We start from the raw sequence: 72,089 nt of genomic DNA on the forward strand, positions 1-72,089 counted from the left end.
TTCTTGTCGTTGGCCACCACTATAACGCCCCCTTTCTTGGGAACAACTTGTACCAGACTCACCTAAGGACTATCAGAGATTAGATAAATAATGTCGGCTTTCCATAACTTCATAACTTCCTTTTGAACCACCTCTTTTTTATAGGATTAAGCCTCCTCTGGGCTTGCACCACTGGTTTAGCATCCTCTTCAAGCAAAATTTTGCGCATAGACAATACAGGAGTTATCCCCTTAAGGTCACCAATAGTCCAACCAAGGGCTATCTTATGCTCGCTTAATACTTTCATTAATGCCTCTTCCTCACAAGTGTTCAAGGAGAAATTGATGATCACTGGATATGTATTCGCCTGATACATGCTCGAAAAGACAATTGGGTCATTCTAAGGAAAAAGGGCAGAATGAAAATTTCACACTTCCAGAGGGCCCCATCACTAGCGCACGTGCAAAGAAGCTCACGGAGAGCTTTGGAAAGTTGACAGTTTTTATGCATATGGAGTTACATCAAATTCTAACCAAGGAAGAATGGGCAAGGCCCATTGGGCTAAGTCAGGACAGCAAGAAGCCCAATAATACTTTTCGAATTCAGTAGGAGACTGGTGCACGAAGTTTGAGTCACACTTTTCACAACTCGTACCACTAACCAGCAAGTGCACTGGGTCGTCCAAGTAATACCTTACGTGAGTAAGGGTCGAATCCCACGGAGATTGTTGGTTTGAAGCAATCTATGGTTATCTTGCAATTCTTAGTCAGGAAGTCAATTGTATTTATCAGTTGAATTGCGAATAAACAAGAGAGCATGGGTTAAAGGTTACTTGTTATGCAATAATAGAGAATATGTTGGAGTTTTGGAGATGCTTTGTCTTCTGAATCTCTGCTTTCCTTTGTCCTCTGATTCACGCACGCACGTCCTTCTATGGCAAGCTATGTGTTGGGACATCACCGTTGTCAATGGTTACATCCCCTCCTCTTGTGAAAATGGTCCAAATGCTCTGTCACGGTACGGCTAATCATCTGAGGTTCCCGATCATGCTGGAATAGGATTCACCCTCCTTTTGCGTCTGTCACTACGCCCAGCACTCGCGAGTTTGAAGCTCGTCACAGTCATTCAATCCCTGAATCCTACTCGGAATACCACAGACAAGGTTTAGACTTTCCGGATTCTCATGAATGCCGCCATCAATCTAGCTTATACCACGGAGATTCTGATTAAGGAATCTAAGAGATATTCATTCAATCTGATGTGGAACGGAGGTGATTGTTAGACACACGTTCGTGGATTGAGAAAGGTGATGAGTGTCACTGATCATCACCTTCTCCATAGTTAGGCGCGAATGGATATCTTAGATAGGAACACGCATGTTTGAATGGAAAACAGAAATACTTGCATTAATTCATTGAGACACAGCAGAGCTCCTCACCCCCAACAATGGAGTTTAGAGACTCATGCCGTCAAAGAGTACAAAGTTCAGATCTGAAATGTCATGTGATACAAAATAAGTCTCTAAAAGTTGTTTAAATACTAAACTAGTAGCCTAGGTTTACAAAAAATGAGTAAACTATGATGGGTGGTGCAGAGATCCACTTCTGGGGCCCACTTGGTGTGTGCTGGGGTTGAGACTTGGATAATTCACGTGCATAAGGCTGTTTTGGGCGTTCAACGCCAGGTTTGGATCCATTTCTGGCGTTGAACTCCAACTTTTGATCCTTTTCTGGCGCTGGACGCCAGAATTGGGCAGAGAACTGGCGTTGAACGCCAGTTTACATCATCTATCCTTGAGCAAAGTATGGACTATTATATATTGCTGGAAAGCCCTGGATGTCTACTTTCCAACGCAATTGCAATGGCGCCATTTTGAGTTTTGTAACTCCAGAAAATTCACTTTGAGTGCAGGGAGGTCAGACTCCAACAGCATCAGAAGTCCTTTTTCAGCCTGAATCAGATTTTTGCTCAGCTCCCTCAATTTCAGCCAAAAAAATACCTGAAATTACAGAAAAACACACAACTCATAGTAAAGTCCAAAAATATGAATTTTTCCTAAAAACTAATGGAAATAAACTAAAAACTAACTAGAATATACTAAAAACTATATGAAATTAACCCCAAAAAGCGTATAAAATATCCGCTCATCAGAGACATAATTTATCATTAAATTTTGAAATTTTAGAATTTTGTCTTAGTTTGTTATGCGATTAAAGTTTGTTAGAAGATTTGTTTTAAATTTGATTTGTTTAGTAGTATATTTAGGAATTTTAAATTTAAAATCAAATCTGATCTAATCCATTAAGATCAAATCTGATTTAAATTTTAAAAATCTTATCTTATATTTTAGTTAGTTTGTTGGGGCCTATTTAAACACCTTTGGTGAGATCATTTGGAACAACTTTTGATGAATAAATTTCAGTTGCTTTTAAGCACGTTTTATTGTGTGAGAAGTGAGGTGAGTGATTCACTTCGCTTGTTGCATGGAAAAGATTGAGTGATTCAATTTTCGTCCCTCTGATCTAGGTTGTCAAGGACAGGTTCTTTGAAAGTCTAGTAGGAAAAATCCTTCCGGTGACCTAGGTTGCTAAGAACAGGTTTCTTAGAGGTCTAGTAGGAAAATCTTTATCTATCTTTATGTTTCCACTGTGTCATTTGGGGTGTGTTTCTCTATGCCAGTAAATTCCTTTTCTTGTTGCCATTCTTTTCTTGTCTCCCTTTATCTATCTTTTATGTCTCTGCTATGTCTTTGGGTATGCCCTTTACTGAATAATCCTTATCTATTGTGATAAAACTCTTAACTCTCAATTTTTTTATCATCTGGTATCAGTTACAGGTCGTAGGTAAATTCTTATTTATCTGCACGTTCCAGAATTTTTGTTTAGTCTCTTTATTTTTCTCTTCAATTTCTGCAAATTTACTTTAGAGTATAAAAAAAACCAAAATTTATCCCTTAAATTCTATTACTGTAATTTTTGTTTATTCAAGTTAACAAAAAAAATGTAAAAAAAACCTAAAAAAACGTAAAAAAATGAAAAAAAACTAAATTTAATTTTTCCCTTTGTTTTATCCTTTCAAATTTTCTTTGGGTTTCAATTAGGATTCAATTTTGCTAGTTTCTGTCATCTTAGTATCACTTCTTGTTTTTTTTCCTTTGTCATATACTTTAATTGTCTTCTTGTCAAGTTGAACGTCTCTATCATTCAGATTATCTTAGTTTGGTGTCTCAATTCCTCATCTTCCGAAGTGTAACTTGTTAAAGCAATCCGAGAGTGAAAAAAGACAAGAGTAGTGAGCACAACAGAGGGTAAAAGCCACGTATTGAGTGAAAACATGAGTGCCCTACTCCGAGTGATACACGTGAGAAGAGTATTGTGAGGTGTTTTCTTTCGCAGGTTAATTGATGGCTAACAATGAAGGAAACCCCGACCAGCAACTAACTTTTCGCATCGATGCACTTGCTAGCATCCTTACAAGGATTGAACAACGTCTTGATGACATGGATTCCCGAATCAATTCTTTTTCCCATGGTCGAAGAGCGCGGTCCTGAGAATCTGTTCATAATCATTCTATGGAGTCTGAGGAGGAGACTTCGCCCAGATCTCGACATCATGGACAAGGGAAAGATGTTGATAGTAACATCAATGCTATCAAAATGCACATCCCAGAAGTTAAAGGCAGAAGTGATTCTGAAGCTTACTTGGAATGGAAACGAAAGGTAGAGCTCCTATTTCAGTGTCACAACTACTCTGATGTGAAAAAGGTAAGACTAGCGGCTGTGGAATTCTCAGATTATGCCCTTGTCTAGTGAGCTGAGCTGGACAAAAAGACAAGACGGAATGGAAAACCACCAATTCAATCTTGGGAGAAGATGAAAAAGGTCATGCGACAATTGTTTGTCTTTTCTTACTACTACAGGGAGCTACATCAATGACTCCAACGGTTATACCAAGGTTCTAAATCCATGGATGAGTATCATAAGGAGATGGAGATGCTGCTAATCCAAGCAAACATTGAGGAGGATCTGAGGCTACTATGGCATATTTTTTGATTGAGCTGAATCGAGACATTGTAAATACTGTTGACCGTCACCCATTTGTGACTATGGAAGACTTGGTAAATCTAGCTATCAAGGTGGAAACACAGAAAAAGGTGAGAGGGTTTCGTACTTCTTCCAATCCTACTTCAAGGTGGGATTCTAGAGGTGCTAATTTCGGGGAGAAAACTGGATCTAAACCTACCGAATCGAAGGAGAAGCCTACAGAGCAGCACAGGAAGATGCACATGCCTAATTCCACTTCTAATCCTCCTGCACGGCATCATGATATTACCTGCTTTAAGTATTGCGGATTAGGACATTATGCTTCTGAGTGTCCAAATAAAAGGACCATGGTCATTAAAGCAAATGATATTTTCTTAGAATCTGATAACTCAGATGGGTATGAGGACATGCCACATGCGGATGATGCTACAAATAATGAAGATATAGTTGAGTATGCTGTTAGTGGCGAGGCCCTTGTTACTAGGCGGATCTTAAATGTACAAGCCAAGGACGATCGTCTAGAACAGCGAGAGAACATCTTTCATACAAAAGTTTTATTAGGAGGTAAGGTTGGACTCATGATCATTGATGCTGGAAGACATACAAACGTTTCTAGCTCTACTTTGATCACAAAATTGGGGTTGAAATGCACCAAACACCCTAACCCTTACAAACTGGAGTGGCTAAGTGATGTTGGTGAACTGAAGGTTATGAAGCAAGTCTGCAAATAGTTCTCTATTTGGAGATATAGTGATGAAGTACTTTGTGACGTGGTTCCCATGCAGGCTTGTCATCTACTCCTAGGCCGTCCATGGTAGTATGATCAGAGGGTGGTCCATGATGGTTTCACAAACTGATACTCCTTCACTTAAGATGGAAAGAAGATTACCCTTGCACCTTTGTCCCTTAAAGAAGTGTATCTGGAGCAATTGAGCAGGCGCAAATCCACTAAAGAGTCTTTAGGATGTGAGAAAATTGAAAAAATAAGAGGGTAACGAGAGGGCTCTAAGAGACAAAATGTGTGAGAAAAAGAGTCAGAGTCTGAGTAAAAAAGAGAGTTCTAAAAGAGAAAAAACCGTGGAGAGAGAGTGCTCACAAAATGTGTTTTTATGCAAAAGAGAGGGATCTGAAGCATGCTAGTTTAGGAAAAAAAGCATTGGTGTTAGTGCGATTTAGAGAGTCTTTACTTTCTACCATTGAAACTAACCATGAATTGCCTGGTGCTTTTATTTCACTCTTGCAGGAATTTGGAGATGACTTTTTGGATGAGATACCCCCAGGTTTACCTCTACTACAAGGCATTGAGCATCACATTGACTTTGTCCCCGGATTAAGCATTCCTAACCGGCCAACTTACCGGACTAATCCTGAGGAGACGAAGGAACTGCAACGGCAAGTCGAGGACCTTTTGGCTAAGGATTTTGTGAGAGAAAGCATGAGTCCTTGTGCTGTTCCGGTACTGTTGGTGCCTAAGAAGGATGGCTCATGGAGGATGTGTGTTGACTGCAGAGCTATAAATAAGATTACAGTAAAGTATCGCCATCCTATTTCTAGACTTGATGATATGCTTGATGAATTGCATAGTTATGTTATTTTTACTAAAATAGATTTAAGGAGTGGTTATCATCAAATACGAATGAAACTTGGTGATGAATGGAAAACAGCTTTCAAAATTAAATATGTTTTGTATGAGTGGTTAGTTATACCATTTGGTTTGACTAATGCATCTAGTACATTCATGAGATTAATGAATCATGTTTTGCAATAGTTTTTAGGTAAATTTGTGGTTGTTTATTTTGATGATATCCTTATCTACAGTAAATGTCTTGATGACCATATTTTGCATGTTCAATCTGTTTTAGAGGTACTTAGAAAGGAACAATTGTATGCTAATCTCCAAAAGTGCTCGTTCTGTCTGAGTAAAGTTGTATTCCTAGGTTTTGTGCTAAGTTCTACAGGGATTGAGGTAGATGATGAGAAAGTGAAGGCTATTAGAGAATGGTCCACACCTCAGAGTGTCTCTGATGTTAGAAGTTTTCATGGTCTTGTGGGTTTATATCAGAGCTTTGTTAAAGATTTTTCCACTATTGCTGCACCTTTAACTGAAATCATCAAGAAACATGTCAACCTTAAATAGGATCGAGAATAAGAACTTACCTTTAACACCTTGAAAGAATTATTGTGCTCTACTCCCATTCTTATTTTACCGGATTTTTCTAAAACTTTTGAAATAGAATGTGATGCTTTCGGAATTGGTATAGGTGCTGTTTTGATGCCAGAAAAGCGCGCAATCACCTATTTTAGTGAGAATTTGAATGGATCCCGTCTCAACTACTCAACTTATGATAAGGAGTTTTATGCCTTGGTGTGAGCTTTGGAAGTTTGGCAGCATTATTTGCTACCTAAGGAATTTATGGTGCATACTGACCATGAATCCCTCAAACACTTGAAGGGCCAAGGGAAGCTAAACAAGAGATATGAAAAATGAATAGAATTCCTTGAATTCTTTCCATACGTAGTTGCCTATAAGCAATGTAAAGAGAATGTAGTTGCTGATGCATTTTCTAGAAGGTATTCCTTAATCACAACACTTACTTCTAAGCTGTTAGGTTTTGAGTGTATGAAGTAATTGTATGTAACTGATTCTGCTTTTGCCTCTATCTATGCTGCATGTGAACATGGTGCACATAACAAATTCTATAAGCATGATGGTTTTCTTTTTCTGGGTAATAGGATTTGTGTACCTACTTGTTCTATTAGGGAGCTACTTGTTCTAGAATCACATAGTAGGGGTTTGATGGGTCATTTTGGTGTGCATAAGACTTTGGATGTTTTATCTTAGTATTTTTACTGGCCCCACATGCGTAAAGAGGTTAAAAATTTTTGTGCTAAATGCATTGCATGTAAACAAGCTAAATCCAAGTCATTACCACATAGTTTGTATACTCCTTTACCTGTTCCTGTGCATCCATGGGTTGATATTTCTATGGATTTTGTTCTTGGTTTGCCTAGAACTAGGAGAGGTCGAGATAGCATTTTTGTTGTGGTAAATAAATTTATTAAAATGGCTCATTTCATTACTTGCCATAAAACTGATGATGCCACAAATATTGCTGACCTATTCTTTAGAGAAGTTGTGCGCTTATATGGCGTTCCCCAAACTATTGTTTCTGATCGTGATGTCAAATTCTTAAGTCACTTTTGGAAAGTTTTGTGGAGTAAGTTGGGAATAAAATTGTTATACTCAACTACTTGTCACCTTCAAATTGATGGTCAAACTGAAGTGGTAAATAGGACATTGGGAACCTTGTTGTGTGCTGTTGTTGGTAAGAATTTGAAAACCTGGGAAGATTGTTTACCTTTTATTGAGTCTACTTATAACAGGACACTCCATTCTTCTACTAGTTTTTCACCCTTTGAACTTGTCTATGATTTTAATCCTGTAACTGTCTTGGATTTAATGCCTTTACCTTTGAGTGATCTTATTAGCTTAGATGGAGCAAGCAAGGCAGAGAAGGTTAAAGCAATACATGCAAAGGCTCGTGACCTAATTGAGAGAAAGAACAAATTCATAGATGAAAGGATTAACAAGAGCTGAAAGCATATAGTCTTCGAACCAGAAGATTAGGTTTCGGTACATTTGAGGAAGAAGAGATTTTCTACTCAGAGGAAGTCTAAACTTGATGCTAAAGGGGATGGCCCGTTCCAAGTTCTTGAGAAGATCAATGACAATGCTTACAAGATTGATCTACCAGGTGAGTATAATATCTCTACTACTTTCAATGTTTCTGATCTCTCTCCTTTTGATACGGACACTGATTCGAGGACAAATCTTTTTGAGGAAGGAGGGAATGATACATGCTCGGAAAGACAATTGGGGCATTCTAAGGCAAAAGGGCAGAATGGAAATTTCACACTTCCAAAGGGCCCCATCACTAGAGCATGTGGAAAGAAGCTCAAGGAGAGCTTTGGAAACTTAGCAGCGCTTATGCATATGGAGTTACATCAAATTCTAACCAAGGAAGAATGGGCAAGGCCCATTGGGCTAAGTCAGGACAGCAAGATGCCCAATAATGCTTTCCGAATTCAGTGGGAGACATAATTTATCATTAAATTTTGAAATTTTAGAATTTTGTCTTAGTTTGTTATGCGATTAAAGTTTGTTAGAAGATTTGTTTTAAATTTGATTTGTTTAGTAGTATTTTTAGGAATTTTAAATTTAAAATCAAATCTGATCTAATCCATTAAGATCAAATCTGATTTAAATTTTAAAAATCTTATCTTATATTTTAGTTAGTTTGTTGGGGGCCTATTTAAACACCTTTGGAGAGATCATTTGGAACAACTTTTGATGAATAAATTTCAGTTGCTTTTAAGCACGTTTTATTGTGTGAGAAGTGAGGTGAGTGATTCGCTTCGCTTGTTGCATGGAGAAGATTGAGTGATTCAATTTTCGTCCCTCTAATCTAGGTTGTCAAGGACAGGTTCTTTGAAGTTCTAGTAAGAAAAACCCTTCCAGTGACCTAGGTTGCTAAGAACAGGTTTCTTAGAGATCTAGTAGGAAAACCTTTATTTATCTTTATGTTTCCACTGTGTCTTTTGAGGTGTGTTTCTTTATGATAATAAATTCCTTTTCTTGTTGCCATTCTTTTCTTGTCCCCCTTTATCTATCTTTTATGTTTCCGCTGTGTCTTTGGGTATGTCCTTTACTGAATAATCCTTGTCTATTATGATAAAATCCCTAACTCCCAATTTTTTTCTTATCATCGCATCTCCAAGGAAAGCATATTTTAAAGAGAAGGGCGGGCTTTATTTCAAGCTTTGGTGGCCCCTATTTCTTTGAAGGAATGTATGATGCTTCCTTGGGTGGTGGGCACTCTTTAATCTCACCCACTTCAACTTTAACAGAGGACTCAAGTGACTCATTACGCTCTTCTTCTTCTAATGCCTCTTACACCAGAGGATCCATTATATCAAATTTCATGCAATCGTCATAATTATTAGGATGTTGCAGAGCTTTGAATATATTGAGCACAATTTGTTCATCATTTACCCTCAATGTTAATTCACCTTTTTGAACATCAATTGAGGCTCTTCCAGTTGTAAGGAAATGTCTCCCTAATATAATAGAGACTTTGGCATCTTCCTCCATATCTAATACAACAAAATCCACAGGAAAGATGAAAGTATACACCTTCATTAGTAAATTCTTCACAACACCTAATGGAAGTTTAAGAGAACGGTCTGCAAGTTGTAAAGAAATTCTGATGGATTTTACCTTTTTAATTTGTAGCTTGCGCATCAAGGATAATGGCATGAGATTGATGCTAGCTCCAAGGTCACACAAGGCTCTTTCAATAGTCACATCTCTAGTGGTACAAGGAATTACAAAGCTTCCAGGATCCTTTAATTTATCAGGGAGGTTCTTTTAAATTATGGCACTACACTCATTTGTAATCACCATGGTTTCATTCTCCCTCTAATTTCTCTTCTTGGAAATCAACTTCTTCATAAACTTTGCATACAAAGGCATTTGTTCAAGGACTTCAGCAAAAGGGATGTTTATTTGTAGCTTCTTGAAAACTTCCGGGAACATAGAAAATTAATGATCCTTTGCCTTTTTTTTGTAATTTTTGAGGGTATAAAATTCTTGGCTTGTATTCTGGCACTTGGATCTTTTCTTTTGGTACATCTTTAGATGCTTGAATTGGTTGCTGTTGAGTAGAAGGGGTCACGTGCTCCACTTGACTATTGGTGTCCCCTTGGGCTTCTTTCTCTTGCTTGGCAGTGTGAGCTTCTTCCTTGTCCTTTTTTCCCAACACCTTCTCACTTCTCAAACTAATGGCTTTTCACTCTTCCTTGGAATTTGGAATTGTGTCACTTGGGAATGTTTGAGTGGGTTTGGCTAATTGTTGAGCAATCTGACCCACTTGCACCTTTAAATTTCTAATTGAAGAACCTTGATTTTGGAAGTTGGCCCTTGTCTCCTCCATAAATGTGACTATGGCATTGGATAGTTTCTCTAAGGCAAGTTCAAACTTGGAAAGCTTTTGAAAGTCTTGAGATGATTGTGTGGAGGTAGTTGTTGATGGTGAGAATTGTTTTAAGAGTTGAGAGGGTGATTGTTGTATTGATGGGAGTTGAAGCTATTATGTTGAGGCTGGAAGTGATTTTGTTGATGGTTCTTGTTAAAATTATTGGGCCTTTGACTTGATTTTCCCACCCAAAATTTGGGTGATTTTTCTATCTAGGATTATAAGTCTTAGAGAAGGGATCATTTTGAGGTGGCCTTGAAGGATAATCCATATAATTCACTTGCTCCAAGAAAGATTGTTCATACTCTATGCCTTCACCTTGAGGTAGTCCAAAAGTCATACCATAGGAATTCTCTTGAGAACTCAATGCTAAAACTTGCATTCCTCCTAGGTGTTCAGTAATTGCATTGATTTGTTGGGACATGACTTTGTTCTGAGCCAAAATAGTATCCAAAGCATCTAATTCCATGACTCATTTCCTCATTGATCTTTCATTGGAATAAATGTATTGATTATTGGCTACCATTTCAATCAACTCCAGTGCTTCATCAGTGCTCTTCTTCATATGCAGAGATCCTCCAGTCAAATTATCTAATGAAACCTGTGACGCAGGGGTGATCCCATCATAGAATATCTAGAGTTGGACCTAGTCTGCAAACATGTCTGGAGGGCACTTCCTAAACATCTCTTTATTCCTCTCCCAAGCTTCATAGAGGAACTCTCCTTCGTGCTGTCTGAAGGTATAAATGTCTGTTCTGAGCTTAGTCAACCTCTGAGGCGGGAAGAACTTGTTTAAGAACTTAGTGACTAAGTCCTCCCACATGGCTATGCTTTCTTTGCACTGATTGTTTAGGCACTGCTTAGCCCGATCGCTCATAGCAAAAGGGAAAAGCAATAGTAGATAAACCTCAGGTGGGATGCCATTTGTCTTGACAGTGTCACATATTTGGAGAAAGTTAGAGATAAACAAATTAGGATCTTCCTACGGGGCTCTTGCTAAATTGACAATTTTATTGAACCAATGTGACAAGTTGAGGCTCTAGTTCAAAATTATTGGCATTGATAGTAGGTGTAACAATACTACTTCCACAATTCCCTGGATTGGGGGTAGTGAATGATCTAAGGGTCCTCCTAGGTGGAGGAGCATTAGCATTGTTGTTTGCATTCTCTACCATGTTTTGTTCATATTCTTCTTTAACTACTTCTTCAATCTCTTCTTCAACTCTTTAATCTCTAGCTTATTTTCTTTGTCACCAAAGAGTTCTTTCTATCTCAGGATCGTAGTGAAGATGCTCTTTATCTTTGTTGTTCTGCATAGACACAAAAACAACAAGAAAATCAAATTGGAACTCCCTTCACAATGATGAAGGAAATTCTTCGGGGAAAAAGTAAAACAAAAATATTAAATGAATAAAATCTAAAAAGGTCTAATCTAGGTAATCAATTGATTGGTAGTTTGTTAACCACAATTAATCTTCAGTAACAGTGTCAAAAACTTGATGCAGATTTTATAGCACAATACTACCGGCAAGTGCATCAGGTCATACCAAGTAATGAACACATGATGAGTGAGTATCGATCCCACGAGGATTAATGGTTTAAGCAAGCAATAGTTAACCGATTAATCTAGTCAGACAATCAAAATTAGGTTTTTTGAAAAGCTTGAACATAAACAGCAATGTAACAAAAGTAAACAATGAGTATTGAAAAGTAATATGATTAAAAGAGTTAAGGTTTTAGAGATGTTGAGACGTTCGAATCAATAATTTTCACTTTTCACCATGATTATGCAAAGATATTTCCATGGCAAATCATTAGTAATTAACTCCCAATCCCTTGGTAATTCAATTTCTCTTTAACCTAATTAATTGCTAATTCCTTAGTCAATTACTTAAAAAAAGAGTTAAGCACGTTCACTGATTCATAAGCCACATAATTCATAAGAATCTCCCTTGGTCGATTCAATGTCACTTATCAAGTCTAGTTTCAAAACTTAAGAGTTGTGAGAATTGGTTTTCAAGATCAATTCAATTAATCAACTTTTCTAATATGTTAAAAGAATTCAAGCTAGAGAAGAATTGTCTCCCAATATATTCAAATCCTTTAGGATAAAAAACGAAAACCATTTCTTAAAAAGATATCAATTCATTAATCAAAAGTGTAAAAAGCTAGAACACTAATCTATAGAATCAACAACGCTCCTAACCTTAACAAAGCAGAATTAGTTGCTCATGTTCTTTAGAGAAATTCTAAAATTATGAAAGGTAAAAAGTACCCAAGGAAAAGAAGCCGGCAGTGACTTCTCCCCTTATATATTAACCCTAAAAACAAGTTTCAAATTCAAACTTAAAACATAATCAAAACTAAAACACAATCAAATCTTCTTCATAAATGTTTTCTTCTCCGCAAAGATCTCCTCTCTTTCTGTTTGCCAATCCTTAATTAATGCTATCATTGGTGGGCCTTTGATTAATCACCCAAGTGCTAAAAAATTGGAGATAGAATGGCTATGTTTGAGGCCCTTGGAGAGTGTCCTCTGGTCTTACATTGCACGAAGACCATTCTTGATTCCAATTTCTCTCTGTCTCATCCATGTTGCACGTGAATAAACCCACGTTGTACATGGCCTTGAATGACTTCAATTGTAGCCTCTGTTTGGTCCACAACGTTCCACGTAGAAAATCCTACGTCCTACGTGAAAGTGCAATCATGCGTATGCATGCATCATGCATACGCATGACACCTCAAAACTCTTTTTGTCGTGCGTACGCATGGTGCATGCGTACGCATGATAGGCAATATATCTATATTTGTACGTATGCATGGATCTCTTTTATTCCTAACGTGGTACGCCTTGTTTTCCATGTTGCACGTCCATTGTCTTTTGTTTCTAGAGAGCTTTCTATTCAGTTTAGAGAGCATTCTGTTTGGTGATTTCTATCATCTTTCTTCTTTGTTTCTTGCTATTTTCCTTCCAAAGTTTCCTGTAATCAATGAATTCAACTAAATCATAGTAATGCTCATTTCAACCATGAAATCATTGCTTATTCAACAAGAATTCTTAGTAAATCAAATGAAATCATGAAGAAAAATTACTAAAGATGCGGATGTATCAATCTAATTTAGCAATTTAACCCAACGTATGATGTCAATCTCAATTAATCCCCAAAAACAGCGCTAAAAACTTGATGAGCGAAAACTAACGCTCACGGATACTGAAAAATGTACCGGATCATTCAAGTAATACCACTGTGAATGGATATCGTTCCCACGAGGATTAAAAGAGTGAGAACCAAATAATGAATTCAACTACTAATTAGATCAATAGAACTTGGAATTAATGAATGTTGGAACTTGTTGGAAACTTAAAGAGTGAATGCTTCAGATAGTGCTTGTTAAGTTTGAAGAAATTAATGATGATGGATGTCTAGGGTTTCAGAGATGTTCATGTTTTCGGGAGAATTAAACCTTGTTAACCTAATTCCAAAGCTTGCAAATCTCTTGTCACAACGAATCTAAAGTAATCGATTTTTGATGCCTCAGCTCCTCAGTTTTTCTTTAATGAACTAACTGCCAATGTCTTGATCAATCGATTAATCAAAGAGGTTAAGTTCAAAACTCCGATTCAATTTCTCAATGAGAGAACACAATTTTCGAGAATTATTCTAATCTGAATTATATGACACGTATTCAAAACTAGGGTAATAAAAAATCATGTATTGTGTCGCACACTTAGAAAATCACTACGTCTAGTTGAGTCAAAAAGTTATGTGAAAGTTTTCAAGCATGATTTGAAAATTAATTATGTCATATCAGTAAACAAATCCAAAATGGGATTAGCACACATATCGATGCTACAAATCGTTTAGTGATGAGGAACGAAATTCTCAATCATAAATAGATTAATGCTAAGCTTTAAAATGTAAGAAGACTTAGATTAATTAACCATTGAAACATGAGCAGAGCTCCTAACCCTTTGACAACTGTTTAATGATTCATGGAAAATTGAAAAACAAAACAAAAGAAAGGAAGAGGAAGACTGTAACGGCCTAGCCTCGAAGAAACGGCGCTTTTTCCGGATCAAACGGAATTTTTATGGAATTTTTAGGAATTTTAGTGCATATAAGCACCTCCACTGCACAGGTGCTGCGTCATCAAGCTGCTGAGTCAGCAGCTTAACTGCACCAGACACCTCTCCTAATCTATGCAGGCACGTCACAAAAAGTTACATTTTTGAGCCACCTCGAGCCAGAATTTCGAAATTCTGATTTCCGTGGTTAGTCTCATTGTGACGAGCCAGTCTCGAATTTTGAGATAAAAATTATATTAATATAATATTCATATATTATTATTTTATTCGAAATATTATATTATTATTTCTTCTACTATGGTTAATGTTGATCTATGTTTAGTAATATAATAACTGAGGTAGAAATTTACCGGTAATGGATAATACCAGCATTCTTAGATGAACTTAGCAATGCTAATGCTTCATCATATATCTCTTATTCTCATGATTATCATGTTACTAGTATCATTTATACTAGTAAAGCTCATGCTTATCCTTTAGTTGTGTAATCTGATGTATCTAGTTTTAGTAATTATCTCCAGAATAATATTTTATTATTAAACTCTGATGAGTCAGCACCCAGTGACACGTGACTCTCCCAGAGTTAGCTACCACATGTTTCCTTTCTTTCTCTCCAAGCCAAGCTTTCTTAAGGAAAAAGTAAGAAACACTTGTATTCTAATACATCTAGCTTTAGTAATTATCCTTTCTTGAGATATTTTTACACCAAACTTTAGGATAATGCTTATCCTAACCCACGGTATCCTAGGCATCATCATTACTATCATTTTTCTTCCTAAACAAGCTAGAATTCCATGAGAGAAAACCAAGAGAACTTCCATGAACACCTGAGCTTCAACCTCCGTTCTTTCTCAAACTAAAACCCCTATCAAAAATCTAATCCGACCAAAATGTTCATCTCTTCCTCCTCTTCATTTCTATGACAATTTTTAAGCAGTAAATCAAGGTATGATGGCTGCTCCTCCTCCTTGAAGTTTCAGCCATGGTGGAAACTCAAGCTAATGGTGTTTTCTTCATATTTTCTCTTTGGATCTCTTGTTCAACCACCATAGGCTCTAAGTAAATGTGATTTCTAGCTACTTTAAGGTGAGAATAACCTTCTTTTCATCATCATGAAGCTTCATCCTTCATGGTTCATATGGTTCTAAAGTTGTTTTTAATGTTAAAATAGGCGTAAAAGTGCTTTTGGAAGCTTGTTTTTGGCTCAACTTTTGGCAGCAGCAAAGGAGGTAAGGTTTGGTAAATTAATCAATGATTGGCTGTGTTCTTGAAGTGTTAAATCAGATCTTGTTGCTTGAGGCTTGATTTTGAGTGTTTGTGTGATGGTTTGATCATGAGATCTTATTGTTTAATACTTAAAAATCATATTTTTAATGGTTCTGAAGTTGTTGTTGTTGCTGCTGGAAAACGTGCCTTTCCAGCCATGAAATTCATCATATTCGATGTGTTTTTGATGTGTATTTGATGACTGAAACGTTGCTCTTTGGTTTGGTCAAAATCAGGTAAAAATCGGTTACTGAAAAGTTTGAAAAATTGGTTGAAAATCAAGCTGAAATTTTATGAACTTTTGAAAAAATGTTTTTGGTCTTTGAAGGACAAGAAAATGTTGGTTTTGATGATTTTGGGGTCAAATTATAATTATTAGAAAGTTTGGGGTTGAAAGTTAATTAATAGAAAGTTGAGGGACCAAAGTGCAAATATTAAAGTTAAGGGGTCAAAATGTAATTTCAAAAAGTTCAGGGGTCAAAATGCAATTTTTGAAAGTTGAATAAAATATTATTATTTTAATATTAAAATATTAAAAGTATTATTTTATTAATAATATTATTTTATTAATAATAATAAAATATTGACAAAAAGGCAGTTTTCTCTAAAAGCTTTAGGAAAGCAGTTTTGAGTCTAGAATTTTCTAATTCTCTTTATTAAATACCTAAGGAAAGATATAAGAAAGGGTATAGAAGTATGTAAAGTAATGAAACAAGATTTAGAAGCTTGTAATCATATTAGAAAGAGAGGGAGTTAAAAGCTAAATAGTAGTGTGCTGTTGTAATGTTGTGATGTATACAGAGAATTATGAAATGAGAACACTGAGATGTTGTGATGCTTGATTTATGATTGTGGAAAGATGATAAAGAAGACAACAAGTGCAGAATCAAAAGTCAAAGAGAAGAGAGGAAAAGAGGATAAAGATAAAGAGTTAAGTCTTATGGCATGATATTCTATTGTATGTTTATCTGCTGCTTTTCTGTTAGCCCTAGAGGTCCTGTAGGCCGAAGTTCACCTGCAGAGCATCGTTATTCCTGTAGGCCAAAGTTCACCTACAGTGAATATCAATTGTGTATCTCAGGGTGTTGCTCCTGTAGGCCGAAGTTCACCTACAGAGAGTTGTGATACCTGTAAGCCGATGTTCACTTACAGGGGCGCCATTTCTGCAAGCCAAAGTTCACTTACAGAGGTGCCATTTCTATAGGCCGAAGTTCACCTACAGAAAGTTGTTGTGTTGTGATTGAACTATTCCTGTAAGCCGAAGTTCACTTACAGGAGTGCTATTTCTGTAGGCCAAAGTTCACCTACAAAGATAAAACCATATCTAGGACTGGTTCCTAGGTAATGTCGGGCTGCAGGGTGTAAACCGACATGTGAGCTCATGGCGTGCATAGGACAGACATGCATCATACTTGGTTGTGCATTTTCTCTGTTATGATTGTTGTATGAATGTGTGATTTCTTTGTTTGTATTCTATTCTTTGTGTCTGTGTTTTATTTTCTTGTATTCTTTGTTGTGTTCTGCTTTCTGATTTCTTAATTTCTTTATTTATCTGTATCTCCTATTTACTGCTTCTCTGTATTCTACTATTTGTCTGCTAAGCAACATAGATTTAATGAACTTAACTAATAACCCCGGCCTTACTAAGAACTCCCAAGTTCTTACCCCTTCTCTCTCCCTTCTCCCTTCAGATGGAAGCTTGAGTACCCTTCCGTAGTTCGCTGATGACGTTCCACCTGACTTGAGTTTTGAAGACCTAGAATGTACTTTTCCTCACATTAGTAGTTTAGAGGGACTAGGTGAGTGAAGAATCTAGGCTTGCCTGGGCGCCAGCTTATGGACTCCTTGAACAGGTCAGGGCCTGGGATGTTGTATGTATATATATATGTATAAGGTTATTATCTAGCTATATCTAGGGGTGTTCTAACTAAAGATCTATGATCTAATAAAGGCTGGATGACTGAATGATATCAGTTGTTTGAGATGTATGAATTTATATAAATGTGTGTTTACTTTTGTCTGCTTATCTTGTTGTTACTTATGATATCATCTATGTATTTTCATGCCTGACAACTTAAATGGTTTGAAAAAAAAAAATTACCCGCAAAATAACAACACTTCAACAACGAATCAGGCTCATATGATAAATAATAGATAATAATTAGAAAGACAAATTAGTAGCACTCAGTTTCCGGTATGATCTAGACATACTGAAAATTGGGTCGTTACAAAGAGAGACATGTGAGGGATCCGAAGATCCTTCCCCCCCACTACTGTCCTTCTCTGTGAGCAATCTCACTTATTTAGTCATAGATTTTCTAATAATTCAAATTCGAAAACTAAATCTTTATCTTATCTTTTAGGAATATTAAGATAACTAATAACAGTAATTCAAATTCTAATCAAAACTAAATCAAATCCTATCTTATAGAATCTTTCATAATCTTAACCAAAATCAGAATGAGCTTCAATTGGTGTGTAAATGCATTGTGGGCATGTCAAATTGAAGTCTGGGCCTTGGAAAATCATCACTAGAGTGTAATTGGGCTTTTCTGGGCGTGGCACGTAGCTTCTGGGCATGGCATGTAGCATCTCCCGGCACTATTTTCTGCACTGGAAAGGTGAGGGTCGTTCGCAGCCCAAACTGAATGTCCACTATAGACATAGGCATATCATTTTGAAGCTCTGGATGTTAGCTTTCTAACACCATCAGAACCGCCTCATTTGGACCTCCCTATCTCTTGTTATGATCATTTGAGTATGAAGAGGTTAGGATTGACAACATTGAAAATTGGCTCCTTCGGGTTGATTTTCTTCCCAGGGATGGCACGCTTTCCTTCATGCATGGCACGCTCTGTTTGTCTTGGATAGGGCGGGGAACGCCCTTGCATTGCTTCCTAGGGCATGGCACGCCTGTGATTCATGGTTCAGGGCATGGCATGCCCCTGTTTGGCTCTTTAGGGTGTGTCATGTCTCATTCTCTCTTGCCTCTTGCATGGCTTGCATAGGTTGATCTTGGGTGCATGGCTCCTGATTCTTCATGTAATGTTTTGCCTCTTGATTAACCTTCATTTCTTACTTGATTTGCCTTCCTTTTAACTATATTTTCTTAAAAACACTTAGCAAACACTTTAGTAGCAAAAGTTTACTAAAAGTGGTGAAATCAGAAGCTGAAACTATAATTAAACCTAAGGAAACAAAAATCAAAAGCAAGAAAAATGACAAAAGATGAGAACACATCACAAAATCAAAGTGACCGAACCCATTTCTTTCTTCTCTCTTCTCTCTTCTCTAACCCACATGAAGAAGTCTCAAAAGAAAGCTTGGAAAAGAAAATCTGATTAAGGTTCAAATCAAGAAGAAAAAGTGGATTACCAAAATCAAGAAACAAAAGGAAAAGAAGAAGAAGACAGTCAAAGGCTAGGACTCAAATCATTTTTTATACTTCATTGTTGCTTGTTGAAGATGCTTTACTCCTTCATACACCGAATGGAAAACTTAAAAAAAAAATGGAGGTTATGAAACTCTACTACAAATCAAGAGCCAAGAACAAAACTTAAAGCCAAAGCATTGATGAATGGCTCAGATCCAAAATTAAAGAGTTGCTTTGTTCCTGATCACATTGTGAAGAGACAAAATAAAATTATCTCTTGAAATTTCATCTTGACACTAAATAGCAACTAAGTTCCTATTCGAGTCAAAAGCAATAGCAAAAAAATTTAAAAAGGAGATCATAGATATTAATAATTTTTAAATTGTTTTATTAGTGATTTTTAAATTGTTTTATTTATAAAAATTAAATAAAAAATATATTAATAATTAAAAAGTTAAATAAGTATATTCTAAAAGGAGATGGTTAATAAATGAGTTAACCAACTCACGAATTTTATTATCATAATTCATAAGTCTAAATGCATTTTTTTTTAGAACGTTGTAATCTTTCGGAAAACTATCACGAATCGAAACGGGTATTGTGAAAAAATTTGGTAAAACCGAAGGGTGCATAAAATTGTTTAGAGACCTGGTTGCTCATACAAACCTTTATGTAGAAAGTTTAATACCGAAGTCAAATACTTCCGATAAGTGAGCTGAATGACTTGAGAAGAACCTTAGACTAAACAGGCTCAGATTTCAAAAGTCAACGGGCAAACGCACAAGACTCGAAGACAAGGTTCCTATGGTTATGTTTCGTTGAGCTGCTCCCTCAGTTGAAGACTTGAAGTATCACTCTTCCTTAAGGTGTTCACATTATTCTTGTGTCCCACCACCCCTCTATAAAAGTATCTCTCTCTCTCTCTCTCTCTCTCTCACCCTCTGCCATTTTGTTCTTTTCCAATCTCCAACATCATTGTCCCAGCACACCAACTCCCCCACCGCGCTAACACGCGAACGTTCATCGGGGACGATGAAATTCTTGGGCACCTCATGGTCCATAGACGTCCTCAAAACCTCTTCATTTGTTAAAGTCACGGCCCTTACACTCTTCTCCCTCACCCTCCTCATCCTCTTCACCCGTTACTCCACCACCTACTTTTTCCTCCCCTTCTCCTCCGATGCCGCTGTCTCCGTCAATGCCTCCTCTTCTGCTGTCGTGGTTCCCTCTCCTTCTCCCCCACCACCACCGAACATCATCCTTACTCCTCCGTCGCCGTCCCCAGTTGTGGAGACGACGGGTCTGCTGGACGAAGACGGCATAATGACAGACAATTTCACCGTCGGCGACTCTTCGGATTTGCGCTTGCCAGAGGATTTTGGGAACTCCAGCTATTTGCGAGGGGCGAGCGAACGTGAGCGTGTTGGCGGCGGGGCCCGTGCAAGGTTGTCAGTGGAGAGCTACAAGGTGTGCGATCAGCGAATGGTGAATTATGTGCCGTGTTTGGACAGCACGAGTGCTATTGCGAAGATGAGTTCGAGCGAGAAAGGGGAGAAGTACGAGCGGCACTGCGCGGACGAAGGGAAGGGGTTGAATTGCTTGGTGCCTAGGCCAAAAGGGTACCGAAGGCCCATCCTTTGGCCCAGGAGTAGAGATGAGGTACTTTCCGGGTTCCGGACTATGTAAATTTTCATTCGTTACAATGGCGCTTTGTTGCTTCGCCTCTGCACTTGTTTGATATATGTTGTGAGTAAACAGATTTTTGTGATGTTATTTCTGTTTTTGGAGATGAAGGCGGTGTTATTGTTTTTGCGACAAACAATTTTTTGGTCATCTTCAATGAAAACAATCCAGGATTTTTTCTTTATCATTGCGATAAATCCGTTTAGCTTCACTCTTTAGTCTTCTCTCCAGTCTTCAGACTCCAGCTGCAGAATCTAAATTTGTAGTCATCTATAGCTGAGTTGTAACTTTAACTTGCTTGTGAAATGACACTTTTTAATTAGTGTGTATTTTGACTTGTGAGAAAGATTTGTTAACTTGTATTCAGTGACAGGTTTGGTTTGATAATATACCCCATATGCGTCTTGTTGAATATAAAGGTGGCCAGAATTTGATATCAGTAAAGAAGGATAAATTTGTGTTTCCTAGCGATGGACTACAATTTATACATGGTGCTGACAAATATCTGGATCAAATTTCAGCGGTTAGTTTGTTAATTCAAGTTTAGCTAGTCTAGTAAATTTATGTCTAAGACATTAAGACACTTCTGAAATTGAATGTACAGATGGTTCCTGATATTGCATTTGGTTACAACACTAGAGTTGCTTTAGACATTGGCTGTGGGGTGGCAAGTTTTGGTGCATTTTTGATGCAACGTAATGTGACCACTCTTTCAATAGCACCTAAAGATATTCATGAGAATCAGATTCAGTTCGCCCTAGAGCGTGGTGTGCCTGCCATGGTAGCAGTTTTTGCTACTCACCGCATGTTGTTCCCTAGCCAGGCTTTTGACCTGATCCATTGTTCAAGATGTAAAGTTAACTTTACTTGTGATGGTACTCTATTGTTCTCTTTGTTTTAAACCATTTTACACCCTATATTAAGCATCTAACAGTGAATTGTAGTTGAATGTCTAACATGACTAGGTGTTGACTTGTGCTTAAGGATGACAACATTCCTTATTTTCAAACTTGCACTATATTTTTACATAATTTTCACACCAAATAAATTGAAAGAAAAAATTAAGTAACAATTATGCTTTAATGGCTATACATATTTGCACTAATTTCATAATTTCTGTTGCTATAATGGAGATGGAATTTTGCTTCTTGAGGTCGATAGGCTTCTAAGGGCAGGTGGCTATTTCGTCTGGGCAGCACAACCTGTTTTCAAACATGAAGAGATCCTTCAAGAACAATGGAAAGGTAACTCAATTGTCTGTGATTTTTGCCAAAATAGTTAAAAATATAATTAGTCAAATATCTACTTTTTCAGTTTTTCTACCTTTGTTTAGTTAACATCACTTGTAACAACCCAAATCTGAGTAGAAAATTGTTCTAGTTGAGTTGAGTAAAAGTCCAGAAACGTGTAAAACTGAGATCATTCTAATGAGTCAAAATTGTATAAAAATAATATTAGAATTTAAATCCGGAAAGGAAAAGCATAACATTGTTTGTTAACTACTAACCAGTACCCTTGGAGTGAGTCGGTAATGAGTTATTCACTCACATTAATTACCTTAAGTTATAAGGATAAATATTTTGACCTAACTCTTACATTTCATCTGTGTAAGATTGAACAATTAATGTGAAAAGTTAATCAACCAAACTAAAGAAGTTGTGCTACGTTCTTCCGAGCAAGGGAAGGAACTGCGTGTTTTCTCCTCCATGTTCATCACATGCACATATACCCACATTTCCTTCAAACTTCTCCATCCTTCAATCTTCCCAATAAAAGTTCAGATGCTCCTCACTTGATGTTGACCATGATTGAATTGGTGTTCACACTAGTTGATTGTGAGTTGGTAGGCGTAGGAGAAACTTGGCCTCCACTTTGTGTTGTAGACAACGATGCCTGTCCAACAACTCAACGCTTAATGAGTACCTAATCTAAATTTGAAGACCTCGTGAGCTAAGCTTCCATCAGATGTTCGGTTTCAAAACAAGAAAACATTATTGTTATCCTAGCTGGTCTTGGAAGTGAGTATGATGCATTTGTTACCTCCATAAACATGAGATCTGAACCTTTCTTGGTGCCTCAGACAGAGGCACACCTCATGATGGCCAATTCTCAAGCTGAACTCAATCCGAGGCACTTCTCTGCTCCATCCCTTTTGGCGTACATTACGTCTCAATCCTTTACCAACTTCAGAGGTGGATGCGGAGACTGCCGTTGGGCAGTTTGTTGGACGTGGTGGCTAGGAATGTAGCGGCCGCTCCAATAGAAACTCAACTACTTGTCGGCTTTGCAAGAAGTTGGGTCATTCCAGCTTTAACTACTGGCATAGGATAGATTGGGATTTCCAACCCTTTCTTCCTCCAACTCCACCATATGCTAGTTAAATATTAAATATGCTTCATAATGCTAATTACAATTTTAATCTTCCCACACATTGAAACACTACATTACATCTCAATCATGCATGTGCATCATCCACATTCTTCAAAATCACTCTCCATCCCACACTAGACATGCTCCTTCTGGGTTCCTATACCTTCAAATATTGGTCAACACTATTTGGTCATTGTAGCTTCACCTGAATCAGTTGTCAATTTGGCTTGGTTCCCAGATTCTGGAGCCACGACTCACATCACCTCCAGAATAACTCAAATCTAATGGAAGCCTCACCATATCGTGGAAATGACCTCCATGTTGGCAATGGACAAGGTCTGTGTATCTCTCACATTGTCAATTCCAATGTTCACACACCTAAATGTCTACTGAAAATAAATAATCTACTTCATGTTCCACAAATCACTAAAAGTCTCTTATGTGTTAGCAAATTTGCTTTGTGCAATCATTGCTATTCTGAATTTTGGCCTTATGACTGCTGGGTGAAATTTCATGCGCTAAACGACAAAGTTGGAAGGGATGGTTGTATAGGTTCTCGAATTTCAGATACAACACCAGCAATTTTCTCAATCTCACTGATAGGAACTGAGATCTAGCAGAATTAGGAATTTTATTGATGAACTAGGGATTGTGAATCACAATCCCCTTATTGAAGTATGCTGTTGGAACTAACCAACTCTGGAGAGGATTTCCCTCTCCTGAACTAACAAACTGAACAGATTTTTTTCTAACTGACTAAAAACTAAGTAATCCCTAGTATTTTAGGCAGCAGTTAGGCCTAGCCCTACTGCTCCTAAACCTGCTAAACTAGCTTAAAAGGAACAAACAACTTGTTTCTATCATTCACTTTTCTAGGTTTTCAAAAGCAGAGAATCCTCATGTGTTTCACTCTACTGTACAATCAAATAATTTTAGTCTTTGGCACCATAGGCTGATGCATGCTTCTCAAAATGTAGTTTGCGATGTATTAAAAACATGTAAGGTTCCATTCATAAATAAAAATGTCTGATACTTGTTCTGCATGTTGTCTTGACAATAATCCCTGATAATTGATTTGATCTTTTGGGTCCATCCCCATGGTCTCTACTAACGGAATAAATATTCTATAGCATTTATAGATGCACACACCATTTCTTTTTTTTTTTGAAAACCAAATCTGATGCCTTCCTTGCTTTATTGCAAGTTAAGGCTGCGGCTGTACTTTAGCTTGCGGCAAGGTTAAAGCTGTACAATCAGATTGGGGTGGGGAATTTAGAGTCGGAATTTCAGCAGGAAGGCGTCAATCACAGACTGATCAAAATGGTGTAGTGGAAAGATAGTGCATGCATCTCATTGAGACTGCCTGTACACTAGTAGCACATGCCTCAGTGCCTCTATCTTTTGGGATGAGGCAGTAACAAACTGCGACTCACGCAATCAATAGACTGCCTCCCTCTCCTTTTGAATGCTTGTTTCACAAGAAACTAGACTATTCCAAATTCAAGGTCATTGGGTGTGCTTCCCCTTCTTAAGACCATGTGATAAAAACAAATTTGCATTTCATTATGCATAATACACTTTTCTAGGATGAAGTCAATCACTCAGTATATAAGCTGAGTCACTAACCGAAAATGGCACTACTAGTCCCTACTAGATCCACATTGGATCTTATGCTTCAAAAACCTGATAAAAGACCAAAACACCCTCTTCCAGAAATAAAATTTACAACTAGAATTTACTCTACTTAAGGAACATCGCCACCAAAATTTAGGCCCAATTCACTTCTATATGAAGTTTAGTGAATTTGTGTAGTTACTGGACAAGGTGTTGTTATCTAAGCTTGCTGTTCTTGCTGTCTTGTGGCTAGTATATTCAAGTTTGGAAAGCGTGAGAAAGATTACTTTGAGAAATATGGTGATGTTTTGCTACTGTGCTTGCACATGTTCCTCCACTAGGAATGGAACTCTTGTGATTTAGTTGTTTTGTGTTGAATTGTGTTGCATAGAGATTTGAGATATATTGCTTCAAACAAAGCTTAATCTTATTAGAAAGCAAAAAATAGTGAAACCAATAAAAGCACTAGCTCATCAACACCCTAGCACTTTGCTTAGTTGGAAATTAAAGATTGTTTGCATGATGATGATTAAACTGTGATATGAGCTCTCTTATGAATGATGATATGAATGGTTGATGAATAAAATAATGCTTTTGTTTAAAGTTAGGCATGCTTGAAACCAGTAAAGTGAAGAACTTACATGATACATTTTATTTTTATTTATGAATGATAATGTTATGATTAATCCTTTTATTGTAAATTCTTTTGGTTGTTGAATTCTTGCCTGATTTAACTGATTGTTATTGATTGGATCCATGCTTGCAGATGAATAGATTAGAGTGTTTTCATGGCAAAGAAAATGTGGTGTTATGTGTAAAACATTAAGTATGAAGTGTTCAACGTAAGGAAAGAAATATAAAACGAAAACAGCGAATTTATACCCATCTTAGCAAGCCCTAGGATCCCAAACACAGAAAGGCATTTTTCTAAATGTTGGTTGACATCTTTTGGTAGATTGAATGAATTGTTATGGTCTACCTTTTTTCTACCTCCTTTCTTCTACCATGACCTTTTTATTATGGCTCAACAGAAATTGATGACCTGGCAAGTTCCATATGTTGGAAACTTGTAAAGAAGGAGGGATACATTGCTATATGGCAGAAACCTATGAACAATAGCTGCTACCATAGCCGTGACAATGCTGTTCATCCTCCTTTATGTGAATCCAATGATGATCCAGATGATGTTTGGTAATTGCCAGATGTTTAAATTAACTTTACTTGAGTTATCCTTCGAATGTAATCTTCATGATTCATAAATTTGCCTAATAAGAATCACACCTGTTAAGCACTGATTACCATTTCAAAACAGAGAAGAAAAAAGAGAGAGAAGTTGCAGATAATTCTAAGATAGAAATTGTTTCTATCTTGGCTCTACACGTTAAAAATGCATATATAATAGCTTTTCTTATCAATTAGTATTTTATGTAATTCCTGCATATCACCTATGCATGTAAAATGAAACTGCCTTGAAGGAATCTATGTATAAAGGGCTAGAACCTCCTTGAAGAATCAACAACCACCTTTTAAATGTGGCACAAAATTACATAAAAATGAAAGTTATTTAGTAATCAACTTGACAAACTTTTCATGATCAGAATTATATTGAGTAAGCAAATGTTATACCTTGAAGCATTTTGCAGGTATGTTGGTCTGAAGGCATGCATCACTCAGTTACCTAGTAATGGATACCGAGCAAATGTTTCTAAGTGGCCTGCAAGACTTCATCAACCACCAGACAGACTTCAAAGCATCAAACACGATGCATCTTTATCCAGAAAAGAACTTTTTCACGCCGAATCAAAGTATTGGAATGAAATAATTGATAGTTATGTCCGTGCTTTTCTATGGAAGGAGTACAATCTAAGAAATGTAATGGATATGAGAGCAGGATTTGGAGGGTGTGAAAGCATATTATATCTTACTGTCGTTTTATTTATCTATGTTTTTTCCATCTTTTGTTTTTATGTATTGGATTTTAGGTTTTGTATGAATAATTTTCTAACTTTTATTTTGATATATTTGCAGGTTTGCTGCAGCATTGCATGATCTCCAGATTGACTGTTGGGTTATCAATGTTGTTCCTGTGAACGGATTCAATACTTTGCCTATTTTATATGACCGTGGACTAATTGGAGTTATGCATGATTGGTATGAGAATTTTCTTACTTCTTTTGAAACCTTTTCTTTTTCTTTATATTTTATATAAAATATTATGTTGTGTTAGAACTTAGAAATAAAGAAGATATCAAATAAATATCTGAGAATATCGAAGAATATCATATATGATCCCTTAGATTAGTTTTGATATTTCCTACCATTTCATATTTATTTCCTTCCTTGATTATGCTTAGGATTTAAACATCATTATAAATACAGATGGTTATTTCTTTAACAATACATTCAGTCAGAATAATATATCTCCTTTCATATACACTTAATGACGTAGTCATTCTCACAAAGTATATAAACTTTCTTTTGAAAGAATGTGAGTCTAGTTTTAATATCTACTTTTCAAGTTCTAATATGAACATGAACAAGCTCTCGGATAGACATCTAAAATTTCAATATTGTTATTGTCTGGCTAAGATAAACTGCCCAGCGGGCTAAAAGCGTACAGAAGAAAGAAATTCAGGGGCAGTTTGAGTATTGTTAGAAATCAGAATGTTGGAGCAAACACAGCTGGACCATCTAGGCCTAGTGAGGGAATTTGGGATGCATTCTGGCAGCAGAGGACGTATGCACAACATTTGCATTCAATTACAAGGAAGAGTCTGAGCACTTGAGCTCCTACAGTTCTCAGGAGCTCTTCTGTTGCTAATTCCTTCATTATTGTTTTCTTTCCCGCATTGAAGAGATCCCTTTGATTCAGTGGTGATAAATATACGAAAATGTTATATGTACTAACTCCCTAAAAATAGAAGAATGTTGAATTACAAATAGGGGAGTATAAGTGTGATAGTTCCGAAATCAACCAAGAATTGCATTATGTAAGTTTGTATGAGCGTATAAGAAATAACATAAATGATATTTAGCATTCGAGAGGCCAATTCTCTCCCTTAATTATGACTCTACTCTTTTCCTGACCTCCCAATTGCTCCTCCCTTCTCTATTTATATCCTCCTGTCATGTCTAACAAACTCCCTAAAACTCGGTTCCCCCTACCCCCTAGACCTCATTCCATTATTTTTTTCTTGCCTCTCCTCATATATGTAAATTGGAAACGAGTAATTTTCCCATTTTGCCCATGATCTTCCTTGCTGCTGATGTGTGTAACAATACCCCACTACCTCTTGAAGGTTTACCTTGAACTCAAGGTGAAAAAGGGAAAATACAGTCAGAATATTGTCAACCAATTTCCAAGTGCTCTCAAAATCAGGGAGATCTTTCCATGAAGGATAGGGGTTGGCCTTCCCTCACAAAGTACCCCCAAGGAGCTGAATACTCAACATCCTTTTCCTCTTGTGCTATCCCATTAGGGAAGAAGATAACTACTGCAATTGTCTACTATCATTCTAGCATGTGCACCTTGGTAGAAATCAAAGTTCCTTGGATGGCGACCATCATTATCAATGACTTTCTCCATTAGTAAATTGCTAGTGCAGTCTGACTGGAAGAGTCTGGTGTGATGTTTCACCATAGTAACAAATACAATAGTTTTGGAGTTACAGTTTTCATCAAGGAATTCACATGCATCACACATTTGTTGCAGTTCCTTGTCTGAAATTCAAGTCAATAACTGACAGAGTGGCGCCAAGTAACAGGTTTGGGCTATTTTACAAGAGAAGAAGTAGTCTATCCTATTAGTTGATGGTTAGCAATTTTAGCTGGGTTTAGCTGGCTGTTAGTTGGTTAGCTCTACTTCTAACTACCTATAAATAGTGTATTGTAATTAGTTGGGTTTTATGCTTTCTGTTTTTGTCAATTGTTAGAATTGGAGAGAAACTCTCTGAGTTGGTAGTTCCATCTGTGTAGGAACCTTCCAGGGAGTGCAATTTGCAATCCCTGTGCATCAATAAAGTCCTAAAGTTCTGCTAGCTTCTGGTTCTATCAATAACGCCGTGTCTTGTGTACCCAGGGAATGTGGACCCTATATTCATTTGATGGTGAAAGTATTATCTGATGAGCATTTTGGGGTTTTAATTCTATTTGTTGTCTCCCTCTCTCCCCCCAAAAAAGAAACCAAAATAAATAAATAAATCATGAATGCTAATGGTCTGTCCAAATGGTTGAAAGATTTTTCCCTGATGGCAGGTGTGAGCCGTTTGATACATACCCACGAACATATGATTTGCTGCATGCATCTGGTCTCTTCTCTATTGAAAAAAACAGGTAGGTGCAATTCTTTCCTTATTTATGTTGCTTAAAAGGTCCAGAGTCATCTACCATACAGCTGTTGGGTAAATGATTTATTTGTCTCAGGAAAAAGTGTAATATGTCAACCATCATGCTAGAGATGGATCGGATGCTAAGACCAGGTGGGCATGTATATATACGTGACACAGTACATGTTATTAATGAACTTGATGAAATTGCAACTGCCATGGGATGGATGAATGTGCAGAATGACATAGGCGAGGGTCCTAATACAAGTTGGAGGATATTAAGGTCTGAGAAGCACTTTTGACTAATCAATTGGCTTCTGCAGTTGCAACGAGAAATATCGCTGCAACTAACCCATTTATTCTTCCTCAAAAGCAGGTAAATCTTTAGAAATCATAAATCTTTACTAGCCGCTATTCTTGTAAATATGTACTTTAAATGTTCGTTGTCCCGTGGTCAGTCTCTATACCAGCAGAGATGTTCTGTTAATTTAATTCTGTCTATTTGATAGTCATGTGATGTATCCTATAGCTGTTGTAAATGAAAATAGCAAATCCGTCAATATCTCAAGTGTTAACAGATATGTTAAAATGATGATGATGATGTCTAATATCTCTTGGATGTTAAGTTTACCAGTTGTAAAGCCACATCTCTTGTCGCGAGATTAATTTTGACAGATATTCACTTTTAAAATAGGACATTTTAATCTTCTAGATTTTAAAATACACAATAATTTCTAACATTTATCTCGAGTGGACAATGTAGTCTACTTCCAATTTGATCCTAAGAGTGAAGTAGCAGTCCCTGAAGAGTTTAAAAACTCTCAAAACCACCCCTGAAAAATTTTAAAAATTCCAAATAGTTATTTCAATTAAACGGATAAAATTAGAGAGGGACTATATTGTATAATGGAGGTAAATTTTAAGGACTATTTTGTGTATTTTGAAACCTAAGGGACTAAAGTGGTTGTTGGTAATCAACAACCCACCTTTTAAATTTTAAGGACTATTTTGTGTATTTTGATTTAGTTGATATAGAGTTGCATAAAATCGATCCGCTGCTTCCTTGAGATGATCCCTTGATTCTTGTTCCGCTTGGATTGCATGATCAGGATCATATGACTCTTGGATAGATGGATACGGACATGGTGTATATGGAGGTGGTGGTTCTTGAGAGTAATTGGGTTGGAATTAGGGTGGTTCTATATATGGTTCATATGGCTCATAAGGTGGTTGGTATGGTGGTTGAGGGTTAGGGTCATATGGAGGTGAATGGCGGAAAGGGGCTCGTGAGTATGGTGGTCCAAAGTCATGTTGAGGAAGGGGTTCATAGGCATATGGTGGTGGTTGTTGGTAATCAAAAGGTTGCTCACCATAGCCATTGCCTTGATATGCATCACAGAATGGTTGTTGATAGTCCATTGGAGGTGGTTGTTGCCATGAGGGTTGATCAAATCCTTGTGGCTCCTCTCATCTTTGATTGTTCCAACCTTGATGCCTGTTCCTGTTATAATTTCCATTCCTTGCAACAATATTGGAACCAAACTCAAAGCGACGGGGGTGAGAACTCATAGTAACTAATAAAAATTAAAAATAAAAATAAATAAACACGCAAAGGAAAATAAAATAAAATAAAATAAATAAGAGAAAAGATTTGAAATTTGAAAATTGAATTTGAAATAAGATAAGATAAGATTTTTGAAAAAGATTTTATTTTTGAAAAAGATTTGAATTTTGGAAAATAAGATAAGATAAGATAAGATAAATTTTAAAATAAAAATCTAAAATTTTTTCTTTTTTTTTTTGAAAAATATTTACAATAACCAATAATAAGGCACACGTTTGCAATTCCTCGACAACGGCGCCATTTTGAAGAGAGAACTTTTGCGTGGTCTAGAATTCAGAATAAATTCCCGTTGCAAGTATAGCTTCGAAACCAACAAAAGTCCTTTCTTACAAATATTTTGGTTGTCACAAGTAACAAATCCTTTTTAAAATTGATAACCGAAGTATTTAAACCTCGGGTCGTCTTCTCAAGGAATTGTAGGGAGATGTGTTATTATTGGTTATGGGTTTTCTGGGGAATTTGGAGTTTGGGAAATCGGCACGGATATAATTATAAATTAAAGCAATAAAAATAAATAAGAAACTTTATGTAATTAAATTAAAAGCCTTGACCCGGAGAAGATAAATTGGAAGTTCTATCCTTGTTGGATTTTTCTCAAGATCAATTGATAATTGAAGGTTACTTCTACTTAGTTATCCTTTACCAAGTAAAGTAAAAGAAATTCAAGTAAGTTGGAAGTCTACTTCTATTCACAAGTTCTAATCCTCTCCCTTGGGAAGGATTAGCGTTAGTGACTAGAGAGCCAGCCAACAATAAACCCAATTACAATTTAACTCTTGAGTAATTCAACTCAAGGGTCTCCAAATATTAATCAACTCCAAAATAAAGTTGGGAACCTACTCCATTGACATGGATGCCAATTTCAGATAATAAATGACTAAATAAATACTTGAGGATAATCAAACAAATAATGGGGTAAATAGAAAAATACTCTTTGCATTAATAATGTCATAAAAGCTTTCAATTGTAACTCTGAATAAGGATTAAAGATATAAAAGAGTAAGGAAATAGAAAATAAACTAGAATAATAAAGTCCTCAATGGAGGTAGTAATATCCAACTCAACAGCATAAAAGTAGAAATCTTAATCCTAAGAGAGAAGAGAGAGCCTCTCTCTAAAAGCTACATCTAAAACTAAAAATTATGAATTATGAGCTGATGATAAGTTGTATGATGAATGGATGCATTTTCCCACTTTATAGCCTCTAATATGTGTTTTTCGGGCCAAAAACTAGGTCAAAAACAGCCCAGAAATTGCCGCCAGCATATTCTGGTATGTACAGGTCGCCGGAAAGTGACGCGGAAGCGTCGTCCACGCGTTTGCATGGATTGTGTTTCTGCCAGGTCACGCGTCCGTGTAATCCACGCGTTTGCATTGTCTGACTTCGAGGCAGCTATGGAAAATTATATATTGTTGCGAAGCCCCGTACGTTAGCTTTCCAACTCAATTGGAACCATCTCATTTGGACCTCTATAGCTAAAGTTATAGCCGTTTGAGTGCGAAGAGGTCAGGCTGGACAGCTTAGCAATTTCTCCAACTTCTTGTATTCCCTCCACTTTTGCATGCTTCCTTTCCATCCTCTGAGCCATTTCTGCCCTGTAATCTCAGAAATCACTTAACACACATATCAAGGCATCTAATGGTAATAAGAGAGGATTAATATTAGCAATTTAAAGGACCAGGAAACATGTTTTCAATCATAGCACAAAATTAGGAAAGAAAATGTAAAACCATGCAAATAGTATGAATAAGTGGGTAAGGACTTGATAAAAACCACTCAAATGAGCAAAAGATAAACCATAAAATAGTGGTTTATCAAAGCTCAATTCTCACTTGGTATTTGTTCAAGCTCTTTTCTATGTTCCTTAAAAATACTTCAAGCAAGTTCAAAAATAAGTTTTCAAATCTAATCAATGGAATGCCCTAAAAGGTATTTCTTGAAAATTCTTTGTTGTTTTACCAAACTTATTCAATATAACATGCAATATGCAAGTATGTACTACCATATAACTATAAACATTAAAGAGATATATACAAACAAACGAAACAAAATGCAAACAAGAACGAAATTGCAAAAGTTGAAGAAAAAGGACAAAAAGAGTATTGCAAAGTGTCTAAGAAAAGAATTTTACCCCCCTTGAAGTTAGCAATCCTCCTCCACACTTAAATGATGCGCGGTCTTCCGTGCATGCACATAATTCGAGGGATGAAGGTCTTTGAGGCTCCACCTTCAGCTAGTGGGCTCCGGGGGCTCCGGTTGCTCTATAAATAAATAAACAACAATTGAGGAAAAGTATGTTGTGTGGTATGAGAAAGGGCAATATGCGTATTCTAAATGTGCACAGTTTAGAACACAACACATTGGTCAATTAAAAACAGAACCCACACAATCAAAATAAATAGCATGTTCCTCCATCAAGTAGTCCTAGGTTGCAAGTAATAAATACGCAAAACTTAAGGCACAAACAACCTAGGTAACCACAAAAGTGAATTGAGTGTATAAGACATTGGTTATTGAAATCGTGTAAGTGAGAGCGCATGGTGAATAGAAAATGGCACAATTGCCAACAACCAATTCAATGATGAAAGAGACTACTTATTCGCCCTTAGGAATAAGAAAATAATCACATGTATAAGGTGCTTGTTACAAAAAGTGACAAGTCTTGATAAGAATCAAGTCAAGTCAACTAAAAAAAAATGCAAAGCATTAACAAGGAACAAATACCTTGTTATGCGATTATATCCACTTAAGAACCATGATGACGAAGTAGTTCATCTCAATTCACTAAAGTAAAAGTGCACAATTCATAATGCCAAACAAGGATAAAGTCTAACACATATGGTCGCGACAACATATGAATCAAACTCACAATTCAATTAGGCAATCAAACAAAGACTTTATGCTCAATGCACATATTTATCAAAATTAAACCAAAACTTAAGCAAGAACCAACCCAATCAACATCAAGCAACACTTGCAATTTATTTAATCAAGAACAATTGAACTAAAACTAATATAATTACTAAAATAGAAGCAAAATGCAAACAAAGCAAAGTAGAGCAAGTAGAGAAGAGGGCAAAAGCAAGAGAATAGGGGGATGGAAGGGAAAAGAAGAGGAGGAGTAGAGAGAAGAGAAGAGGAGAAGTAATGTGGGAGAAACATAAGTGTGCGTGCGCACAGGTACGTGTGCGTACACACACAAGGTGGAAAAGGGGCTTATGCGCACGCACAACAAGGTGCGGGCGCGGCAGACAGAATGAACATAAGGGCTTGTGCGTGCGCACAAAGGCTTGTGCAGGAGCACAGAAGGGGAAAAGGGGTGTGTTCCCACGCAAAAAGGGTGCGTGTGCTGCGAGCAGAGGAGTTGCTGAGGGTTGTGCATGCGCACGCTGATGTGCGCACGCACCGGTAAGTTTTTTTTTTTGGAAAGAATCACGTGTGCGCTGATGCGTGAGCATCTTGTCTATCTTTTCCTAGTGAATTTGCATTTAAATTGTTGAATTTAATTAAGAATTAATTATATTTTAGCCACTATGGATGCTATTTTGAGTTTTGTACAATACTGTTTATTTTAGGTAGCATTTGGCAGAATTTGATGGAGTTTCTGCAGAGAAAGAGAAGAAGCCAAGGAGATGACCAGCGAATACTGACGCGGACGCATGGCTGACGCGACCGCGCGGAATGGAGGAAATTGCAATGACGCGATCGCGTGCCTGACGCGAACGCGTGGACTGGAATCTGCACAAATGACGCGAACGCGTGGATGACGCGGACGCGTCACATGCGCCACGTGCAGAAAAAGTAGAAAAACGCTGGGGGCGATGTCTGGGCTGTTTTGATCCAGTTCTTAGCCCAGAAATCACAGATTAAAAGCTGCAGAATGGACAAATCAAGTGGTCCCACCCATCATCTGAAGACTTGTTAATTAATTCGAATTTTAAATTCAAATCTTATTTTAGGAAAAGATATTATTTTAATTTTAATTTGAGATATTTGATTTTTTAATTATTAGGATTAGATATAAAAGGGATCCCAATAGGGTGGTTCCAGGAGAACATTCCACAACATTATTCCATACAAATTTATATTCCGTATTCCATGAGCAACTAATCCTCCATTGTTAAAGTTAGAAGCTCTGTCTATTATATGGATTGATGTTATTATTTTTCTATTTTAATTAATGTTTTGATTTATATTTCAATAATTGTTTTCGTTCTTTATTTTATGAATTTGGGTGGAACGGAAGTATGACCCATTTTCTATTTGAGTTCTTGTAAAACTTGGAAAAGCTCTTTACTTGAACAATAGCTTGAAAACATATTATCCTGAATTTCTAATTATTTGTATTTAACGGGATACGTGACATATAATCCCTCTATTTTTAGATAATTAGGATTCTTGTGGCATATAAACTGGAATTTGATCATCACCCTCTAATTGGAATCAATTGACCAAGGAATTGGCAGTTGATGAATTTTAGAGGAGACTAGGAAGGTCTAAGGAATTAGGGTCTAGTCACAAATAGTTTGCCATGAATTAAATCTTGCATAATTAAAATAGTTAATAAGAAAAGCCAATCCAGAAAATAGATAACTCTGAAACCTTAACTATCTTCTCCATATTTTTTCCAAAGTATTTACTTGCCTTTCTTCAATATTTTTGATATTGTTTAATGTTTTTTATATTGCATCTCAACACCAATTTTTGTTTGTCTAACTAAGCCTATCAAACACTATTGTTGTTTAGTCTATCAATCCTCGTGGGATCGACCCTTACTCACGTAAGGTGTTACTTGGTACGACCCGGTGCACTTGCCGGTAACTTAGTGGGTTATAAATACCGCACCAAGATTTTGGTGCCGTTGCCGGGGATTGACTGTGATTAACAACTATTCATTGTTTGATTGCTTAGATTAGATAATTTTTCTTTATTATTATATTTTTTTATTATTAATTTTTATTTTGCATTTTTTACGTAAATATTTTCTTTTCTTTTACGTTAATTTTTTTCCCCTTTACGTTATTAACTTTCTTTTCCTTTTTGTTTATATCCCCCCTCCCCTGTTTCGTTTTTTCGTTCTTTCTTTTTATTATATATAAAAAAAATTTAATAAATAATACTAATAATTTTTCTTAATTTCTGAAATTAAGTTTGGTGTTACTCAGTTGATTCTATTTTAATTTTTCTGTTTAATTTTTCTTTTGAATTTTCAAAATTTTTATTTATTTTCAATTATTATTTTCAAAATTTTATTTATTTATTTAGTTAGTATTTTTATTTTATTATTTTACACAGGTTACCTCACAGGGACTTCTCTGCACTCTGACGTAGAGAGTTCCATTTTCTCTTGTTTTCTGCTTGTGTATGCACAGAAATAGAGACAAAGAACATCTCTTAGACTTTGATCCCGAACCTGAAAGAACTTTCAGGCGACGTTTACAACAAGCAAGACTTTGCAAGGCTGCAGAATCCACTATGGCAACTAATAATGCTAATGCCAATGTGGTAAATCCGAATGGGGATGATCAGCAGAGAAGAGTGCTTGGCTCTTATTTTGCCCCTACTGCGGATCTCTATGGAAAAAGCATTATGGTGCCTCCTATAACTGCAAACAACTTTGAGTTGAAGCCACAATTGGTCACCCTGGTGGAACAAAACTGCCAGTATCATGGACTTCCTCATGAAGATCCAAATCAATTTATTTCTGATTTTCTGCAGATATGTGATACTGTGAAGACAAATGGAGTAAATCCAGAGGTGTACAAACTCATGCTTTTCCCATTTGCTCTGAGGGATAAAGCAAAGCTATGGTTAGATTCCCAACCAAAAGAGAGTTTGAATACTTGGGAAAAGGTTGTTACAGACCTTCAAGCAGACTAAGCTTAGGTTGGAGGTTCAGACCTTCAAGCAGAAAGACGGTGAAACTCTTTATGAAGCTTGGGAGAGATACAAGCAACTGACTGGGAAATGCCCTCCTGCCATGTTCTCCAAGTGGACCTGATGAGCGGATAATTTATACGATTTTTGACATTGTTTTTAGTATGTTTTTAGTACATTTTAATTAGTTTTTATTATATTTTTATTAGTTTTTATTATATTTTTATTAGTTTTTAAATAAAAATCACTCTTCTGGACTTTACTATGAGTTTGTGTATTTTTCTGTGATTTCAGGTATTTTCTGGCTGAAATTGAGGGACCTGAGCAAAAATCTGATTCAGAGGCTGAAAAAGGATTGCAGATGCTGTTGGATTCTAACCTCCCTGCACTCAAAGTAGATTTTTTGGAGCTACAGAAGTCCATTTGGTGCACTCTCAATTGCGTTGGAAAGTAGACATCCTGGGCTTTCCAGCAATATATAATAGTCTATACTTTATCCAAGATTTGATAGCCCAAACAGGCGTTCCTAGTCAGCTCAAGAATTCTGGCGTTTAACTCCAAAACTGGCACAAAAGCTGGAGTTAAACGCCCAAGCTCGCACAAAAGCTGGCGTTTAACTCCAAGAAAAGTCTCTACACATGGAAGCTTCAATGCTCGGCCCAAGCACACACCAAGTGGGCCCGGAAGAAGATTTCTGCATTAATTATTGATTTATGTAAACCCTAGGCTACTAGTTCTCTATAAATAGGACCTTTTGCTATTGTATTTTGATCGATCTTTTACTCAGACTTTGATAGACCTTTTCACGTTTGGGAGATTGGCCTCACGGCCATGCCTAGACCTTGTTCTTATGTATTCTCAATGGTGGATTTTCTACACACCATAGATTAAGGTGTGGAGCTCTGCTGTTCTTCATGAATTAATACAAAGTACTATTGTTTTTCTATTCAACTCAAGTTTATTTCTTCTCCAAGATATTCATTCGTTCTTCAACTTGATGAATGTGATGATCCGTGACACTCATCATCATTCTCACCTATGAACATGTGCTTGACAACCACCTCTGTTCTACTAGCAATGGCTTGAATGCGTATCTCTTGGGTTTCTAATCTAAGTTTGGAACCTTCGTGGTATAGGCTAGAATTAATGGCAGCCATTCCTGAGATCCGAAAAGTCTAAACCTTGTCTGTGGTATTCCGAGTAGGATCTGGGAAGGGATGACTGTGACGAGCTTCAAACTCGCGATTGTGGGGCGTGTGACAGACGCAAAAGGATCAATGGATCCTATTCCGACATGATCGAGAACTGACAGCTGATTAGCCGATGTTGTGACAGAGCATCAGGACCATTTTCACAGAGAGGATGGGATGTATCCATTGACAACGGTGATGCCCAACATAAAGCTTGCCATGGAAAGGAGTATGAATGATTGGAAGAAGGCAATAGGAAAGGAGAGGTTCAAGGGGAACAAAGCATCTTCATACGCTTATCTGAAATCCACCAATGAATTACATAAGTATCTCTATCTTTATTTTATGTTTATTTTCATCACCTTAAACTCCATAACCATTTGAATCCGCCTGACTGAGATTTACAAGATGACCATAGCTTGCTTCAAGCACCAATGAATTACATAAGTATCTCTATCTTTATTTTATGTTTATTTTCATCACCTTAAACTCCATAACCATTTGAATCCACCTGACTGAGATTTACAAGATGACCATAGCTTGCTTCAAGCCGACAATCTCCGTGGGATCGACCCTTACTCACGTAAGGTTTATTACTTGGACGACGCAGTGCACTTGCTGGTTAGTTGTGCGGAATTGTGACAAAGTGTGATTCACGTTTGAGAGCTCCAAGCCTTTGGCACCATTGTTGATGATCACAATTTCGTGCACCAAGTTTTTGGCGCCGTTGCCGGGGATTGTTCGAGTTTGGACAACTGACGGTTCATCTTGTTGCTTAGATTAGGTACTTTTCAGAATTTTTAAGAATGAATTCTAGAGTTTCAAGGTGATTTCCCACCATCACAAAAGCTGATTGATTCTCATCAACTTAGCTATTGAATGTAATGTCCTGCTGAAGCTTGGCCAAACATGTCTAATCTTTTTAGACTGAAGCTTTAGACTAACATTGCATGATTCCTGGAATTCTTATTAAAAGTTTTGAATCCCTTTATTTTCTTTTCCATATAAGTTTCGAAAATCACAAAAAAAAAAAAATTATAAAATCATAAAAATAAAAAATATTTTATGTTTCTTGTATGAGTCTATTGTCTAATTTTAAGTTTGGTGTCAATTGCATGTCTTTATCCTTCTAATTTTCGAAAATTTATACATATTGTTCTTCATTGATCTTCAAGTTGTTCTTGATGATTTCATTGCTTTGATCTTCAAATTCTCTTGTTTTGTATGTTTTGTTGTTTCTTACATGCATTTTTACATTGTTATAGTCCTTAGTATACAAACTTTTAAGTTTGGTGTCTTGCATGCATTGTTTATTTGATCTTAGTTGCATTTTTTATTGATTCCCATCATCAAAAATTCAAAAATATTTTTTAAAACTATGTCTTTTCAAGTCAATAATACAGAGAATTGAAGATTCAGAATATTCAGCAGAGGAATCAAACAGAAAAAGCTGGGCGTTCAAAACGTCCAGTGAAGAAGGAAAACCGGCGTTTAAACGCCAGCCAGGGTACCTGGCTGGGCGTTTAACACCCAAAAAGGTAGAGTTTTGGGCGTTAAACGCCAGAATGGATGCCATTCTGGGTGTTTAATGCCAGGATGACACTAGAGGGAAGATTTTGTTTTTAATTCACATTTTTTTCAAGTTTTCATAATTTTTCAAAATCAAATCTTTTTCAAATCATATCTTTTCAATCATATGTCTTTCAAAATCAATTTCTTTCCATTTTATATTTATTTTTGCTATTTTCAAAAATGCTTGCTTCAATTCAAGATTTACTTCAAAAATTTTCAAGTTGTTACTTGCCTATTAAGAAAGGATCAAATTTTAGATTTTAGAATCATATCTTCTAATTTCTTGTTAGTCAAGTAATCAACTTTAGTTTTAAAACTTTCTCTTTTTAATTTGATTTTTAATCATATCTTCTCAATCATATATTTTCAATCACACCCTTTTTCAAAATTAATTTTCAATCATATCTTTTTAATTTCTGATTTCAAAATCTTTTTCAAAAAATTACTTGATTTCTTTCCCAATCTTAGTTTTCGAAAATCTCAATCAAATTTTCAAATTTCTTTTTAATTATTTCAAAATATTTTTAATTTATTTTTGAAAATTCTTCCCCTCTTTTCACATCCTTCTATTTAAGGGACTAACACTCATCATCAAGGTGCAATTCGAACTCTGTCACTCTTGATAAGTTCGAATTCCCTCTTCTTCACCTCCTCTTTCTATTCTTCTTTTCCTCTGACACCTCAAGGAATCTCTATACTGTGACATAGAGGATTCCCTACTTTCTTGTTCTCTTCTCTTTCGTATAAGCAGGAACAAAGATAAAGGCATACTTGTTCAAGCTGATCCTGAACCTGAATGGACCTTGAAGAGAAAGCTAAGAGAAGCTAAAGAACAATTCTCTTTAGAGAGCCTAACAGAGCTCTTCAAAGAAGAGGAAACCATGGCAGCCGAAAACAACAACAATGCCAACAATGCAAGGAAGGTGCTTGGTGACTTTACTGCACCTACTCCTGATTTCTATGGGAGAAGCATCTCTATCCCTGCCATTGGAGCAAACAACTTTGAGCTTAAGTCTCAATTAGTTTTTCTAATGCAACAGAATTGCAAGTTTCATGGACTTCCATTGGAAGATCCTCATCAGTTCTTAGCTGAGTTCTTGAAAATCTGTGACACTGTCAAGACCAATGGGGTTGACCCTGAAGTCTAAAAACTTATGCTCTTTCTTTTTGCTGTAAGAGACAGAGCTAGAACATGGTTGGATTCACAACCTAAGGAAAGCCTGAACTCTTTGGAAAAGCTAGTCAATGCCTTCTTGGCAAAGTTCTTTCCACCTCAAAAATTGAGTAAGCTTAGCGTGGAAGTCCAAACCTTTAGACAGAAGGATGGTGAGTCCCTCTATGAAGCTTGGGAGAGATACAAGCAATTGATCAGAAGGTGCCCTTTTGACATGCTTTCAGAATGGAGCATCATAGGAATCTTCTATGATGGTCTGTCTGAACTATCCAAGATGTCATTGGATAGCTCTGCTGGAGGATCTCTTCATCTGAAGAAGACGCCTGCAGAAGCTTAAGAAATCATTGAAATGGTTACAAATAACCAATTCATGTACACCTCTGAAAGGAATCCTGTGAATAATGGGTCAACTCAGAAGAAAGGAGTTCTTGAGATTGATACTCTGAATGCCATATTGGCTCAAAATAAAATATTGACCCAACAAGTCAATATGATTTCTCAGAGTCTGTCTGAAATGCAAGCAGCAACAGGCAGTACTAAGGAAGCTTCCTCTGAAGAAGAAGCTTATGATCCTGAGAACCCAGCAATGGAAGAGGTGAATTACATGGGAGAATCCTATGGAAACACCTATAATCCTTCATGGAGAAATCACCCAAATCTCTCATGGAAGGATCAACAGAGACCTCAACAAGGTTTCAACAACAACAATGATGGAAGAAATAGGTTTAGCAATGGCAAGCCTTTTCCATCATCTTCTCAGCAACAGACAGAGAATTCTAAGCAAAATCCCTCTGACTTAACAACCATTATTTCTGATCTAATCAAAACCACACAAAGTTTAATGACTGAAACAAGGTCCTCCATTAGAAATTTGGAGGCACAATTGGGTCAGCTGAGTAAGAAAATTACTGAACTCTCTCCTAGCACTCTCCCAAGCAATACAGAAGAGAATCCAAAAAGAGAGTGCAAGGCCATAACCACATCTCACATGGCCAAACATGGAGAGGAGGAAGAGGCAGTGATTCCCACTGAGGAAGACCTCAATGGACGCCCACTGACCTCCATGGAGTTCCCTAATGAGGAACCATGGGAATCTAAGGCTCATTCTGAGACCATAGAGATTCCATTGAATTTATTTCTGCCTTTCATAAGCTCTAATGAGTATTCTTCCTCTGAAGAGGATAAAGATGTCACTGAAGAGCAAGTTGCTAAGTACCTTGGAGCAATCATGAAGCAAAATGCCAAGTTATTTGGTAATGAGACTTGGGAGAATGAACCTCCATTGCTCATCAAAGAACTGGATGACTTGACTAGGCAGAGATTACCTCAAAAGAGATAGGATCCTGAAAAGTTCTCAATACCTTGTACCATAGGCACCATGACCTTTGAGAAGGGTCTGTGTGACCTAGGGTCAAGCATAAACCTCATGCCTCTCTCTGTAATGGAGAAGCTAGAGATCATTGAGGTACAAGCTGCAAGAATCTCACTGGAGATGGCAGATAATTCAAAGAAACAGGCTTATGGACTTGTAGAGGATGTCTTGGTAAAGGTTGAAAACCATTACATCCCTGCTGATTTCATAGTCCTAGAGACTGGGAAGTGTATGGATGAATCCATCATCCTTGGCAGACCCTTTCTAGCCACAGCAAAAGCTGTGATTGATGTTGACAGAGGAGAATTGATCATTGAAGTGAATGGAGACTCCCTTGTGTTTAAAGCTCAAGGATATCACTCTGTCACCATGGAGAGGAAGCATGAAGAGCTTCTCTCAATACAGAGTCAAACAGAGCCCCCACAGTCAAACTCTAAGTTTGGTGTTGGGAGGCCATAACCAAACTTTAAGTTTGGTATTGAACCTCCACATTCAAACTCTAAGTTTGGTGTTGGGAGGTTCCAACATTGCTCTGAACATCCATGAGGCTCCATGAGAGCCTACTGTGAAGCTATTGACATTAAAGAAGCGCTTGTTGGGAGGCAACCTAATTTTTTTTACTTATCTATGTTAAATTTCTATTTTCTTTTGTTATTTTATGTTTTATGTAGGTTGATGATCATGTGAAGTCACAAAAATAATTAAAAAAGCAAAAACAAAGTGAAAAATAGAATGAAAAATAGAACGCCCTGGAGGAGATAGTTACTGGCGTTTAAACGCCAGTAAAGGTAACAGAATGGGCGTTAAACACCCAGTCTGGCACCATTCTGGGCGTTTAACGCCAGAAAAGGTCACCAGACTGGCGTTTAATGCCAGGAATGGGCAAGAAGCTGGTGTTAAACGCCAGAAATGGGTAGCAGTCTGGCGTTTAACGCCAGAATTGGCAGAAAGGGGCATTTTGCACGCCACTTGGTGCAGGGATGAGATATCCTTGACACCTCAGGATCTGTGGACCCTACAGGATCCCCACCTACCCCACCACTCTCTCTCTTCTTCACCCATTCACCAATCACCTCAATACCTCTTCCCCAAAAACTCCTCACCTATCAAATCCCACCATTCTCTTCACCACTCACATCCATCCTTCATAAAACCCCACCTACCTCACCATTCAAATTCAAACCACTTTCCCTCCCAAACCCACCCTCTATGGCCGAACCATACACACCCTTCTCACTCTTATATAAACCCATCTTCACTCCTTCATTTTCACACAACCTAAACACCACTTCTCCCCCTTGGCCGAAACACAAAGCCCACTCCATCTCCTCTATTTCTTCTTCTTCTACTCTCTTCTTTCTTCTTTTGCTCGAGGACGAGAAACCTTCTAATTTTGGTGTGGTAAAAGCTAAAGCTTTTTGTTTTTCCATAACCATTTATGGCACCAAAGGCTGGAGAAACCTTTAGAAAGAGGAAAGGGAAGGCAAAAGCTTCCACCTTCGAGTCATGGGAGATGGAGGGATTCCTCTCAAGGGTGCATCAAGACCACTTCTATGAAGTTGTGGCCAAGAAGAAGGTGATCCCCGAGGTCCCTTTTAAGCTCAAAAAAGGCAAATATCCGGAGATCCTACATGAGATTCGAAGAAGAGGTTGGGAAGTTCTCACCAACCCCATTCAACAAGTCGGAATCTTAATGGATCACTAAGAACCATGATCAAAGTGTGAACCCGGACCCTAAGAATTGGCTTACAATGGTCCGAGGGAAATACTTAGATTTTAGTCCGAAAAATGTAAGGTTGGCATTCAACTTGCCCATGATGCAAGGAGATGCACACCCATACATTAGAAGGGTCAACTTTGATCATAGGTTGGACCAAGTCCTCATGGACATATGTGAAGAGGGCGCTCAATGGAAGAGAGATTCAAGAAGGAAGCCGATTCATCCAACGCTCAATCATTCCCATTAGCAACCGGTCCGAAGCTACTATAGACCGGGCTATCATGATACATAGCATCATGATTGGAGAGGAAGTGGAAGTTCATGAGGTTATATCCTAAGAACTCTACAAGGTGGCGGACAAGTCCTCTCCTTTGGCAAGGTTAGCCTTCCCTCATCTCATTTGTCACCTTTACAATTCGGTTGGAATTGACATAGAGGGAGACATTCTCATTGATGAGGACAAACCCATCACTAAGAAAAGGATGGAGAAAACAAGAGAACCTCATCAAGAGCATGAGGAAACTCCTCATCATGAAATCCTTGAGATGCCTCAAGGGATGCATCTTCCTCCACAAAACTATTGGGAGCAAATCAACACCTCCCTAGGAGAATTAAGTTCCAACATGGGACAACTAAGGGTGGAGTACCAAGAGCATTCCATCCTCCTCCATAAAATTGGAGAAGATCAAAGAACCATGAGAGAGGAGCAACAAAGGCAAGGAGGAGACATTGAGGAGCTCAAGCACTCCATAAGATCTTCAAAAGGAAGAACAAGCCGCCATCACTAAGGTGGACCCGTTCTTTAACTTTCTTGTTCTTTATTTTCCTGTTTTTCGAAAAATTATGCTTTATGTTTATCTATGTTTGTGTCTTTATTACATGATCATTAGTGTCTATGCCTTAAAGCTATGAAAATGAATCCATCACCTTTCTTAAATGAAAAATGTTTTCAATTGAAAAAGAAAAAGAAGTGCATGAATTTCAAATTTTAAAATAGTTTAATTATTTTGATGTGGCGGCAATACTATTGTCTTTCTGAATGAATGCTTGAACAGTGCATATTTTTGAATTTGATTATTTATGAATGTTAAAATTGTTGGCTCTTGAATGAATGAAAGGAAAAAGAGAAATGTTATCTGATGATCTGAAAAATCATAAAATTGATTCTTGAAGCAAGAAAAAGTAGTGAAAAGCTTGCAGAAAAAAAGAAGAAGAGAGAAAAGATAAAAAGAAAAGCAAGCAAAAAAAGCCAATACTCCTTTAAACCAAAAGGCAAGGGTGATAAGAAGGATCCAAGGCTTTGAGCATCAGTGGATAGGAGGGCCCACAGGAATAAAATCCTGGCCTAAGCGGCTAAACCAAGCTGTCCCTAACCATGTGCTTGTGGCGTGAAGGTGTCAAGTGAAAACTTGAGACTGAGCAGTTAAAGTCGAGGTCCAAAGCAAAAAGAAGAGTGTGCTTAAAAACCCTGGACACCTCTAATTGGGTACTCTAGCAAAGCTGAGTCACAATCTGAAAAGGTTTACCCAGTTATGTGTCTGTGGCATTTATGTATCCGGTGGTAATACTGGAAAACAAAGTGGTTAGGGCCACAGCCAAGACTCATAAAGTAGCTGTGTTCAAGAATCAACATACTTAACTAGGAGAATAAATAACACTATCTGGATTCTGAGTTCCTATAGATGCCAATCATTCTGAACTTCAAGGAATAAAGTGAGATGCCAAAAGTGTTCAGAAGCAAAAAGCTAAAAGCCCCGCTCATCTAATTAATACTGATCTTCAAAGATGTTTTTGGAATTCATTGTATATTCTCTTCTTTTTATCCTATTTGATTTTCAGTTGCTTGGGGACAAGCAACAATTTAAGTTTGGTGTTGTGATGAGCGGATAATTTATACGCTTTTTGGCATTGTTTTTAGTATATTTTTAGTACATTTTAATTAGTTTTTATTATATTTTTATTAGTTTTTAAATAAAAATCACTCTTCTGGACTTTACTATGAGTTTGTGTGTTTTTCTGTGATTTCAGGTATTTTCTGGCTGAAATTGAGGGACCTGAGCAAAAATCTGATTCAGAGGCTGAAAAAGGACTGCAGATGCTGTTGGATTCTGACCTCCCTGCCCTCAAAGTGGATTTTCTGGAGCTACAGAAGCCCATTTGGTGCGCTCTTAATTGCGTTGGAAAGTAGACATCCTGGGCTTTCCAGCAATATATAATAGTCCAAACCTTTTCCAAGATTTGATGGCCCAAACAGGCGTTCGAAGTCAGCTCAAGAATTTTGGCGTTTAACTCCAAAACTGGCACAAAAGCTAGAGTTAAACGCCCAAACTGGCACAAAAGCTGGCGTTTAACTCCAAGAAAAGTCTCTACACATGGAAGCTTCAATGCTTAGCCCAAGCACACACCAAGTGGGCCCGGAAGAAGATTTCTGCATTAATTATTGATTTCTGTAAACCCTAGGCTACTAGTTCTCTATAAATAGGACCTTTTGCTATTGTATTTTGATCGATCTTTTACTCAGACTTTGATAGACCTTTTCACGTTTGGGAGGCTGGCCTCACGGCCATACCTAGACCTTGTTCTTATGTATTCTCAACGGTGGAGTTTCTACACACCATTGATTAAGGTGTGGAGCTCTGCTGTTCTTCATGAATTAATATAAAGTACTATTGTTTTTCTATTCAACTCAAGTCTATTTCTTCTCCAAGATATTCATTCGTTCTTCAACTTGATGAATGTGATGATCCGTGACACTCATCATCATACTCACCTATGAACATGTGCTTGACAACCACCTCTGTTCTACTAGCAATGGCTTGAATGCGTATCTCTTGGGTTTCTAATCTAAGATTGGAACCTTCGTGGTATAGGCTAGAATTAATGGAAGCCATTCATGAGATCCAGAAAGTCTAAACCTTATCTGTGGTATTCCGAGTAGGATCTAAGAAGGGATGACTGTGACGAGCTTCAAACTCGCGATTGTGGGGCGTCTGACAGACGCAAAAGGATCAATGGATCCTATTCCGACATGATCGAGAACCGATAGCTGATTAGCCGATGTTGTGACAGAGCATCTGGACCATTTTCACTGAGAAGACGGGATGTAGCCATTGACAACGGTGATGCCCAACATAAAGCTTGCCATGGAAAGGAGTATGAATGATTGGAAGAAGGCAATAGGAAATGAGAGGTTCAAGGGGAACAAAGCATCTTCATACGCTTATCTGAAATCCACCAATGAATTACATAAGTATCTCTATCTTTATTTTATGTTTATTTTCATCACCTTAAACTCCATAACCATTTGAATCCGCCTAATTGAGATTTACAAGATGACCATAGCTTGCTTCAAGCCGACAATCTCCGTGGGATCGACCCTTACTCACGTAAGGTTTATTACTTGGACGACCCAGTGCACTTGCTGGTTAGTTGTACGGAATTGTGACAAAGTGTGATTCACGTTTGAGAGCTCCAAGCCTTTGGCGCCATTGTTGATAATCACAATTTCGTGCACCAGGACCCAACTGGATATTTTTTATGAAGGCTTAGGAGAGATGTCAAAGATGAGCCTATACACTTCTGCAGGCGGTTCATTGCACAAGAAGAAGACACCAGAGGAGACTATTGAGTTGATTGAATTGGTTGCAAGCAACCAATATTTATACACATCTAACAGGAATCATGTGAACTCTGAGGCTGCTCGGAAGAGAGGCGTGTTGGAAGGAGAAGCTGTTAATGCTCTTCTTGCTCAGAACAAGCTTATGTCTCAGCAGATAAATCTACTTACTCAACAGATAGGTGGCATGCAAGTCTCAGCTATTAACACTCAAAATCCACCCCAAGATACCTCCTATGACATGACAGGTAACTTTACGCAAAATGATAATTATGATTATGCTCAACCCTCTTCTGAACGGGTGAATTACATGGGGAGTGGTCCTAGAAATCCCAACAATGTATTCTAAGACATACAATCAGGGATGGAGGAATCACCCAAATTTTGGGTGGAGAGATCAACCTCAGAGACCTCAGAACTTCAACAATAGTTCTCAGGGTGGTTTTCAACAGAACAACCATAATAACTGCCAATTTCAGTCTCAGCAACAACAACCACCTCAGCAGGCAAATTCTAAATCCCAAGAAGATTCTAAATGGGAGATGATGATGAGTTTCATACAAGAAACCAGATCCTCCATTAGAAACTTTGAGGTGTAAATGGGTCAAATGAGCAAGCAATTACCTGAAAGGTCTTCAAATACATTCCCTGGTGATACAGTAGTGAACCCAAGAGAAGATTGCAAGGCCATTCAATTGATAAGTGGTAAGGTAGCTAGTTCTGAGACTAAGGTCAATAAAGATCTAGTTGAAAAGAAAGCTCTAGAGGAGAAGAAAGAAGAAGTAGAGCACGCCCCTCCTAAACGTGCAGACAACCCATTTCTTGACTCTCTTGACACTTATCCCACCTTGCCAAAGGCCCCTGAATTCAAGCCAAAAATGCCATATCCTCAGAGGCTTCAGAAGGCGTCCAAAGAAAAGCAATTCTCTAAATTTTTAGATGTCTTCAAGAAGCTGTAGATCAACATTCCTTTTGTAGAGGCCCTGGAGCAAATGCCTCTCTATGCTAAATTTATGAAAGAGTTGTCGACCCACAAGAGGAATTGGAAGGAACAAGAGATAGTGGTGTTAACCAAGGAATGCAGTGCTATTATTCGACACACCCTTCTTGAGAAAATGCCAGACCCAGGAAGCTTTGTCATTCCTTGCATCATTGGAGAAGTCGGCATTCAGAGAGCTTTATGTGATCTTGGAGCTAGCATCAACCTCATGCCACTTTCAGTGATGAAAAAGCTTCAAATTGAGGAGGTAAAACCCACTCGTATTTCTCTTCAACTTGCTGATCTTTCTATTAAATTACCTGTGGGTGTGGTTGAAGATTTAATTGTTAAAGTAGGACCATTTATTTTCCATGTTGATTTTGTTATATTAGACATGGAAGAGGAGGTAAAACCCTCTATTATACTTGGTAGACCCTTTTTAGCTACAGGTAGAGCTTTGATTGATGTGCAAAAAGGTGAATTAACCTCTGAGGGTCAATGAAGAACAGGTGGTCCTAAATGTTTTTGAAGCCCTCAAGCACCCCAATGATTCTGAGGGGTGTATGAAAATAGATGTTATAGAACCACTTGTTCAAGAAGTACTGGAAACTGAGGTACTTGATGATGTTCTGGATCCTATTTCTGAGTGTGAATTAGTTGAAGTTGATGATTCACCACCCTAAAAGGAGCTGATGAACACGCCTATAAAGGAGAAGGAAGCCCCCAAGCTTGAGCTCAAACCTTTACCTCCCTCTCTGAAATATGTGTTCTTGGGTGGAAATGATTCATACCCAGTGATCATTAGCTCTTCTCTGAAACCTGAAGAAGAAGAGGCACTTGTTTCAGTGCTCAAGAGTCATAAAACAGCTCTTGGGTGGACCATTAGTTACTTGAAGGGGATTAGTCCAACCAAGTGTATGCACAAAATCCTTCTTGAAGATAATGCTAAACCAGTTGTGCAACCACAAAGGAGACTCAACCCAACTATGAAAGAGGTGGTCCAAAAAGAGGTAATGAAGTTATGGGAAGCAGGTATTATTTACCCTATTTCTGATAGTCCTTGGGTAAGTCCTGTGCAGGTAGTTCCCATGAAAGGAGGGATGACAGTGATCAAGAATGAAAAGAATGAGCTTATTCCTACAAGAACAGTCACAGGATGGAGAATGTGCATAGATTACAGGAGACTCAACACTACTACAAGGAAGGATCATTTTCCCCTCCCCTTCATTGATAAGATGCTTGAGAGGTTAGCTGGTCATGCTTTTTATTGTTTTCTGGATGGATATTCTGGATATAATCAAATTGCAGTGGACCCTCAAGATCAAGAGAATACAGCATTCAGATGCCTCTTTGGAGTATTTGCCTATAGGAGAATGCCATTTGGACTTTGCAATGCTCCAGCAACTTTTCAGAGGTGTATGCTTTCAATTTTTTCTGAAATGGTTGAAAAGTTTATTGAGATATTTATGGATGACTTTTCTGTTTTTGGTAATTCTCTTGAATCCTTCCTTAAACATTTATCTCTTGTCTTGAAACGGTGTCAAGAATCAAACCTTATTTTAAATTGGGAAAAATGCCATTTTATGGTTACAGAAGGCATTGTTCTAGGGCACCAGATTTCAAGTAAGGGAATTGAGGTTGACAGAGCAAAGGTGGAGGTAATTGAAAAATTACCACCACCAACTAATGCTAAGGCAATTAGGAGTTTCTTGGGTCATGCAGGATTTTATAGAAGATTTATAAAGGATTTTTCTAAAATTGCTAAACCATTGAGCAACCTGTTGGTTGTTGATGTTCCTTTTGTCTTTGATTCTGACTGTCTGCATGCTTTCGAAACTCTGAAGGCAAACCTTACCTCTGCTCCCATTATAGCTCCCTCTGACTGGGATTTACCATTTGAATTAATGTGTGATGCTAGTGATTTTGCTATAGGAGCTATTTTAGGACAGAGGCATGGTAAGCTTGTTCATGTCATTTATTATGCCAGTCGTGTGTTAAATGAAGCTGAAAAGAATTACACAACTACAAAAAAGGAATTATTAGCTGTTGTTTATGCTGTTGATAAGTTTAGGTCCTATTTACTTGGTTCTAAGGTTATTGTTTATACTGACCATGCTGCTTTGAAGTACCTTCTAACCAAGCAGGATTCTAAACCAAGATTAATCAGATGGGTGTTGCTCCTTCAGGAGTTTGATATTGAAATAAAAGACAGGAAAGGGTCAGAAAATCAAGTAGCTGACCATCTCTCCAGAATTGAGCCTGAAGCAGGAATGCAACCAACCACAGCTGTAACTGAGACATTTCCGGATGAGCAATTATTCCTCATTCAGCAGGCCCCATGGTTTGCAGACATTGCAAATTATAAGGCCATGAATTTTATCCCAAGGGAGTACAGTAGGCAACAAGTGAAAAAGCTATTAACTGATGCAAAGTACTACATTTGGGAGGAACCATACCTTTTTAAAAGGTGTTCAGATGGAATTATCCAGAGGTGTGTCCCAGATGAAGAAAAACAGCAGATTCTTTGGCACTGTCATGGTTCTGAGTATGGAGGCCACTTTGGTGGTGAAAGGACAGCTAGAAAAGTCCTTCAGAGCGGGTTTTACTGGCCGACTCTCTTCAGAAACTCAAGAGCATTTGTAAAGCACTGTGACAGATGTGAAAAAGCCACGAATCTCCCTGCCAACCATGAAATGCCACAGCAGGGGATTCTTGAGGTTGAGTTGTTTGATGTGTGGGGAATTGATTTCATGGGACCCTTCCCACCCTCACATTCAAACAACTATATTCTAGTGGCAGTTGACTATGTGTCCAAATGGGTTGAAGCTGTGGCTTTGCCCACCAATGATGCCAAGGTGGTAATGAGCTTTCTTCATAGGTATATCTTTAGCCGGTTTGGTGTCCCAAGGACACTCATTAGTGATGGAGGAAGTCACTTCTGTAACAGACAGCTGGACTCTCTTCTGCATAGATATGGCGTCCGTCATAAAGTGGCAACCCCCTATCACCCTCAGACAAGTGGACAGGTTGAAGTTTTCAACAGGGAACTTAAGAGGATTCTTGAGAAGACCGTCAGTATCTCAAGAAAGGACTGGTCTAGGAAGCTTGATGATGCTCTCTGGGCTTACCGGACGGCATACAAGACTCCAATTGGCATGTCCCCGTATCAGTTGGTCTATGGCAAAGCCTGTCACTTGCCAGTGGAGCTGGAGCACAAGGCTTATTGGGCAATCAGGTACCTGAATCTTGATTCAGAAGCTGCAGGAATTAAGCGGATGCTTCATTTGAATGAGCTTGATGAATTCAGATATTCAGCATATGAGAATGCCAAGCTCTATAAGGAGAAGGCCAAGCTACTGCATGACAAGAAGATTGCCATTAGAGTCTTTGAGCCAGGACAGAGAATGCTTCTATATAATTCAAGGCTCAAATTCTTTCCCAGGAAGCTGAAATCCCGATGGTCAGGACCGTTTGTGGTTAACAGAGCTTCACTATATGGTCATGTGGAAATCCAAGAAGAGACTTCTGACAGGAAATTTACAGTGAATGGCCAGAGGTTGAAACACTATCTTGGAGGCGAGATTAATCGCCAGAGGTCCACTCATCTGCTGAACTAGCAGAGCTGATTGTCAAGCTAGTGACATTAAAGAAGCGCTTGTCGGGAGGCAACCCGATAATTTCGTATCCTTAGCTATTTTTCGTAGTAGTAGTTTTCCTAGTTATTTTATTTAGTTCTTACTAATTTTCTGATCATGCAGCTATGTTCTTCCAGGAACCGAACACCTCAAGCTATATAATTCAAAAAAAAAAAGATAAAAAAAGAGAGGCACACGATGCGATCGCGTCATTGACGCGAACGCGTCAATCACGTGTGCGTGAAAAATAAATTTGAACAGAGAGTTGCACGGGAGTGGCGCAAGAATGATGCCTCTAGCACAAACAAGCTCACGCGGACGCATGGCTCACGCGACTGCGTCATTCATGATTTTTGCCACTTCACGCGACCGCATCATCCACGCGGACACCTGACCCGAAAAATCGACGTAGAAGGTGTTTGGACAGAGAGTTAAGCTGGCTTGAGGCAAGAAGTGTGCTAAAAGCACAAATTTCATCACGCGGACGTGTGCCTGACGCGTCTACGTCAATTACATAAATGACCATCCACGCGAACGCGTTCATGACGCGAACGCGTCGTAGGAAAATGTGGCTCCCAAGCCATGCGAACAGAAAGTCACGCGGGCGCGCGGCTGGCTTCGCGCGAATCGCACAAAATCTAGGGCACGCGGACGCGTGCCTGACGCTAACGCGTCATTATGAAGTATGCGCTACATACGCGATCGCGTCATTGACGCGATCGCGTCGCTTGCGCCGTCCAGTTTTCTTCTCTCTCTCCCAATCCTAATTCTCTCTTATTCTCTTATCCTTTTATTTTTTTCTTTCATTTTAACATTTGTCTCTTCTATTTTCAATTCTTATTTGCTTGAGGACAAGCAAACTTTTAAGTTTGGTGTTGACGCTTCGCTTAAGGGTTTTCTATTTATTCCTATGAAACCAAAAGGGAGGCGAATCATCTTCACTGAGGAGCACAACCTGAAGAATAAATGATTGCTAGGATAACTAAGGTGGTTGAGTTCCTTTCATTTTTTATTCCTCCCTTCTTTGTCTATGTTATGTTCCAGTTTTCTGCTATTTTTCTTTGTTTGTTGCATGATCCTTTATTAGTAAGAATCCTAGGACTAGTTTAGTTTTCTTTTAATTACTTTAATGCTGAAAAGATGTTTCATGTACCACTCACTGAACTTGAACCTAAAAAGAAAAGAAAAAGAAGTGATGTAGTGCATGAGAATTTGAGTTTAATTTTTAGAGTAGTCTTATTTACTTAAATGTGGTGGTATTTTCTGTGACTCTGAATGCATGCTTGAACAGTGCATATTTTTTATAGTGAAGTTTATAAATGTTAAAAATTATTGGCTCTTGAAAGAATGATGAAAAAGAGAAATGTTATTGATAATCTGAAAAATCATAAAATTGATTCTTGAAGCAAGAAAAAGCAGTGAAAAACACAAAGCTTGCGAAAAAAAGAAAAAAAATAAAATAAAATAAAATAAAATAAAATAAAAAGCAAGCAGAAAAAGCCAATAACCCTTTAAACTAAAAGGCAAGGGTAGAAAAGATCCAAGGCTTTGAGCATTAATGGATAGGAGGGCCCTAAGGAATAAAATCCTGGCTTAAGCGGCTAAATCAAGCTGTCCCTAACCATGTACTTGTGGCGTGAAGGTGTCAAGTGAAAAGCTTGAGATTGAGCGGTTAAAGTCGTGATTCAAAGTAAAAAGAGTGTGCTTAAGAACTCTGGGCACCTCTAACTGGGAACTCCAGCAAAGCTGAGTCACAATCTGAAAAGGTTCAACCAGTTATGTGTCTGTGGCATTTATGTATCCGGTGGTAATACTGGAAAACAAAATGCTTAGGGTCATGGCCAAGACTCACAAAGAAGCTGTGTTCAAGAATCAACATACTGAACTAGGAGAATCAATAACACTATCTGAATTCTGAGTTCCTATGGATGCCAATCATTCTGAACTTCAAAGGATAAAGTGAGATGCCAAAACTGTTCAGGATTGCAGTTGTAAACCCCACTATAAGAGAAGACATGGGCTTAATCGAACTCTCATTCTCATGCAAAATTCACATCCTAAGCCTATATTAGTTTTGGTTGCTTGAGGACAAGCAACAGTTTAAGTTTGGTGTTGTGATGCGTGAGCATCTTGGCTATCTTTTCCTAGTGAATTTGCATCTAAATTGTTGAATTTAATTAAGAATTAATTATATTTTAGCCACTATGGATGCTATTTTGAATTTTGTACAATACTGTTTATTTTAGGTAGCATTTGGCAGAATTTGATGGAGTTTTTGCAGAGAAAGAGAAGAAGCCAAGGAGATGACCAGCGAATACCGACGCGGACGCATGGCTTACGCGACCGCGCGGAATGGAGGAAATCGCAATGACGCGATCGCCTACCTGACGCGAACACGTGGACGACGCGGACGCGTCACATGCGCCACGTGCAGAAAAAGTAGAAAAACGCTGGGGGTGATGTATGGGCTGTTTTGACCCAGTTCTTAGCCCAGAAATCACAGATTAAAAGTTGCAGAATGGACAAATAAAGTGGTCCCACCCATCAGCTGAAGGCTTGTTAATTAATTCGAATTTTAAATTCAAATCCTATTTTAGGAAAAGATATTATTTTAATTTTAATTTGAGATATTTGATTTTTTAATTATTAGGATTAGATATAAAAGAGATCCCAATAGGGTGGTTCTAGGAGAACATTCCACAACATTATTCCATACAAATTTACATTCCGTATTCCATGAGCAACTAATCCTCCATTATTAAGGTTAGGAGCTCTGTCTATTATATGGATTGATATTATTATTTTTCTATTTTAATTAATGTTTTGATTTATATTTCAATAATTGTTTTCGTTCTTTATTTTATGAATTTGGGTGGAACGGAAGTATGACCCATTTTCTGTTTGAGTTCTTGTAAAACTTGGAAAAGCTCTTTACTTGAACAATAGCTTGAAAACATATTATCCTGAATTTCTAATTGTTTGTATTTAACGGGATACGTGACATATAATCCCTCTATTTTTAGATAATTAGGATTCTTGTGGCATATAAACTGGAATTTGATCATCACTCTCTAATTGGAATCAATTGACCAAGGAATTGGCAGTTGATGAATTTTAGAGGAGACTAGGAAGGTCTAAGGAATTAGGGTCTAGTCACAAATAGTTTTCCATGAATTAAATCTTGCATAATTCAAATAGTTAATAAGAAAAGTCAATCCAAAAAATAGATAACTCTGAAACCTTAACTATCTTCTCCATATTTTTTCCAAATTATTTACTTGCCTTTCTTCAATATTTTTGATATGGTTTAATGTCTTTTATATTGCATCTCAACACCAATTTTTGTTTGTCTAACTAAGCCTATCAAACACTATTGTTGCTTAGTCCATCAATCCTCGTGGGATCGACCCTTACGCACGTAAGGTATTACTTGGTACGACCCGGTGCACTTGCCGGTAATTTAGTGGGTTATAAATACCGCACCATGCGCGCGCACACAGGTCCGTGCGAGTGCACAAGAGCATAAGGGCAGGGGTTCACAAGCACAGGCTGTGCCAACGCTCCCACCAGAGTGGTTGCAAGTTGGCGTGCGGATGCACACGTCTGTGCGTCCGCACAAAGAGTGCGAAAAAGGATATGTGTGCGTATGCACGAGTGGGTTCGCACGCACAGGTCACAAAAAGCAGTGAACGCGCGAGCACAAGGCGTGCTGGCGCTGCGAACAGAGGGCAAAATCGTGCGTGTGCAGAAAATAGAGGTTATGCACGCACGAACAGGTGGGTGCGTACGCACAGATGCCCTGTTTTTCAAAAAAAATTTCTTTCAAAATCTAAGGTACCAAGCCTTAGTTCAATCAAAACCAAACACCAAAATATGCAAGTACCCATAAATTCATGATCCAAGCATAACATAAAAGCAAATAAGTCAAAAATATATACAAAAGAGAAGAGTTAGAAAAATGTTACCAAGCACTTTTATTTATTGTCTTTTAGTTAGACAATTGGGAGAGCCATTGCTATGGTGGCTTGTGCCTGCCTTCCCCACCAATGCTAGAATGTCCAATGTCCTCCGGGATCCCAAATCCTAACAAAAGACAACCAAAAGCAAGCTATTTACATATTAAGATATATACAATAGCCACTAACTTTACATCATTGTAACTCCCCGACAACGGTGCCAAATTTGATAAAAGAATTCTTGTACGGTTCGGAATCAATCGAAACTAGAATCAATCCATTGGCAGCATAGTCCAAACCAACAAAGAATTCTCAAGATCAAATGTTAATTCAAATTAAAGTAACCGAGATCAAGAGTAATTCAACCTCGAGTCGTTCTCCCTAGGAGTTGCAATGAAATGTACAATTATTGGCTATGAGAGAGAGTATGGGGAATTGGGAATGAAAGCAAGAGAGCAAGAAATGTAAATAGCAAGGAATTGAAACAAGCATGCAAGGAATTGAAAAGAAATCGATTAAAGGGCTCTTGGCAAGAAGTGGGTAATCTAGGTTTCCTCTCCTAGTTGTGGACCACAAACATGGCAATTGTGTGGAAGCAATCTAAACTAGTCAATCCTCCTTGAAAATTAGTCAAAGAGTGTAATTGATCTCAATCCATAAGTCCTAGTCAACTCACTAATTACTTAGTGAAAGACTAGCGTTAATGGAAAATAAACCAATTAACCATTCTCACACAATGCAGAATGGACATCCACAACTCAATTCCACCCAAACATCCAATTTCTCAACCAAGAATGTGAAAATTAAACATCAAGGCAATAAAAGTCAAAGCAATTAAATGCAAGGAAAGGAAATGGCATGAAAGTAACTTAGCAAGCAAGAAATTAAAGGAAAGCAAGTAAAAGTCAAAGCAATAGAACTTCAAATGCAAGAAACCTCTTGGCAAGTAATTGAGGACTAAGGTTATATATCCTAGTCATTGACAACAAACACATGATGATTATGAAGAGTTAATCCTACTTAGTCAACCTTACATCGAAGATAAGTCAAATAGGCATAGTTAATTTCAATCCCTAAGTCCGATGTCAACACTAAGGGGTCACATAGAGTCAAGGGAGACCAAATCAACTAACTACTCTAATATATCAAACAAAAATGGACATCAATGACTCAAGGAACACCAAAGTCAACAATTTCAAGCCAAGAGTTGAGAAAAACTAAGTAAAAACTAAGCCAAGCATTTTATGAAACACTTGGTGTGCATGAGAATAAAATAATATTAAAATGCATTAAAATAAATTCTAAAACTACCAAAACAAGAAAATGACAATGACAACTAAAGAAAGTAATAAATGACATGGAAATATAAATTTTCATTAATTAGAATTAAAATAACAAAAGTGTTCATAACATGAAATTTGATATAAAAGAGAAAATAACAAAAGAGATGAAGAAGATAAAGACAATAAAGCATAGAAACATAAATAAAACTACACTAAAACAAGAATTAAAGTGCTGAAATTAAAGGAAAACTAAGCTAAAAACCCTAATTCTAGAGAGAGGGGGGAGGTTCTCTCTCTAGAAACTAAGAGAAAACATCATAAAACTAAACCTAATTGTCCCCATTTATCCTTCTTCAATTTGGCCTTAAATAGCTTTAAAAAATGAGTTGGATTGGGTTTTGGGGGCCCAAAAATCGCTGCCAGCGAGTTGCAATTAATGAGGCCACGTGCAGGGACCTGTGCGGACGCACAGATGTGTGCGTCCGCACACATGCTAAATCCTTTCGTGCGTACGCACACAGGGTTTTGTGGCTTTTGTGCGTGCACACACTAGGTTGTGCAGACGCACAGTCCAACGTGTGCTTCTCCTTTGTTTTCTTCATGCTTTCTCCCTTTGTACATGCTTTCTTCCACTTTTGTATTGGCAAACTTGCTTCTAGGACCTAAAATCACTCAACAAATATGTCATGGCATCGAATGGCATAAAGGTGGGATAAAAGTTATTAAATTAAGCACAAAATAGTATGTTTTCATGATTAGGCTCAATTTAAGGGAGAGAACACAAAGTATGCTATTTGGATAAATAAATGTGGGTTTATATGATGAAATCCATTCAAATCAAACCAAAATATAGCGGAAAGTATGGACTCATCAGGGGCGCTAGCACAGGTTGTGCGAGTGGACAGACCTTGTGAATTTTGGTACCTGTGCGTATGCACACTACTGTGCATACGCACACGTTTTGAAACTTCCAGGGCATGCGCGCGCACACCCTTGTGGGTACGCACACACCCTGTTTCTCAAACTTAAACTTTATTTTCAACTATTTTACCTTTCCAACAAGTTTGGAAGCTTCTGTGACACCATCTTAATAATTTTTGGCTTATTTTTGGGTATCAGAATGAGGTAAAGTTCCTAGGAGGTTTAAATTGGGTTTTTCATTAGAAAGTTAGTAAACGGTGGTGTAGGTTTCTGGTGTACTGAGGATGGGCATGGTAGATGAGAAAGGAGGATGGTATTGGAATTGAGGAACTGATGACCTAAGGAGTTCAGAATGGAATTTATTTATTGATGAGGGTTGTGACGAGTATGAGTGGAAGTGTGTTGTGAGCAGTGGTCTTTAAGATTGAAAATGTGATTACGATATGCATTCTTCTCCGTTGTAGGGGCTGTGGCAGTCTCCTGCCTACGTTCGGATGCGAGAGTTGAAGCTGGGCTTCTCACTCATATTTCTCGTAACCAAAGGAAGGTGGTAGGGCGCACTCCCTCGGAATATTTTCCTCTGAAAGGAGAAGGTGGTAGGGCACTCATCCCTCAGAATTATTCCTCCTGAAAATGCGATAACCAGAGGAAGGTGGTAGGGCACTAATGAGCGAACTTTTGTTGATATATAATTTCCTCAAATGAATGAAATCTCATTGCAAGTATAGTTCTACACCAACAAACAATCCTCCCAATCAAAAAGATTGGTTGTCACAAATAACAAACCCCAAATAAGAATTAACCGGAGTATTTGAACTCCAGGTCGTCTCACAAGAAATTGCAATGAAGTGATCAATTATTGACTATGAAGATATTTTGGGGTTTTTGGGATAAGAGACATGAAATGTAAATAGAAATGAAAATAAACTAACAACTAAAAAGGTCTTGGCAAAGTTTGGCGGTCAAGGATCTCTATCCTTATCACTAACCACAACATGAGAATTGGCAAGGATCAACCCCATTAAGTCATACTCTAACTAATAAAGGAAAATCAAATGAGCTATGTCAATCCAAGTCCATAAGTCCTAGTTCTACACCAAATCAATTAGTGAGATCTAGCGTTAATGGCTCCCAATCGTCAATCACTTGGACATTAGTAACTCAAGAGTTCCTAAGTTACCTTCCCAAGCCAAGAGCATAGAATTCTACTCTAAAATCCAACCAAGCATTTTATTAAACACTTGGAAGGCATAAAAGGAAATCATGGTAAAAGTGAAAGAATTAAAGGAAACCCATAACTATCAATAGCAAGAAATTAATAATAGTAAGCAAGAACAACATGAAAGAACATGGAAATATAAAATTGCATTAAGAGAAATCGAAATCCAACAATTGTTCATAAACATAAAAATGGAAAAATAAAGGAAATGACAAATAAAACTAGAAGAATAGAGATGTAATAACAAGAAATTAAAAGGAAGAACTAAATCAAAACAAGAATTATAACTTGGATCCAAGAAGAGTTAACGAAAACTACCCTAAAATATAGAGAGAGGAGAGAGCCTTTCTCTCTAGAATTCTAACCCTAAAACATCATGAAAACTAAACTATGACTACTTGGTTCATTTCCCCTCCAATCCTTGGGTTCAATAGCATCATAAATGAGTTGGATTGGGCCCAAAATGCTTCAGAAATCGCTGGGGGCAATTTCTCTTTAGTGGGCCACGGATAGCATCGGCGCGCATGCATACATGGCGCGTGCGTGCCCCTGAACGCGAAGTAACATATGGCAAATTTTATATTATTTCGAAGCCCCGGATGTTACCTTTCCAACGCAACTGGAACCGTCTCATTTGGACCTCTATAGCTCAAGTTATGATCGATTGAGTGTCAGGAGGTCAGGCTTGACAACTTTACGGTTCCTTCATTTCTTCATAAGTTCTCCCACTTTTCATGCTTTTCTCCTCACTTCTTCCATCCAATACTTGCCTTATGAACCTGAAATCACTCAACAAACACATCAAGGCATCGAATGGAATTAAAGTGAGTTAAATTTAGCTATTTTAAGGCCTAAAAAGCATGTTTTCATATTTAAGCACAAATCAAGGGAGAATTGCAAAACCATGCTATTTCATTGAATAAATGTGAGGAAAGGTGATAAAATCCCCCAAAATAAGCACAAGATAAACCACAAACTCGGGGTTTATCAAATCTCCCCACACTTAAACTAAGCATGTCCTCATGCTAAGAATAAAGAAGGACAAGAAAAGGGTATGAACATTTATTCAATGCAAAGAAACTATATGCACCTATCTATATGAATGCAACTAAATGTGAAATGCTTCTACCTACTTGGTTAAACATAAATCAATCTCCAAGAACATATATAAGTGATGAGTATTTTGGAGGAAAAATAAATTTCTCCCAAAACACACAAATCTAACCGGCAAGTGTACCGGGTCGCATCAAATAATAAAAACTCACGGGAGTGAGGTCGATCCCACAGGGATTGAAGGATTGAGCAATTTTAGTTTAGTGGTTGATTTAGTCAAGCGAATCAAGATTTGGTTGAGTGTTTTGTGATGTGCAGAAATTAAATTGCATGGAAGTAAAGAGAATAGGGAATTAAAGTGCTGAATCTTAAAGAACAAGAAATTAAATAGCAGAAACTTAGAATGCAAGAAATGTAAATAGCGGAATCTTAAAGTGCAAGAAATGTAACGGCTGGAATTGTAAAGGGAATTGGGGATTGGATTTGCAGAATTTAGACAAGGAAAAGTTGAATTGCATTAAACAGAAGAGTAAAAGGGAATTGGGATTGAATCGGATCTGAAACAGAAAAGTAAATGAACATATAAAGCAGCAAACAGAGAATTGAAAATGGGAAATCAGATCTCAGGACCCAGAGACTAGAAAACCAAGTCTAGATCTCAATGCCTTCCTAGATCCAATAAGAACAATTGAAAGGAAATTGTAAATTGCAAGGAAAGTAGATGAGAAGCAAGTAACAGAAACGGAAATTCAATTAAGCAGTAAATAAACAGAGAGATCCAAGGATGAGATTGAAACAGAATTTCTTCAATTCTCCAACCCAAGATCCAAGACAATTGTAATTGAAATTGAAAGCAATAAAACTGAGAGGAAGAGAAGTGAATTCTCCTTCCCCAAGACAAAGAAATTAAAGTTCACTCAATATCAAAAGCTCTCCGAAAACTATTATGAAAATTCCAAAAGAAAGCTCTCCGAAGAACTTGAATTCTATCCTATTTATACACTTTCTTCCAATGATCTTCAAGCTTTGAGTTGGGCCTTTGCTCTTGGTGGAATTGGGTTGAAAGAGGCCTTGGTTGATTGCTCTTGAAGTTTGGAGAAGAACCAAAGTGATCCAATTGAACCGGGTTGGAGTTTTGCAAAAGTTGGACCAAAAGTTTGAGCAAAAGTTAGGGGTCTAACTTTTGCTCCAACTTTTCATATCAGCTAGCACCACTTTGCTGATATGAACGTTGGTGCCAACGTTAGGGGTCTAACTTTGGCCCTAACGTTGGCCTTGCCTTGAGTACTTGTGGCGCCAACGTTAGCCACCAAGTTAGGGGGCTAACGTTGGCGCAAACTTTTGCTCCTCCTTGTGATTTTCATGTGCCAACGTTAGCCTCAAAGTTAGGGGGCTAACGTTGGGGCTAACTTTTCAACCAAAAGTTTGTGCAAAAGTTTGATGCTAACTTTAGGTCCAGCTTTTTGCTTCCTGGTTCAATTTCACTTATTCCATTGTCCTCTCTTCACTCCTAGCCATTCTTTCTTGCTTCAACCTTTCTCCAAGCTTTCTTCACCTATCATTAATCAACCAAACACATCAAAGCTATGCTCATAATCATGAGATCTTCATTCTATCATAATATGCAACAATTATAGCATAAAACCTCATGAAATGGCATGAATTCATACATGGTTGATTCAATCAAGGGAAACATAAAAATCTACTCAATTAGCTTGCTTATGGTTCAAGAAAGTGCATAATTCTAATGAAAACAAAAGAAAAAGACTAGTTAAAATAGGCTAGTATGACTTGTCATCAATAAGCAAATAGGGCAAAGATCATATGATGATTCGTGAATCCTACCAGTTTGAATATCAAAATGAAGTTCAAACAGACTTGCAAGAAGAAAGCTCATGAAAGTTGGGAACAAGGGATTGAGCATTGAACCCTCACCGGATGTGTATCCGCTCTAATTGCTCAAGTGTATAGGGTCGATTCACTCAATTCTCCTCTAATCATGCTTTCAAAGATTTGTTTTTCTTCTAACAATCAACAATTATTCAATGCATGCATACATTCATCTTGAGGACTTATTCATAGGTTGTAATGGGACTAGGGTCAAGGTAGGGATGCATATAGTCAAGTGAGCTTGAAATTTGTATCTTTGATTAGCCTAAGCTCTCACTAAATACATATAAAAACCTATGCAATTCTAATACACAACCTAGCTACCCATGATTCCCACTTTTTTTTCACATACTCATGCATTCTCTTTAATCCACATTCTATATGCATTAATTTTTATTGAACTTTACTTTGGGGCATTTTTGTCCCCTTTTTATTTCTTTTTCTCTTTTTTTTTTCTATTTTTTTCTTTATATATATATATATATATGTTCTTTTTCTTTTTCTTTATCATTTTTTTAGTATATACAAATGTATCAATGCATATGGTTTTACATATAGTGCATGAATATGTACCCAATTCCCAATATTTTTAACAAAAATAAAAATTACACTTTTACCTCAACCAATGTCCCAGGTTTCCCATACCCAAATGATACACACCCTCACTAGCCTAAGCTAATCAAAGATCCAAATTAAGGACATTTATTATTTTTTACTTAGTGGTAGTGATGTGCTATAATTAAGAACAAAAGGGATTCAATAGGCTAAAAATTGGCTAACAATGGTTGATGAAGGGTAGGCTATTTGGATAAGTGAGCTAAATGAAATGATGGCCTCAATCATATAAATGCATGTATACATGGAACAATAGACATAAAGAATCAAACAAATCAAAGATTACAATCATAGAAAAAGAATAATGCACACAAGAATGAAAATAAGTGGTCATATGATGTAATGATGAGCAGGTATTTTATACGCTTTTTGGGGTTAATTTCATATAGTTTTTAGTATGTTTTAGTTAGTTTTTAGTTTATTTTCATTAGTTTCTAGGAAAAATTTATATTTCTGGATTTTACTATGAGTTTGTGTGTTTTTCTATAATTTCAAGTATTTTCTGGTTGAAATTGAGGAAGCTGAGCAAAAATCTGATTCAGGCTGATAAAGGACTGCTGATGCTGTTGGATCCTGACCTCTCTGCACTCGGAATGGAATTTCTGGAGCTACAGGAGTCCAATTGACGCGCTTCCAATTGCGTTGGAAATTAGACATCCAGGGCTTTCCATAAATATATAATAGTCCATACTTTGCTCAAGGATAGACAATGTAAACTGGCGTTCAACGCCAGTTCTATGTTGCAGTCTGGCATCCAGCGCCAGAAACACGTTACAAGTTGGAGTTCAACGCCAGAAACAGGTTACAGCTTGGCGTTGAACGCCCAAAACAGCCCAGGCACGTGAGAAGCTTTAGTCTCAGCCCCAGCACACACCAAGTGGACCCCAGAAGTTGATTTCTGCACTATCTATCACAGTCTACTCATTTTCTGTAAACCTAGGTTACTAGTTTAGTATTTAAACAACTTTTAGAGATTTATTTTGTATCTCATGACATTTTAGATCTGAACTTTGTACTCTTTGACAACATGAATTTCTAAACTCCATTGTTGGGGGTGAGGAGCTCTGCTGTGTCTCGATTAATTAATGCAAGTATTTCTATTTTCCTTTCAAACATGCGTGTTCCTATCTAAGATATCCATTCGCACTTCAACATGAATGTGATGAACATGACAATCATCATCATTCCCCCACGAACGCGTGCCTGACAACCACTTCCATTCCACCGTAGAATGAATGAATATCTCTTGGATCTTTTAATCAGAATCTTCGTGGTATGAGCTAGATTGATGGTAGCATTCAAGAGAATCCGGAAAGTCTAAACCTTGTCTGTGGTATTCCAAGTAGGATTCAGGGTTTGAATGACTATGACGAGCTTCAAACTCGCGAGTGCTGGGCGTAGTGACAGACGCAAAAGGATAGTAAATCCTATTCCGGTACGATTGAGAACCTGCAGATGATTAGCCGTGCGGTGACAGCGCACCTGGACCCTTTTCACTGGAAGGATGGATGGTAGCCATTGACAACGATGATCCACCAACACACAGCTTGCCATAGGAGGACATGCGTGCATGAATAAGAAAATAGAGGAAAGCAGAATTTCAGAAGACAAAGCATCTCCAAAACTCCAGCATATTCTCCATTACTGCATACAAGTATAATTTGTGTTCTGCCCTTTTTACTTCTCACAATTCAAATTAAAAATTATTATTGATATTATATCCTGACTAAGAGTTACGAGATAACCATAGCTTGCTTCAAGCCAACAATCTCCGTGGGATCGACCCTTACTCACGTAAGGTATTACTTGGACGACCCAGTGCACTTGCTGGTTAGTTGTGCGAAGTTGTAAGAGAGTAATGCGAACATTGACATTACAATTTCGTGCACCAAGTTTTTGGCACCGTTGCCGGGGATTGTTTGAGTTTGAACAACTGACGGTGAATCCTGTTGCTTAGATTAGGAAAATTTTGTCTTTTGGGTCAGAGTCTTTTATATTCTTTTCAAAAAAATTTTTTTTTTCAAAAAAATATTTTTTCTTAGTTATTAAAAATACTTCTTCAAAACAAGTGTTACATTTACAGCTCAATTGGCTAGAGCATTGGTCTATGTTCTTGATGATTGGGCACCGGTTTTATTAAAAATCTTTTTCAAAAATAATTTTTCTTGATCTTGTGCCAAACTTTAAGTTTGGTGTTTTCTTGTTAATCTTTCTATAATTTTCGAAAATTTTAGTTTGGTTTTCTAAAAATTTTAAGTTTGGTGTTCCTTCTTCATGTTCTTGTTGTTTTTGTGAGTCTTCAAGGCGTTCTTGAGTTTTCCTTGTGTCTTGATCTTAAAATTTTTAAGTTTGGTGTTCCTTGGTGTTTTCCCTCCAAAATTTTTGAAAACAAGGAGCATTAGATCTAAAAATTTTAGATCTTGTGTTATTTTATTATTTTTCTCTTTCCTCATTAAATTCAAAAATATCTTTTCCCTCTATTTTAAAGTAATTTTTCGAAAATCAATTTTAAAAATTCAGATTTTTTCTATTTCAAAATTTAAAACCCTTTTCAAAAAAAAAATCATATCTTTTTCAACACTTTCTAACCACTTTCTCTCTCCTCATTTTTTTTCGAAAATCTTCACCCATTTTTATTTTACATCATCTCCTTTTCTCCATCATGGATCTAAGTGGAAATGAACTGTCTAGAAGGACTCTGGGGTCATATGCTAACCCCTTTACTGCTTCATATGGGAGTAGTATCTGCATACCCTCCTTTGGAGTCAGTAGCTTTGAGTTGAAACCTCAGCTCATTATCATGGTGCAACAAAGCTGCCAGTATTTCGGTCTTCAACAGGAAGAACCTACAGAGTTTCTGGCACAGTTTTTACAAATTGCTGACACAGTACATGATAAGGAAGTAGATCAGGATGTCTACAGATTATTACTATTTCCATTTGCTGTAAAAGACCAAGCCAAGAGGTGGTTAAATAACCAACCTAAGGCTAGCATAAGGACATGGAAACAGCTGACAGAAAAATTCCTGAATCAATACTTTCCTCCAAAACGGATGACACAGCTAAGGCTGGACATCCAAGGCTTTAAACAAGGAGATAATGAATCTCTTTATGATGCCTTGGAGAGATACAGAGAGATGCTACGAAAATGCCCCTCTGAAATGTTTTCAGAGTGGGTTTAGTTAGACATCTTCTATTATGGGCTTACAGAAAGGGCTCAGATTTCTCTAGATCACTCAGCTGGTAGATCTATCCACATGAGAAAGACAATTGAAGAAGCTGAAGAGCTCGTTGATACAGTTGCCAGAAATCAGCATCTGTACTTAAGCAGTGACCCTTCCATGAAAGAAGACACTACAAGAATTTGACAAATTAGCGACGAATTTTTGCGAGAAATATGTTTTGTCACTAATCCGTCACTAACTTGCGAGGAATTAGTGACGCACTAACGACAAAATTAATGAGCAGTCACAAAATACCTGAACTTGAGAAAAGCGACTGATTAGCGAGAGATTTACGAGTAAGTTTGTTTCTCGCAGATTGACTTTTGTGGCTAAAAAAAGAGCGGGGAAAATTTCCTCACTAATTTGTCACAAATTAATTAGCGAGTGACATTGTTCTAGCAAATCAGTCACTTAGGGGTTCAATCGAATAAAATTAATGTAACGAGTGAAATTATTGTCACTATTCCGTCGCAAGTGCTTGATATATAATTAGCGAGAAACAATTCACACACTAGTTCGTCGCTAAATAAACTTTGTGCGAAATGGCTAATTAGTGAGGAACAACGTTCCTAGCTAATCTGTCACGAAGAATTGAAATGCATTTTGCGATGGATAATTTCCTAGCTAATTTGTCACCAAAGTTTTTATTTTTTAGCGAGCAACTAGTTTTTCGCTAATTTGTCGCATAATACTGTAAAATTCAAAATATGAGTAGCGACAGAAAATAGTCGTCGCTAACTCGTCGCAACAGATAAATCATTTAGCTAAGGAACTATTCCTCGCTAATTAGTCGCTAAAGTGGAAATACGGATATTGAGCGCCTATGACCTAAGTAGTGAGAAATTTGCAACCGTTTAGTAACAGACACAGTTTGTTCGCTGATTTCAAGTCGCTGATTAGCGGGCGAAATACATTTGTCGCTAAGTTGTCGCAAGTTTAATTTAGCGAGCGACTTGACAAATGCAATCTTGTCGCAAAGTAAAAGCTATATCCTACCTATTTTGTAGCAAATTACTCGCTAATCTCGTTGGAAATCCGTCGCAGAGTTATAACAAATCCAAAACTGATCAAGAAAATTTTATAAGTAACTAGTCGCAATTGAGTCACTAATCAAAAGCTTATTTAGTGAGGAATTAGCGACCGTTTAACAACTGATATACTTTTCTCACTTATTTCATGTTGTTACTAATTTATCAGAAAAATATTAGTCCCATGTTGCTACTAATCACTAACCACTATATACATCCATGGAAAATTCATGAAAAAAATCATTAAAAAAGTAATACAAATGATTTTAATTTATTTATTTTAATATAAGATCATTGATATTTACATAAATATTTTCGTATTTTTTTTTAAAAAATCTTATCTACTTTATAAAATATTTTTTAAAATTTAAATTCTATTTTAAAAAAATCAAAATGAAAATTTGAAAACAAAAGAAAAAAAAGTAACTCAAGAAACAAAAAAGCATTTAATTTCAAAATTTTAAAACGTATCTATAAGATTTTTTTTTATTATTTCAAATAAAAAATTGCGTATAAGCATTATTTCTAATGCTTTAAATCAAAATTTGAAAATTCTGTTATCGTTACATGAAAAAACTAAAATGAGCCCTATTATATATACTATATATGAGATTTGAGATTGAGAATTTGAGATCTTGTTATACATTGATGCAAGACGTAATCAATACCTATGCATATGAATAGATTCAGATATATATATATATATATATATATACTAACAAACTTGATTTAATAAATAATACTAACAAACTTGATTTATACATATAATCAAACTTTACAAATAACATATTCAAATTTATAATCATAACACACATATACAAATATACACTTGCTATCATAGTTGTAAAAATCGAACCGGATCGACCGGTTCGAACAAAAAACCAGTGAACCGGACCCTAATCCAGTTCGGTTTATTCCTTGAACCGTTTAAGGAAGAAAACCGGTAAGAATCGGATCAAATCGGATTATTTTTTAAATTCAGTTCAGTTTAACTGGTTAGCGTGAAATTTTTTTTAAAATGTCTCCACCAAGTCTCGAACCAAGAACCTTGGAGCAAAAGCAACCTCCACTTGCCACTCAACCATTGCACTTCTAATAATTATATTTGACAAATACTAATTATATAATATACAAAAATATCTAATTTAATTTAATTTTTATTTTTTCTATTTTTCAAATTAATTATATTTTAATTATATACCATTATTAATATAAATATAAATTTCACTAAAAATTTATTAATTTACTTAATCTATTTTAATGCTAGTATTGTGATTAAGGTTATTTGTTTTGATATTAGTGTTAAAATCTACTGATATTATAATTAGATGATATTATAAACTAATCTATTAAGAGTAATTGTTCTGTTGCTCGGGTACCGGACGGATCGGAGTGAAGCTTCAGTTGGTGAGACGAAGAATCGCCTGGTTCCGGGTTACTGGGTTGGAGGTGGAGTAGCCCACGTTCCGAGCTCTTCGTGTGGAGAAGGGGGGTATCACCTGCAAAGACACTCCGATGCTCTAGTAAGTCAGGTGTGCAGGCGAAAAAGGTATAAAGTGATGTGTGTCGTACCTTGGAGGAGGGGTAGGACCCTCCGCATATATACTGTGTCAGAAGTGGATCCCGTAAGAACAGATCCACCTTCCTCGAAGTTTCCTCTTACAGCTGTAGTGATGAGCTGCCAATGACGCGTGTCCGGGTCGGTGGTTGAGTGGCTCGTACCCGACCGTTTGGGTCGGGTCGGCCCGCGATCTGTTTGGGCCAAGCCGTTACAGTAATCAAATTAGTTTTATTTTATTAATATTTGGAGTTAAGATAATTAATATTCTTGTGTAAATTTTTATAATTGGTTATTTGAAATTAAAACTCAACAATAAAAGTATTATTAATTTAATTTAAGAAATTTGTATTATGATTAAATTACGATTAATTTTATTAAATTGAGCTCTTAGAGATTAATTTATTAGAAATGATTAAATTAATTTTTATAAATACTTTGAGTTTAAGTTAATTAATGTGTATGTACAATTTTTATTATAATTAGTTATTTTATACAAATTGAAATTAAAATTTTGGTAATAGAGAAATTATGAAAGATTATAGCATATAATTTGAATAATTGATATTCTCCGATTTAAACTGTATTTTATAAAATTTGATTAGTATGTTTACTTTATGATTTAAATTAAAGATAATCATTTGAGTTCATTGATATATTAATAAATAAAATCTTACGTATTTTAAAAGTAATCTTTATAATATTATATTTAATTTTTGAATTGTTATTTTATCTCAAATATCTTATAAAATTATTATATTATTCGTACATATTTTACCCTAACCTTAAAGTTTTCAAATAAAACCCTAATTCCATTAATCCCTAAATCAAAACAAGCAAAACATACGCAGAAGGGAAAGAAAAGAAACAGGGAAACAGAGAGGGGGAAACGGGAAGAAGAGGAAGGAGAAGAGAGGGACGGGATGGAAGGGAAGACACCGGGAAGACCGTCGTCGCCGTCGCCATCGCCCTCAGGTGAAGGGGGAGGAGTGACTGAGAGAGAGTCGGACGTGAGGAAGGAGAAGAGAGATTGAGAGAGGGAGACGGAGAGCTCGAAAGTCGAGGAAGGGGAGGAAGGCTGCTCCCGTCATCACCGCCGATTCCGCCTAGACCGCCGCCGTCGCCATTTAGGGAGTCACTGCCGCCGAATCATAACCGTGGCTGCTGTCAGAAGAACGAACCTGGAAGGAGAAGGACGAGGTCCGTTCTTGCACCGTTCTGCTCCGCCGCCGCCGCTGCTGTCGATTGGGGTCACACCGTTGCTGTTGCGCCCTATTTTCGTTGATAGAGCCACTGTTGAGAGTCTGTCGTCAGAGAAGCATCGTCGGCGTTGCGGCTGCGAACTATTTCAGCTACTGCCCTGGTATTGCTCGGTCACCACAGCCTCCTTTGTTCTTGTCTCTGAATTCTGTACCATTCACGACCTATTTTGATTATTGTTATTCTTGCTTGCCGCTTCTGCCTCCGTCGAAGGGAGTGAGAACGCCGTCGAACAGAATGTGAGAAGGGAGAGGAGTTGTGTTCTTTCGCTGTCGCCGTCGTTGCCGCCGTCGTTACCGAAACTAAGACAAATTTACCGGTAACTCTGCTGTTTCCATTCTTGAATTTGCGCTACTTCCATTTTGTTCCTTAGTCTTTTTCTGTTCTGGTAAGGAAAACCCATGTCTCTGTTTAACACTCCTGCTCTGCCTTCTCTGTTTGTTGATGGAACTATCATAGGAGATAGTGTTGATGATAATAAAGAACTGTTAGAGTTGCTGCTGCTGCTAGTTTGGTTCGAATCTGTTGCTGCTACAAACTAAAACAAAAGAGGGGTTTGCTGCGCTTAATTATCGAATTTCGGCTAATCGAGGTAGGGGGTTTAATTTAAACGGTTTTAATTTAAGAATGCCGACAAAGTTTATTGGATAACTGCAAATAGGTATAATAGTTGTGAGTGATTGATTGATTATATGAATGTTAAATTGTGGCTGAGATTGTGATTGGAGTGATTGAGATTTTGGTTGGAACTTTGATTGAATTCGTTGATTTTGTGAAATTGATCATGCGTGGTTTATGAATTATTTGATGAGGGATTGTTGTGAATTCTGTATTTTGATCATCAAATTGAAATTTTTGTTATTAAACTGGTTATATGATTATTGTAATGGACTTAGTTGGTGATTGATTGGAGTTGGGTTTAGAGAATATTTGGAGGAATGAATCTTGAAATGTTGAACTGATTATTGAGAATCTGAGTTTTGAAATTAAATGGAAACTTTGGAAGTAAATCGGATATTCAACAGTAATCAAAATGATAAGAGAGTAAAAGCTAAGTAAACTAGGATGAAATTCGTTGTTGGAATTTAATTTTGAGAAGTTTGAATTAACTGGAGAATTAGTTGTGATTTTCAAAATTAAACTGAAAAATCTGATTTCCTGCATTATCTTTAAATGAAATCGGTAACTTTGAAAAACTGTAACTAATTCTGTGATGATCGGAATTGCGTGAGACCAAGTCTGGATTAAGCTTGGGTATATAAGGAGATGGACTGGGGAATTTAAGACATTTTTGTTAAGTATATGATTTATGGTGAATTTTTGAGTTATGGTTGTGGAATCTGATTTTTACTGCAGAATTTTTAGAACAGCAGTAACTTGTTGGCTCTGCTGTGAGTGTTTCGAATTGAATTTTGAAATGAAACTAATTCTAAATGAAACTTTAGTCCTATTATTTTAATACCGTAAAATTTCAGAACGGTTGGACTTGTAGTTTTAAAGATATGAATTTTTGAAAGATGATGCATTATGCAGTAAAAGCCAGATTCTGTTTCCTTAAATCAGTAACTTTGAGAGTTTATAACTTTGGATTCTGGATAGATATTGAGATGGAACCAATTGGAGGTGAAATTTAAGTATGTTTAGTATATGTGATTTAAATTTCAGGGCTGTCAATGTTTTAATGAGTAAGTTATGGGATTTGGAAGAGGATATGTTCATTAACTTTTAAAACAGAATTCTGCAGAAAATTACTCAACTTCTAAGTTATATAACTCCTTCATTAAAAACGATATTGATCTGGAACCAATTGAAAAAGAAATCTGGATGAGTGAAGTTGAACCACATTAATTTTTAAGGTCGTTGGATTTAACTTGGATTTTATATTGAATTTTGAATATCACATGCTGCTGTTTTCTGATTTTAAGACACTGCAGAGCAGTCATGGTTTTGCTTCTATTCCTGAAGTTAGAGTAAGCAAAAAATTATGATTTTTCATTTAATAGAAAGCTTAATCCGAGATGATCGTATGGATATAAAGTTTGTGCAATTCTGAATTCATTTGATATTTTAAAAACAAAATTGAAATTAGGCTGCCAATGTTGTTTTGGTAACTACCCTGGGTATAGGGTTTAAAAATTGATTTTTACACTATTATCAAGTATTTTGAGAATATATTGTTGTGGTACTTGCTGATAAAAGGTTGGTGAAATGTTGAGAAAGCGGAAACCCGTATGGGTGGCTAAGTTCTATTTTTAGAGGAGGTTATGTTCGAATTTTTATAAAAGTATAAGGTTGTAATTAAAACGAATATTTAAGACTTGTTTAAAGACGATAATTTTGCTGATTCTTTTGAGAAAAGATTATTTGGTTTATGAGGTTGTTGGCAAGGGCGTGGAAAGAAGGTTAACATCCTTTACTGATTTAGTTAGTTGAACTTGTACAAATTACTACTGTAGAGTGATATTGAACCTGTTTTCTTATGCAATCTCTTTTAATGGGAATCAATTGTTTGATTTTTGGTCAGTATTAAATAGTCAATTATTGTA

General features: G+C 37.2%; 2 protein-coding genes and 1 non-coding gene across 5 annotated transcripts; 2 read left to right on the forward strand and 1 right to left on the reverse strand.

Moving 5' to 3' along the window:
* The first annotated feature begins 4,014 nt into the window (after positions 1–4,014).
* On the forward strand, positions 4,015–6,158 carry LOC140180649 (uncharacterized). The gene is made up of 3 exons (XM_072221909.1): positions 4,015–4,740; positions 5,265–5,477; positions 5,790–6,158. Exons 1-3 carry the CDS (start codon positions 4,015–4,017, stop codon positions 6,156–6,158), a joined length of 1,308 nt encoding a protein of 435 aa, XP_072078010.1.
* A 13,285-nt stretch (positions 6,159–19,443) lies between these two features.
* On the forward strand, positions 19,444–29,422 carry LOC112764607 (probable methyltransferase PMT10). Of its 3 annotated transcripts, none has more exons than XM_025810288.3 (9): positions 19,444–20,444; positions 20,842–20,991; positions 21,073–21,343; positions 21,602–21,712; positions 25,484–25,643; positions 26,096–26,353; positions 26,481–26,603; positions 28,707–28,784; positions 28,875–29,422. In XM_025810288.3, exons 1-9 carry the CDS (start codon positions 19,818–19,820, stop codon positions 29,077–29,079), a joined length of 1,983 nt encoding a protein of 660 aa, XP_025666073.1. In that variant the 5' UTR covers positions 19,444–19,817; the 3' UTR covers positions 29,080–29,422. The 3 variants fall into 3 exon arrangements, with proteins under 3 accessions (XP_025666073.1, XP_025666075.1, XP_025666074.1); XM_025810289.3 differs by having other exon boundaries at positions 19,498–20,444; positions 21,073–21,319; XM_025810290.3 differs by lacking the exons at positions 28,707–28,784; positions 28,875–29,422 and adding an exon at positions 27,042–27,515.
* Positions 29,423–40,327: 10,905 nt separating this feature from the next.
* LOC112768776 (small nucleolar RNA R71) lies at positions 40,328–40,435 on the reverse strand. Its single transcript, XR_003186166.1, has one exon. It is a non-coding gene; the product is annotated as a small nucleolar RNA R71 (small nucleolar RNA).
* Positions 40,436–72,089: the final 31,654 nt, after the last annotated feature.

The sequence above is a fragment of the Arachis hypogaea genome, chromosome 17 (assembly GCF_003086295.3).
Source record: "Arachis hypogaea cultivar Tifrunner chromosome 17, arahy.Tifrunner.gnm2.J5K5, whole genome shotgun sequence".
NCBI lineage: Eukaryota > Viridiplantae > Streptophyta > Magnoliopsida > Fabales > Fabaceae > Arachis > Arachis hypogaea.

Bases quoted from the DNA above. Each gene is read 5' to 3' on its own strand.
- LOC140180649 (XM_072221909.1), top strand. From the start codon at position 4,015: ATGGCATATTTTTTGATTGAGCTGAATCGAGACATTGTAAATACTGTT. The intron at 4,741-5,264 runs GTCTGCAAATAG...TCACTCTTGCAG, and splicing joins AACTGAAGGTTATGAAGCAA to GAATTTGGAGATGACTTTTT. The intron at 5,478-5,789 runs GTACTGTTGGTG...GTTTTGCAATAG, and splicing joins TGAGTCCTTGTGCTGTTCCG to TTTTTAGGTAAATTTGTGGT.
- LOC112764607 (XM_025810288.3), top strand. From the start codon at position 19,818: ATGAAATTCTTGGGCACCTCATGGTCCATAGACGTCCTCAAAACCTCT. The intron at 26,354-26,480 runs GTGTGAAAGCAT...ATATATTTGCAG, and splicing joins ATGAGAGCAGGATTTGGAGG to GTTTGCTGCAGCATTGCATG. The intron at 28,785-28,874 runs GTAGGTGCAATT...TATTTGTCTCAG, and splicing joins TTCTCTATTGAAAAAAACAG to GAAAAAGTGTAATATGTCAA.